The following is a 60948-nucleotide window of genomic DNA, read 5'->3' as shown; positions in this document are numbered from 1 at the left end:
ACTCTTGCGTAAACAGGTCAATAAACAATACTTTTTTAGATAAATACGTCTGTAAATGATTCTAAGGTCGTACACCATTGCTGTGGTGCGTATCTGCTACGTTTTCTAAATTATTTCCTACCGTATCGTGCATATTTTTTATCCGTACATACGCAGTCTACGCCGAGACAGCCCTTATCTGGAGCCCTGCCGCCTTGCAGTAATCATTGGTCTTTCCTCCACTGTTCCGCCGTGACCAGCAGCTGCTTCAGTATACGCCTCCCCTCCAATGCATATTCACAAGACAAAGTCTGGTTCACAATCATATGATAACTTTATTGTCTATAGCAAAACACGGCTTCTTACACTTGTACAATCTTTATACAGCATGTACATTTACCAAAGCTACCAGTGGGGTTGTAGAGTTTGGCAAGACTACATGATGCAATGGATGAAATAGACTCTTTACAGCTGGTTCGGCCCTTGACTCTCACAATGTAGATGTGAACTCCCCCAAAACGATTCATACATTTTTACAAGAAAAACAGCAGTTACTGTTAAATAGGGAATAAAAACCTGATAAATATACATGATTTGTATCAGACAAATATACAGAAGCTAAATTACATTACAATACACATTGAACAATATACAAGTATGATTTATCTTTCTGTTCCAATCTACAAAACATACATGCACACAATGATATATGAATAATGGCAAACACATACCTAGTCAAAGGGGAAAATTCAAGGCAAATAGAATATCTAGATAAACACATAGCACTATCTTACCAAATACCCCTGCTTTGTTGGAAGAATCATTCATGGTAAGGGGTTGAGACAAATGGCATTACCCCAGGGAGTTGAAAAAAATAAATGTTATAGAAAACATTTCGGCATGCTACATCAAGTCTATCCAACACCTCTACAGCATATCAATTTGGGCCCTGTGCTGTTGAAAAATAAAACATCAAAGCATGGACATATTAAATATGTAAGAAGGTAAAATGTTAAATCCTTGATTAAATGTGTCAGAAATTAACTGTCAAGTGCCTTTAGGACAATATCAGACCACTTCAAATCAAATTGAGGTTAAAAAATATATATATATATATATTTCACACAAGCGTCAAGCCATAGGTAATAGAATTTCTCTTGACTTAAACAAGTCAGGACAAGTTAGGAAATACAATTCTAATTAATTTTATTGAGAAAAGAATAAGCCAGGTATTTCTTCCATTTAGTTCCACAGTGACTAGATAAATATTTCCCAGATGAAAAATGTGAAACCATACCACTGAGACTCCAGTGCAAAAAGCCCTTTTCTCAAGAGCTTATAAAAAAAATAAAGAGTAGAAAAAGAAATGCAATCTTTGAAGATATGTTACAACCAAAAATGCTACCTCGCAAGACATTCTGTCTATGATAAGAAAACAACATACACAAAATACTGAGAAATGTATTCAATGTAACCAATGGTTTGAACAGCTGAAAATAACAGGTCCCAATTTTAGTGCAAACTTAGCACAACTAGAATAAAATTTGAAAATACTCAAATTCATTGGTGAAAGTTAGTGACTTTTGTACAAATGATGGGAAATGTTTCCTGGGTTTTAATAACGAAAGTGATCTCTGTACATATTAATATATAAAACTGTCAGATAGCAAATCCGATTTACAAAATGTACATTTGTACACATGTCAATCTACACGAGAGAGTAATAATGTACACCTGCTGCTGTTTATTTCATTTGGCCGACTATTGACAAATTTCACAAAAATATTACAATACTAACTACAGATGAGTGCAAAAAATGGGAAAAATATATGAAATATTACAATAGGATATATGATTAAACACAGACAACGTTATTAAATGCAACATAATAATATACACCTATGCCTCCTGTCCCACAATCCTGGGGCACTGGGTAGTAGCAACAGTCAGTCATACACCTTTCAAGGGCAAAACCTGATTACCAACATTGACCAGTTCACCGACTTTACCCAATACCACTGCAAGGGATTCTAACCATGCTGTGAGCTTGCCAAGTAGACAGAATCTTTCAAGTATAGGCACAGGATATTAAATAGCATACATTGGAATGTTGTTAATCAAGACCCTGAACTATTCCAGTGTGTAACAATTTGTGCAGCTTTTGACATATGCAACACAAAAAGAAGAGTAGAGAGCAGTTATCTCCCCTGCAGTGAGATTTGAATGAAAGTCGGCAGGTCTAGTCTAGCGGTTTATCAGGATGGACTATCAGAGTTTCATTGAGAAATGTGCCATATTCACAAAGGATGGTGGAGCTTCAAATTTACATAGTGATACTTTCCTCGTTCAGACGAGTCCCTCTGTACAAGATTATTTGATGTTTCAAATCTAATAGGTTTTAATCTTATCCTCTATATATAGCACCAGTATAGTTTGTATCTTTACACTGCGGTTACACCGGCTTCTTTACATTTGTACAAGCTGATAGAAAATTAAGGCCATTGAATTCCTATGCACATAATGTTACAAAAGTGATTTTATGAACATAACCATTACAAAATACTTGAATCTCTCTTTACAAAAAGGTGGGTAGCTTACAAGGAGAGTGTGTGTGGCATACACGCAGGTTAGATGGGAGAAATTTACATACAATGAATTGGCCACCATGATTTTATACAAATCCTTCTATACATTGTTCTGTCTCTATTTACACTTTACACCTTAAAGGTTGGTTGGTACAACCTTATTTAGTTTCTGGTGACAGCTGTACAAGCAGTTGCATAGGCAGTGATGAACAAGTTGGTTTAATATATGCAAGTCCAAAAAGAATTCATCTCCGTTGAAATTTGTTTCTTTGTCCACAATGACACTTGATTGCCAAAATGCACAAAAACAGTGCTACTGCCTTCAGGACTTGGTTATGAGAGATGGGTTCTAGGCAGGATGACTGTCCAGTTGAATCAACAGGAAGTTATCTATTTGTGTCAATCCACTGAATCAGTAGTTTTTAGAGGTGTGACGATACAGAAAATTCACGATACATATTGCGATATCTTGAAACGATACGATTCTATTCGTTGCCATATCACATGATATGCTTTCTTTAGTTATTTTCTTTAAATAATCATATCTTAATAGCAAGAAATTTTGACATAACCATCGATATCTAGTGAAAATTAACAATTTTAAGGTCAACAATACGTATCACGATTCGAAAAAACGTATCGATATATTTATCATCAGTTAAAGTATCACGATTATCGATACTACGATATATATCGTCACAGCTCTAGTAGTTTTGTACAAGAACTGTACTGTACCTTAACAACTTGAACTGACAGGACTTACTAAAATAAATGTATATGATTGGTGCTCAGGCAGTGGGTACAAGCTTACATATCCTAAATACAATATCTAAATTGCTGGTTGCAGGACAATTCATTTTTCACATGGGTGGGTAACTGGAACCCAGTACTAAAATAACCACTGCCTGAGAACCAATTTTTGTACAATTTCTTGGCCCTGTAAAAACTTGCCGCACTAATTTCATCACTTTTCCACTTCAATCCTAAATACTTTGATATTTAAAAATATCACTAGTTGATTGACAAACAAAATATTGATGTGAAAACAAGTTGATGCAGAAAATGAAGTACATTGTCAAAATTCCTATTTCTTTACATTTTATGTTAAGTTTTTTATATGTAAACATTTACACAGCGAGACAGATCGCATGTTTGAAATGGAAATTGTGAGATTTGTACAAGTTTATGTTGGAGATGTTAATGATCTCACCTTAACATACATCATCAGAATGTAAACACTATTGTACAATGTTATGGTTTGAACACTATAGTTTTACACATCTAAATATATATTACAGTCTTCTGTTAAACTCATGAAAATCAGATTTTCGGAGACAACATTCAAAGATTTTTTTTACAAACCAGATCTTTTGGAGAAAATGCTAAATTGTACAAATGATTTTCAAGTCGTTTGACAATGTTATATACAATGAATCCGTTTTTCAATAGATACACAATACAGAACAGTTGCCTGTAGTCATTATTTGATTCTAACACAACATGCTTTTTGATTCCAGTTGTCGGTAATGGATGGATGTGGCATACTTTGGCATGAAAATTTCCCAGACAGACAGACAGAAATAGAGAATTATTTGTCAGTTATAAGAAGAATATTCAGTGATCTGTAATATCTCTTTTCACTGGCTCTGAGAAACTAATGATATGAATGAAGACATGTCCAATTCTGACACATCCACACAATATTACTAACAGCATTTGTCAAGTCTAAATCAAGATCATTCGTGCAACTATGTAGGTAGAGAATCCATACTCCATGCTTCAGTCAACCACACAATGACATTTCGTTCCATTCATGAAATCTTTATAAATTTGAGTGTCAATTATTATTCCTGAATTCCAAGTACATGCTTACGTTTGATCTACACAAGGGAGGTAACTGAACATAGGAATTTCAGTGCATGCTGATTTATGAAAAGGGAAATGGCATTGCACCACCTGAAACATGAATGTCTTTGAACTAGATTAGTACTTGGGAAGATTCCCTTGCTTGGAGTATGGATAACATACCAACAGACACTATGGCAGCTGCACACAAGTTTTAGTTTGACTGATCACCGAGTTGATTCAGTTTATTACCTGCCTTGTTCCAGCTACCCTGTTATTGTATCTTTTCTATATACATATTAGCAGAGGAACTAAAGGTCTTAAGTAGTCCGTCAATTTCTCAATAAATCAAGATCTTTGGTTGAAGAGGGTATGAATGTACAAATTTACTATGGAGATTTTCACCTATCTATTCTGCAGAATCAAGTGCAGATGAGCTTTTGACCTTACCCTTTAAACAAGCGAGTATACGGATTGGAAGCCAACAAAATGTCGCTTTGTAAGTAATTACGAACAACTTGTGCATAAGGAGAGAACATAGCTAGAAACACTTACTCTAGAATTCTCAAATAGGAACTGCTAACTTCATGTATATACTTCTACAAGGACAGTTTAAGAAATAACTTTAGCAATATCCTGTGTAACTGCAAGGTCAGCAAATGTGAACTGGCTCAATTCTCCCTCTTCCTACTCAGTTTGGCCCATTGACTATCTTCTTTGGGAGTGGGGGAGGGGGGGTGGGGGAATAATCACTGAAAAATGTACAACATTCACAACAACATTAATAAAGAATTGCAGGTGCAGTAACCTCCTGGGCGGGTCCAAGGTTCCGAACGGGCCCTCGCATCAATGGACTTAATACCATACAGAGGTAAGGAACCAAAAGTTACCATAGTGATACATGATTATCGGTCAAAGCACCACTCTCAAAATAGGGACTGACTACCTCCACCTTGAATATCGATTAATTTAATTCAAACAATTTAAACTGTAAATTCTGCCCTTAATAGTCGATTTCAACTCTTACTCGATCAAAGTGATTCCTAACAATGCTGGAACCTGCAACTCTGCTTACTACAGTTTGAGCCAGACATGCAAGTACTATCCTCTGCCCAATCAACAAACCCACAAAGGCACTAGTCACACAAGCGACAACAAGAATATAATGGATTATATAGATACTGTCACAAAATCTACCTATGGATGGTTAAGAAAAAAGCAATGAGAAAACCCCTAACTAGACCTCCCAAACTGTGTAAACAAGTAAAATACCACATTAGTACAAACTACTATTGTAAAACCTGGCTTGTGAGCGAGCATCTCCTTCTTCAGGCTAACTGGTCATTTGATTCTCGCTCCACAAATTTAGTTAGCAAAATTAATGCAAAAACAAAGTAGAGAAAGGTGAAAGCAAAAATAGAATATTCTACCGAATCTCATTTCCGAGAAACGGATTTCCAAAAAAGACAAGTCAGAAGAGTAACATTAGTATACACTGGGAAACAGACAAAACGGGGGGCTTTGTTATTCAACAGCAATCTTATTTCTATCTTTGCAGAAATACCCAATACAGAACTATTCCATGGGTGAAAACACAGGATTCGTCTCTGGATCCCAGTAGTATGATCTATTTTACCCTTCAGACACAAAAATTAATGCTCTTCACGGAAGTGCTCCATTTGGGGGCATTCCAATGGGTCCCAAGTCAGAGTTGTTTTTCAGGAAGAACTTTTCTAGTTTGGCAAGGATATGCTTGCCATACGTGTATTTCCGCAAGGTACCAATGTGGGGACGGATCTTGTGCATGAGTATCTTGCGCTGCGGTGGTTCTGCCACATCGATCATCTTCTGCACAACATAGTTCGCAAACTGATCCTTCATCATCGTATATAGTGCGCTGAAAAAGAAGACACATCTTAGACATGCTTTGAATATATGGAAAATAATCTGGAGCAGACAATTATGTGAGTGACAGTTCAGGAAGGAACCTCGCCATCTGAATGTGACTGAGACTGCCCATTTGGATACTAATTTGTTGACTTAGACGAGTACAGTCAAGTAACAGGAAAACAGTATGGAAGACACAAAATCTTCTGAGCAAGCAACTGATAAACAATCACCAAACATTCTGGTCAGTCCAAGTAAAGAGATGGAAGAATCTCCAATGAAAAAAATGCTTGCATTACTCTCGCATAATTTCATCATACACCTTTTGGTTTCATTAGAGATGTGGAAGGATAACAGAGATGCCAACCCTAGTTTCGCCCAAATTGTATTTTGGCCAAAAAATGATGCAAAAATTAGCATTTTTGGCCAAAATTTGTGTTAACATTGTACTCACCTAAATCAGTAGTAAGTATCCACTGACTGACTGACTATGGTTTTACGCTGTTTTTAGCAATATTCCAGCAATATCATGGCCGGGGACACCAGAAATGGGCTTCACAAATTGTAACCATGTGGGGAATCGAACCCAGGCCTTTGGCGTGAGCGGCGAACCACTAGGCTACCCCACCGCCCCAGTAAGTATCCACACATAGCTTGATACTGAATAATACGTGGTTGAAATTTATAGTGTATGGTACGTATGCTATTCAATAATTTAATTTAATGTATTATTTTTAAAAATTTGTATATTTTTACTGCTATCGTAGTATTCTGTGTTGCTTTCTTGTAACGAACACAATAAAATCATATGGGTTGGCATATCTGGGATAAACATTTCTTTTCAGGTCTGATGAGAAAAATCAAAATCCCCCACTAAAAATATTCACAAATTACAAGTTCTGTTCTCTGCATGGCTTGTCTCCCCTGTCACAGCCACAAGGGCTCAGAGAAGTCTATGGAATATGCAGAGGTCAGCCCACACCCAAACAAGTTTAGGGGACTGGTTTTCTCTCCAACATTGTGGAAAGGGAATATACCTCACACCCAAAATGGGCACTCAGCTCCCATTTGCCACAAAGACAGAGCCACAGTCACTGAGGACTATGGATGTCAATGTTGGTGTTGCTCTTGTTCATAAAAACAGTCGCCACCGAGGCGAAAAGCTAATCTGAACAAAGTCATAGACTTTTATCATACCTATTTGTTCTCCCCTCTTACAATAAATCATATCAAGCCGACCCAGCATGGGTTTAACATGGGTAACTTAAGATAAAAAAATATCTAGTATAGTTGCTATTACAATGGGTCACACACCAAGCAGTGTCATACCAGCAACTGTTTGCATTACTCGCACATAATTTTATTCTCGTACACCTTTTGGTTTCATTAGAGATGTGGAAGAATAACAGAGATGCCAACCCTAGTTTCGCCCAAATTGTATTTTGGCCAAAAAATGATGCAAAAATTAGCATTTTTTGGCCAAAATTTGTATTAACATTGTACTCACCTAAATCAGTAGCAAGTATCCACTGACTGACTGACTATGGTTTTACGCCGTTTTTAGCAATATTCCAGCAATATCATGGCCGGGGACACCAGAAATGGGCTTCACAAATTGTAACCATGTGGGGAATCGAACCCAGGCCTTCGGTGTGAGCGGCAAACGCTTTAACCACTAGGCTACCCCACTGCCCAAGTAAGTATCCACACATAGCTTGATACTGAATAATACGTGGTTGAAATTTATAGTGTATGGTACGTATGCTATTCAATAATTTAATTTAATGTATTATTTTTAAAAATTTGTATATTTTTACTGCTATCGTAGTATTCTGTGTTGCTTTCTTGTAACAAATACAATAGAATCATATGGGTTGGCATATCTGGGATAAACATTTCTTTTCAGGTCTGATGAGAAAAAATCAAATCCCCCACTAAAAATATTCACAAATTATAAGTTCTGTTCTCTGCATGGCTTGTCTCCCCTGTCACAGCCACAAGGGCTCAGAGAAGTCTATGGAATATGCAGAGGTCAGCCCACACCCAAACAAGTTTAGGGGACTGGCTTTCTCTCCAACATTGTGGAAAGGGAATATACCTCACACCCAAAATGGGCACTCAGCTCCCATTTGCCACAAAGACAGAGCCACAGTCACTGAGGACTATGGATGTCAATGTTGGTGTTGCTCTCGTTCTCGATCCATAAAAACAGTTAAGCCACCGAAAAGCTAATCTGAACAAAGCTAATCTGAACAAAGTCACAGACTTTTATCATACCTATGTGTTCTCCCTCTTACATATGGAAATCATATCAAGAAGCCCCTTCAATTTAAAATCCCAATTAGTATAGGTTTAACATGGGTAACTCAACATTTGAATTTAAAAAAAAAATTTTACTCCAAAATTACATATTTTTCCTTATCCTGACTCATGCTCTTGCTTGTAGCATCCTACATGGAACGGAGGTGGGAATATCTAATACTTTGGATTTTTAATAATTAGTGATTTGAACTGTGATGATTGTAATAACCCTATGGGAACTTCATAAAGGGCACTGAATTGATGAATTCCTGCTGCTAACTTATCAGCTGCCATATAAGGTTATTACCATGTACTTATTATGATAAAGTATATATAACATTAATACAATGCTTAAGACTAATAGACTTAAGCTTGTTAATATGCTAGTATAAACTCCTTAGAGTTTGTTAGCTAAAAATACTTTAAGATATAACATAGTACTAAGCTTAAGATGATTAAACTTAAGCTAATTATATAATAGCAAACTCTTTAGAGTTTGTTAGTTAATATGCTTATATGATATAGATATAATGCTGAGCTTAAGATATGAATAAGCTTTAGCTACATATATAATAGCAAAACTCTGTAGAGTTTGTTAGCTAATATATTTTTATAATATGAGTATAGTACTGTGCTTAAGCTATAATTAACTTAAGCTACATATATAATAGCCAAACTCTGTAGAGTTTGTTAGCTAATATATTTTTATAATATGAGTATAGTACTGTGCTTAAGCTATAATTAACTTAAGCTACATATATAATAGCCAAACTCTGTAGAGTTTGTTAGCTAATATATATTTATAATATTAGTATAGTACTGAGCTTAAGATATAATTAACTTAAGCTACATATATATATAGCAAAACTCTGTAGGGTTTTGTTAGCTAATATATTTTTACAATATGAGTATAGTAGTGTGCTTAAGATATAATTAACTTAAGCTACATATATAATAGCAAAACTCCTTGTTAGAGTTTGTTAGCTAATATATTTTACAATATGAGTATAGTAGTGTGCTTAAGATATAATGAACTTAAGCAACATATATAATAGCAGAACTCCGTGGAGTTTGTTAGCTAATATATTTTACAATATGAGTATAGTATTGTGCTTAAGATATTATTAACTTAAGCTACATATATAATAGCCAAAACTCTGTAGAGTTTATTAGCTAATATGTTTATAGTGTAACCATAGTACTAAGCTTATAGTACTGAGCTTAAGTTATGATGAAACTTAAGCTATATATATATAATAACAAAACTCCGTTCGAGGTTTTGTTAGCTAACCCCACCTATAATGTAACCATACTGCTTAAGATATGATGAAAACTTAAGCTAATTGTATAATAGCGAAAACAACCCTTTAGAGTTTGTTAGCTATGATATAAACCTAGTATTGAGCTTATGAAGGAAAACTTAAAGCTACATATATAATAGCAAGAACTCCAGTAGAGTTTGTTAGCTAATACATGTTATAATGTAACTATAAAGCTTAAAATATGATGAAACTTAAGCGAAATATATAATAGCAAAACCCTCTTTTAGAGTTTGATAGCTAATATACCTATATGATATAAACATAGTACTGCGCTTAAGATATGAATAAGCTTAAGTTACATATATAATAGCTAAAACTCTGTAGAGTTTGTTAGCTAATACATGTTATAATATAACCATATTGCTTAGAAATATGATACTTAAGCCAAATAGCAAAAAACTCTTTAGAGTTTGTTAGCTAATCTACTTATATGATATAAACATAGTACTAAGCTTAAGATATGAATAAGCTTAAGCTACCTATATAATAGCAAAACTCCTTAGAGTTTGTTAGCCATATATTTTAATAATATGAGTATAGTACTATGCTTAAGGTATAATTAGCTTAAGTTACCTATATAATAGTAAAACTCATTAGAGTTTGTTAGCTTAATTAACTTAAGCTATGTATAAAATAGCCAAAACTCTGTAGAGTTTGTTAGCTGATGCATTTATCATGTAACCATAATGTTACTCTTAAGATATGAATAACTTAAGGTAAATATATATAATAACAAACTCTGTAGAGTTGTTAACTTATATATTGTATGATGTAATAATCATGAGTACTGTGATGATAAAAGGAACTTAAGTAAATTATATATAGCATGGAAGCTGTTTAGTATTGTTATAAGATGATGTAAAAAAAATCTGTTAGATTGACTTATCTTCTCCGAGAACTGTCAGCTGTTGTCGCGGCGAGACCATGGGATCAATTGGTGTATACCTGAGGCGTCCTCGGTGGTGATATCTCTCAGATAATGTTTTGCAACCACCACATCGGATCTCCAGAAATAAACCCTCCCATATTTCAATCACATTTGTGTGGAACAATTGTAGAAGTTAGCTATAATATCATGAGTATTAAGCTCATGGAGGGTCGGAATAGGTCCATCCGCATATGCACGTAGAGTATGACAGTTCTGATCCAAATGGAGATATAGTACATGAGACTTCTCTCTCTGTTGAAGTTGATGATAGGAAATAATCTGTTGCATTTTTTTCTCCTGTTTGGTTTGGTGGAGATAAATTTACAGTGCTCTTTGCTGGCCATCTTGATAGAATCATCGTTATCATGGGGTCCAAGTATGTCATCCAGGCGTGTTCATAAACCTCACTTGTGAGGTGTTGGAGCACTATATTCATATCCCCAGGTTGGAGTGAAATTTCCGTTTATTCTCCAAACAGAAGTTTAGTAGGTTTACTAACCATCTAGTTGTGTTAGTTAAACTTGATGAAATTCAGCTGTAGTCTGAAACGCTGTGGATTTAGATCCACTTGTATCTTCGATCTAGGTAATTCGCCGCTAAGTCCTTGGCGATGTAGGTGCACAACCAGGTGTGTCTGTCCTCGTTGAACTTTATGTAAAATCGCTTGACTGCCCGATCCCTCGTCTTAACTTGACAGGGGAGGTCTCTATCTTGAAGAAAGGCAGTCTAATCATGAATGTTCAGGTTAACTGGACTGTAATGAGGCTTGCTCGCTTCACTGATATATAGTTGTCACTTGTGGACGTAAGTCTTGAACTGTGAATAGAGATGCGACCTCTGTGTAGTCGTTGTCCCTCAGCGATCCAATCAGAACAAGGCATTTTGATTCTGTATAATACCAGCTGTGATGTCACCGTAGCGGGAAAAACCACCTTGAATAAATTCTTGTAAATTCGTTGATATTAGCATAAGCGCCGGTCTTCACCGTAACTTCGAAGTTATCCGAGTGACCACGCGTTTTCGAGGTTAATGGTAACTCGCCTTGGCGAAACCTCCGCCGAAATATCTGCATCCTGTAATTTTATGCTGGGTAGGTTATTTTCCTGGTTGTCGGTGAAAGTAATTTCAGTTTTGAATATAATTCCGACTTCCTTATATATAAGGGTATAAACAACTTGCAAGTTGTGAGCTTGTGTAGACTGTATACATGAATGTATCGCCATAATTGTAGAATTAACGTTGAACTTGTTGTACATATTTCTTCTCAGAAACTTTGACGATTAAGAGTTATACTTCGCTGTAACAAGGCTGCTGTTCAATTTCGATATTGAATTGTCTGCAGATATGCGTAATGGTCACGCATGTAGATAATCGTGATCGTCGTCCGGGATTGTATATTAGCAATTTATACGAATAGATGATTTCTGTGAAGATCTATGAAATGTCGTTGACTAATAATACAGCGACGTTCTGTGTTGTAAATAGCCTGAGCAATTATCTTCGCCAGAAGCTTATAGGCGACATCTGGCATACAGTTGATAATCAACTTATGCGGCGTCTTGAACGGACTGGACGAGTAGCTATATATGGCGAAAGTGGCTAGTATATGGAAACCTTGGAGGAGACTTCCTCGGTGAACATGAGGAGACTTCGCGAAGTTCTCAAGTATCCTTCTAGATCTTCTGGGTGAAGTAGACTTGGAGCCACTTAGCCTTCAGCGACCATCAGCGAAGGTGTCGAAATCAAAGCCCGATTAGTATATATATATATATATATATAAATATATATATGGCGCTTGTTTCGAAACAGCCTCTGTGTTTAACAGGATGTGGGATCGTGGCTTGCCTAAGTATGGCATGGATCATCTTATCATATTCAGAAGTTCGTGTTACTACGAAGTCTGGTGATAAGTGTCTAATTGATCGCTTCTAGATCTATTTAGGCCAGCGAACATAAATCTGCGTCATGGATTCAACAGAACCAATATCACGATTGTAGTTCTTATACTTGATATCGATGATCAACTTGTCTATGGGTTGATCTTCTCGGAGACTTGTGAGGGGCGTTGATAGTTTGTGAAGCTCTTGTATAGTCCCTCGATGTCCTTCTAGATGATGATGATCTGGATTCAGGTGTCCTGTCGGCATGCCTTCGCTGAAGCTTCCTCTGCGTCCGGTCGGGGAACGACGATATGACCTTCGCCATGAAGGCTTCCGTGATGTCTGATGGTCGAGTCCACATCTAGGGATGAAACCCGCGATAAGGTGATGATCTATCCTGCCTTCGCCAAGTCCTTGGCGAAGGCTGTACATCTAGGTTCTTTCCGCTTCGCGAAGGCTGTACATCTAGGTCCTTTCCGCCTTAGCGAAGGCTGTACATCTAGGTCCTTCGTCCAAGGTGGTCCGTGACTTCCTTCAAGGTGACATCGTCCTGGCTGCTTTCGTTGACGGGGGTGCCTCTGGGGTGCTGTCACGTTGGAGCCTTCGCAGGCTCGGACCCTGCTACGCGCAGATATTGGTCCTCCATGATGTTCATAATTTGTCGCATCATGTCTTCTGGGATGGTCTGCGGCGAGGTCGTCGGTGCTTTATCTGCGGTGTTAATGGAGGGTCCACCGGAAAATCGTCCGACATCAGTGTAGAGGCATCAGGCTGCATGGTGATCTCTGCTGATGTCGTTAGCTGTCCCCGGTCGTTTCTTGTAAATGCGTCGTCGGGATGATGATCAGCTGATCATCGTAGGAGTCCAGGTCATCGGCTGGAACAATCTCGGTTGAGAAAGTCCTAGTAGACTTCGTTGATTTTCCCTCAGAGGTCGGCGCTGCCCTGGGTGTCGCGGCGTCTGCGTTGAGTGTTGGTAATGATGGGACCCTCAGGGCGATCATCGCATATCTGCGTTGGTACATCAGGCTGCATGCTGATCTGTGCCGACATCGGTCAATCTTTGATGTACATCCGGTATGATGACCGGCTGATCATCATACAGGCCCAAACCCGATGGGAGCGGTCTTCGGGTTGTTGAGATGTAGTAGAAAAACCCTCTAGTCTTCTGCTGCGGCGATGGGATGTCTGGGAAGCAGAATGCTTCTTGAGATGGCGGACTACGTCCCACACCTCTCCACCACTCTAATGCGAACACCACACGGAGGAGTCGGCCAACAGCAGTAGACTGGCGAGGGTTCGTGTATCAGTCATACTAGACTCTGCATAGCGCACCTATCTGCTAAGTGCGTACAAAGCGCCAAAGTAAATATTAATAAAGAGGTAGAATTGGATAAATTAGTACGCGAAATCTAGTATAGAATTTTCATCAACGTATTACAATGGGTCACACACCAAGTGGTGTCATACCAGCAACTGTTTGCATTACTACTAGCAAACCTCTATAATTTTATTCTCCTACACCTTTTTGATTTCATTAGAGATGTGGAAGGATAAACATTTTACCATTTCTTTTAAGGTCTGAAAAGAAAGAATCAAATCCTTACCAACAAAAACATTCATAATTACTCTTATCTTACCTTCATGTAAAATACTTTAATTTCATTGGTCAATGACGGTTTAACAAGTTTCTGTGACAAATGGAAAAATCCTATTACCCGCTATTCATAATTACTAACCTTCCAAGCTCCTTTCATTGAAGCAGAAGCTTTCTGTGACAAATGGAAAAATGATTACGCCATAATATGACGCATGCCGCGTCTAACAAGTTCAAAACCGTTCGATCAGCTGTTTTTGTGTTCACTTTGTACAGATTTATTCTACAGGACTTTCACTACTTTAATTAAGCTATTTATACATTGAGTGGTTTGCACACTCAGCTTAAACATAATTAACAATTTTTATAGCAGTTTTATGCTTGTCAGAATATGTTTCACTGATGTTAAATCCAGTCGAGAGGCAGACGTTGCATGTCATATAGGCGGTAGCTATCTTTAACATAAAATAAAATGATATTTTGTACATCTAACATGGCGGTAAGATAAATACGTTGTATGCTTCTCCCTCGGGTAATACGGTCTGATGTACGCCTCTTTGTAGCAGTGTCATCCCTACCGGCTCGGGCGACACTGCTACAAAGAGGCGTACATCAGACCATATTACCCGAGGGAGAAGCATACAACTTATATTGTAAATCATCTACACAAGAAACATTCACCTACACTGATTTACAAGTTCTGTTCTCTGCATGGTTTGTCTCCCCTGTCACAGCCACAAGGGCTCAGAGAAGTCTATGGAATATGCAGAGGTCAGCCCACACCCAAACAAGTTTAGGGGACTGGCTTTCTCTCCAACATTGTGGAAAGGGAATATACCTCACACCCAAAATGGGCACTCAGCTCCCATTTGCCACAAAGACAGAGCCACAGTCACTGAGGACTATGGATGTCAATGTTGGTGTTGCTGGCTTTGTCACTTTTATCATTCCTACATCGATCAAAGGTCTGTTGGGGTTTTACTTGCACAGTATAAAACAGTATTACAGACTTAAGAGACCCAAAACCATAGTTGGATTGTGTTTATTCTGAGTGTGCGAGTGTGACTATTCTATGTGACTAAATTAGAAAATATTCTGAATTACCATTGTCCAAATGACCGACCAGCAGTGGTGAGAGTTAAACTTTAACTTACTCACAGGAAGGTCGGTAATTTAAAGGTAAACTTACCCATCATTAATGGAGCAGACCTCTTCAATGAGAAACGCCTTCTCTTGCCGGGATGAATGGGACACACATTTCTCTACAACATTACTGAAACAAAGAGCAGACCATCCACAACATACACTCACCTGGATAAACATTAAGATTTACACTTGTAACACTTTAATAATCTCTCAGACGGATGAACATTAAGACTTACACTTATTTAATTTTAGCTACAGTTCCAAAGGCTGAGTCTAAACTCCATCTGGTAGAAAAAGGTGAGCTTATACCAAGACTAAAATCTAAGAAAACCAATACAAAAATACAAGTTTGGACTCAACTTGTAAGTTTTAGGCTCAGAATGGAGAAAATGGCTGTTAACTTAGAGTAATAACTATTAAGGGCTTCTGAGCAAATGGACACAACTAGAAGCAACACTACTTCAGCAGACAGTTTGTTGGAAATTATCACATCCACTGAAGGATAAAAAAACCCTTTACTGTAGGCAATGACAATTTCCACAGAACACCAACTAGTAGTGGCACAACAGAACACCAACTAGTAGTGGCACAAACAATTCTGACTTATAGTCTTCGAGTAAGGGGATAAAGCGGGGCTCAAGTCAGAAATGATTCCAGTAACACACAAAATAACCCTAAAAACTCTGTGTTGGCGCGGCCATAGTGCTTTATTTCTATTTTCAATGATTCCTTGAATGCTTTACTTCTTGTACCTAAGAATTCATACCTGGCAAACTTGTGCTGACTGAGAAGCAATACTTTGCCTCTGATCATGGTTACAATCTTGCTTTTATCCTCAGGACGCCCATGTTCCAGCACATGTTGAATGACGTAGTTGCCATACTGGTCTTGCACAAGGCGCTCTGTGTGTTCATGCAGCTCTTCAAGGATTGGCATTGTTTGTTCAGGCATGCAATGTTCAAGGATTCGCTGGATAACTCGGCAGCCATAGGGGTGAGTTGACAGTGTGAAAACCTAAAAGGAGACAAAAGAAACAAGGCGTCAAACACAACCACAATACTCTTGTAAATAATTTACACAAGAAACATTCACCTACACTGATTTACATGTTCTGTTCTCTGCATGGTTTGTCTCCCCTGTCACAGCCACAAGGGCTCAGAGAAGTCTATGGAATATGCAGAGGTCAGCCCACACCCAAACAAGTTTAGGGGACTGGTTTTCTCTCCAACATTGTGGAAAGGGAATATACCTCACACCCAAAATGGGCACTCAGCTCCCATTTGCCACAAAGACAGAGCCACAGTCACTGAGGACTATGGATGTCAATGTTGGTGTTGCTTGTCAAAAAGCTAATCTGAACAAAATCACAGTAGTTTGTCCCAACTATCCCTACACTCCCCTCATACAATAAATAATAAGGAAGAAGTCAAGGTCATCAATATCTCTGCCACAGTGTTCTGTTCGTATTTGGTTCCTGTTTTTTAACTCCACAACGACATTCATGTCCTAAACACACAAACACACATACTACATTTGGTTTTCCCCATCTATAACAGTTCCTGAGAAAATCTGTTCACATTGGGGGTAATGTGCACCAAGTCAATAATCAAATGTGGATCAAACATACTAAAGACTAGTGGTGTTCCAATTAATTGAAACAATCAAAGAAATGTCTTTTTGGCACTGAAGAATTGTAAGCGTTTTTCTAAAAAGGTCTTTGATTACCCTTTGAAGTCATACTGTGTAATACTAAGACTCATACTGTACATATTACAAAACACATTCGTGTGGTGTAGTGGTGGTCAGAGTAATTAAAATAATCGAAGATTGGTCAGAGTGACCAAATGACCAAGCAATCCATCACATTCTCAAAATAATCGAACATAAACGATTTTGGAACTACTGTTTTAGTCTTTGAAATACTTGACAATGGAACATGTCGTTGAAGTTGTCAGGGCCTGAAAATGTGTTTAATTCTTAGAAAACTCACTTCACTAACTGAAAAGCCATGACTGAATACTTCTTGAAGACTCTGGGAAGTTTATGTTCATGATATATTAGTCATCACTTTAAAGTAGCAAGTTGCATCATGTTATACATATCTGCAATAACAACAGGGATAGGAAAATCTGAAAAATGATGCTAACCAATTTTTTTTTATGATTGTTCGCTGGTAATGCAGCAATCATCATCAATTGTGAGATTTCAACCAATCCCCAACACTACTAGAGACTGACATATGCACTGTCACACAGCATCTAGTTACGACATGATATCAACCGAGTCACAGAAGCTGATCCCACCCATCAGTGTCCTCCCCTCTTACAATAACTTATATCAAGCCAACTCAACATGGGATTAACAAGGGGTAAATTTAAGTCAGATAATTCTATCATAGTTGCCATTACAATGGGTCACATCTTACATGGGTCATACATGCAACTGCTTGCATTACTCACGCAAAATTTCATTCTCATGCAGCTGTTGGTTTCATTAGAGATGTTCAGTTCAAACATTAATGATAGATTGATTATCTTGCTTCACGACATGAAGAGCCACAACATTAGCAAGCTAAACAGAGGGAAATAGACCAACTTTCTAAAGTTCTTACAAGTTCTGTTCTCTGCATGGTTTGTCTCCCCTGTCACAGCCACAAGGGCTCAGAGAAGTCTATGGAATATGCAGAGGTCAGCCCGCACCCAAACAAGTTTAGGGGACTGGTTTTCTCTCCAACATTGTGGAAAGGGAATATACCTCACACCCAAAAAGGGCACTCAGCTCCCATTTGCCACAAAGACAGAGCCACAGTCACTGAGGACTATGGATGTCAATGTTGGTGTTGCTTGTCAAAAAGCTAATCTGAACAAAGTCACAGTAGTTTATCCAAATATCCCTACACACCCCTCATACAACAAGAGTCATCAGAAGATGACATATCCCCCCGGCCCCCACATCTTTGAAAGAACAAATCATCTGACAGTTACTTAAAGTCCAGCTTGATTTTAGACTAAGTGCAAATCGTTTCCATGGAAATCATGAAAAAAATAAATGACAAAAATCTGCAAATAGCAAAAGGCACCACTTTGGGATCTGCCTCACATATCTGCCAAGTGTTGCTGAAAGATATTAAGAAGTTTTCGCGTTGTGCTCCAGAAACAAAACCCATCCCTTCCTTTTTGAGACTAAGTTCAATCATTTCCATGGAAACCGAAAATAATAAATCACAAATATCTGCAAATAGCAAAAGGCATCACTTCAATATCTGCCTCACATATCTGCCAAGTTTTGCTGAAAGATATAGAGAGGTTTTTGAGTTGTGCTCCGGAAACGAAGCCCACCCCTCACTTTTGGGATTAAGTCCGAAATCGTTTCCATGGAAACCGGGAAAAATAAAAATGCCAAAAATCTGCAAATAGCAAAAGGCACAACTTTAGGATCTGTTTGATATATCTATCAAGTTTTGTTGAAAAATATTATATGGTTTTTGAGTTGTGCTCCGGAAACGAAAGCAATCCTTACTTTTTGAGACTAAGTCCAAAATGTTTCCATGGAAACCGGGAAAAATAAAAATGCCAAAAATCGGCAAATAGCAAAAGGCACCACTTAAGGTTCTGTTTCATACATCTACCAAGTTTTGTTGAAAAATATTGAACGGTTCTTGAGTTATGCTCCGGAAACGAAGCCCACCCCTCACTTTTGGGATTAAGTCCGAATCGTTTACATGGAAACCGGGAAAAATAAAAATGCCAAAAATCTGCAAATAGCAAAAGGCACAACTTTAGGATCTGTTTGATATATCTATCAAGTTTTGTTGAAAAATATTATATGGTTTTGAGTTGTGTCTCGAAACTAAAGCAATCCTTACTTTTGAGACTAAGTCCAAAATGTTTCCATGGAAACCGGGAAAATAAAATGCCAAAAAATCGGCAAATAGCAAAAGGCACCACTTAAGGTTCTGTTTCATACATCTACCAAGTTTTGTTGAAAAATATTGAACGGTTCTTGAGTTATGCTCCGGAAACGAAGCCCACCCCTCACTTTTGGGATTATGTCCGAATCGTTTCCATGGAAACCGGGAAAAATAAAAATGCCAAAAATCGGCAAATAGCAAAAGGCACAACTTTAGGATCTGTTTGATATATATATCAAGTTTTGTTGAAAAATATTATATGGTTTTTGAGTTGTGCTCCGGAAACGAAAGCAATCCTTACTTTTTGAGACTAAGTCCAAAATGTTTCCATGGAAACCAAGAAAAATAAAAATGCCAAAAATCGGCAAATAGCAAAAGGCACCACTTAAGGTTCTGTTTCATACATCTACCAAGTTTTGTTGAAAAATATTGAACGGTTCTTGAGTTATGCTCCGGAAACGGCCCACCCCTCACTTTTGGGACTAAGTCCAAATCGTTTCCATGGAAATCGGAAAAATAAAAATGCCAAAAATCTGCAAATAGCAAAAGGCACAACTTTAGGATCTGTTTGATATATCTACCAAGTTTTGTTGAAAAATATTGAATGGTTCTTGAGTTATGTCTCGAAACGAAAGCAATCCTTACTTTTGAGACTAAGTTCAAAATGTTTCCATGGAAACCAAGAAAATAAAATGCCAAAAAATCGGCAAATAGCAAAAGGCACAACTTTAGGATCTGTTTCATACATCTACCAAGTTTTGTTGAAAAATATTGAATGGTTCTTGAGTTATGCTCCGGAAACGAAAGCAATCCTTACTTTTTGAGACTAAGTTCAAAATGTTTCCATGGAAACCAAGAAAAATAAAAATGCCAAAAATCTGCAAATAGCAAAAGGCACAACTTTAGGATCTGTTTGATATATCTACCAAGTTTTGTTGAAAAATATCGAACGGTTCTTGAGTTATGCTCCGGAAACGAAGCCCACCCTTCTTTAAGACTAAGTCCAAAACGTTTCCATGGAAACCGAGAAAAATAAAAATGCCAATTATCTGTAAATAGCAAAAGGCACCACCTTAGGTTATTTTTGACATATCTACCAATTTTGGTTAAAAAATATCGAACGGTCTTTGAGTTATGGTCCGGAAACAAAATGATTACGGACGGACGGACGGACGGACGGACGGACGGACAGACGGACGAGGCGACGACTATATCCCACCGCATTATATGCCGGTGGGATAATAAATAATAAGGAAGAAGACAAGGTCATCAATATCCCCGCCACAGTGTTCTGTTCGTATTTGGTTCTTGTTTTTTAACTCCACCACGACATTCATGTCCTAAACACACATACTACATTTGGTTTTCCCCATCTATAACAGTTCCTGAGAAAATCTGTTCACATTGGGGGTAATGTGCACCAAGTCAATAATCAAATGTGGATCAAACATACAAGAGACTAGTGGTGTTCCTATTAATTGAAACAATCAAAGAAGTGTCTTTTTGGCACTGAAGAATTGTAAGCGTTTTTCTAAAAAAGGTCTTTGATTACCCTTTGCAGTCATTCTGTGTAATACTAAGACTCATACTGTACATATTACAGAACAAATTCGTGTGGTGTAGTGGTGGTCCGAGTAATTGAAAAAATCGAAGATTGGTCACATTGACCAAATGACCAAGCAATCCATCACATTCTCATTAATCGAACATAAGCGATTTTGGAACTACTATTTTAGTCTTTGAAATACTTGACAATGGAACATGTCGTTGAAGTTGTCAGGGCCTGAAAAAGTGTTTAATTCTTAGAAAACTCACTTCACTAACTGAAAAGCCATGACTGAATACTTCTTGAAGACTCCGGGAAGTTTATGTTCATGATATATTAGACATCACTTTAAAGTAGCAAGTTGCATCATGTTATACATATCTGCAATAACAACCTGGATAGGAAAATCTGAAAAAATGACGCTAACCAATTTTTTTTATGATTGTTCGTTGGTAATGCAGCAATCATCAATTGTGAGATTTCAACCAATCCCCCAACACTACCAGAGACTGACATATGCACTGTCACACAGCATCTAGTTACGACATGATATCAACCGAGTCACAGAAGCTGATCCCACCCATCAGTGTCCTCCCCTCTTACAATAACTTATATCAAGCCAACTCAACATGGGATTAACAAGGGGTAAATTTAAGTCAGATAATTCTATCATAGTTGCCATTACAATGGGTCACATCTTACATGGGTCATACATGCAACTGCTTGCATTACTCACGCAAAATTTCATTCTCATGCAGCTGTTGGTTTCATTAGAGATGTTCAGTTCAAACATTAATGATAGATTGATTATCTTGCTTCACGACATGAAGAGCCACAACATTAGCAAGCTAAACAGAGGGAAATAGACCAACTTTCTAAAGTTCTTACAAGTTCTGTTCTCTGCATGGTTTGTCTCCCCTGTCACAGCCACAAGGGCTCAGAGAAGTCTATGGAATATGCCGAGGTCAGCCCACACCCGAACAAGTTTAGGGGACTGGTTTTCTCTCCAACATTGTGGAAAGGGAATATACCTCACACCCAAAATGGGCACTCAGCTCCCATTTGCCACAAAGACAGAGCCACAGTCGCTGAGGACTATGGATGTCAAAGTTGGTGTTGCTTGTCAAACAAGAGTCATCAGAAGATGACATATCCCCCCGGCCCCCACATCTTTGAAAGAACAAATCATCTGACAGTTACTTAAAGTCCAGCTTGATTTTAGACTAAGTGCAAATCATTTCCATGGAAACCGAGAAAATAATAAATCACAAATATCTGCAAATAGCAATAGGCATCACTTCAATATCTGCCTCACATATCTGCCAAGTTTTGCTGAAAGATATAGAGAGGTTTTTGAGTTGTGCTCAGGAAACGAAGCCCACCCCTCACTTTTGGGATTAAGTCCGAATCGTTTCCATGGAAACCGGGAAAAATAAAAATGCCAAAAATCTGCAAATAGCAAAAGGCACCACTTTAGGATCTGTTTGATATATCTATCAAGTTTTGTTGAAAAATATTATACGGTTTTTGAGTTGTGCTCCGGAAACGAAAGCAATCCTTACTTTTTGAGACTAAGTCCAAAATGTTTCAATGGAAACCAAGAAAAATAACAAGAGTCATCAGAAGATGACATATCCCCCCGGCCCCCACATCTTTGAAAGAACAAATCATCTGACAGTTACTTAAAGTCCAGCTTGATTTTAGACTAAGTGCAAATCGTTTCCATGGAAATCATGAAAAAAATAAATGACAAAAATCTGCAAATAGCAAAAGGCACCACTTTGGGATCTGCCTCACATATCTGCCAAGTTTTGCTGAAAGATATTAAGAAGTTTTCGCGTTGTGCTCCGGAAACAAAACCCATCCCTTCCTTTTTTGAGACTAAGTTTGAATCATTTCCATGGAAACCGAGAAAATAATAAATCACAAATATCTGCAAATAGCAAAGGCATCACTTCAATATCTGCCTCACATATCTGCCAAGTTTTGCTGAAAGATATAGAGAGGTTTTTGAGTTGTGCTCTCGAAACGAAGCCCACCCTCACTTTTGGGATTAAGTCCGAATCGTTTCCATGGAAACCGGGAAAAATAAAATGCCAAAAATCTGCAAATAGCAAAAGGCACCACTTTAGGATCTGTTTGATATATCTATCAAGTTTTGTTGAAAAATATTATATGGTTTTTGAGTTGTGCTCCGGAAACGAAGCAATCCTTACTTTTTGAGACTAAGTCCAAAATGTTTCCATGGAAACCAAGAAAAATAAAAATGCCAAAAATCGGCAAATAGCAAAAGGCACAACTTTAGGATCTGTTTCATACATCTACCAAGTTTTGTTGAAAAATATTGAACGGTTCTTGAGTTATGCTCCGGAAACGAAGCCCACCCTTCTTTAAGACTAAGTCCAAAACGTTTCCATGGAAACCGGGAAAATTAAAAATGCCAAAAATCTGTGAAATGCAAAAGGCACCACTTTAGGATCTGTTTGATATATCTACCAAGTTTTGTTGAAAAATATCGAACGGTTCTTGAGTTATGCTCCGGAAACGAAGCCCACCCTTCTTTAAGACTAAGTCCAAAACGTTTCCATGGAAACCGAGAAAAATAAAAATGACAATTATCTGTAAATAGCAAAAGGCACCACCTTAGGTTTTTTTTGACATATCTACCAATTTTGGTTAGAAAATATCGAACGGTCTTTGAGTTATGGTCCGGAAACAAAATGATTACGGACGGACGGACGGACAGACGGACGAGGCGACGACTATATCCCACCGCATTATATGCCGGTGGGATAAAAACTAATCTGAACAAAGTCACAGTAGTTTTTCCCAACTATCCCTACACTCCCCTCATACAATAAATAATAAGGAAGAAGACAAGGTCATCAATATCCCCCCCTGTATTTGGTTCCTGTTTTTTTAACTCCACCACGACATTCATGCCCTAAACACACATACTACATTTGGTTTTCTCCATCTATAACAGTTCCTGAGAAAATCTGTTCACATTGGGGGTAATGTGCACCAAGTCAATAATCAAATGTGGATCAAACATACTAGAGACTAGTGGTGTTCCAATTAATTGAAACAATCGAATATTGGTTGCAGTGACCAAACGACCAAGCAATCCATCACATTTTCTCAAACAATCGAACAAAAACAATATTGGAACTAGTTTTAGTCTTTGAAATACTTGACAATGGAACATATCGTTGAAGTTGTCAGGGCCTGAAAAAGTGTTTAATTCTTAGAAAACTCACTTCACTAACTGAAAAGCCATGACTGAATACTTCTTGAAGACTCCGGGAAGGTTATGTTCATATATTAGACATCACTTTAAAGTAGCAAGTTGCATCATGTTATACATATCTGCAATAACAACCTGGATAGGAAAATCTGAAAAATGACGCTAACCAATTTTTTGTTTATGATTGTTCGTTGGTAATGCAGCAATCATCAATTGTGAGATTTCAACCAATCCCCCAACACTACCAGAGACTGACATATGCACTGTCACACAGCATCTAGTTACGACATGATATCAACCGAGTCACAGAAGCTGATCCCACCCATCAGTGTCCTCCCCTCTTACAATAACTTATATCAAGCCAACTCAACATGGGATTAACAAAGGGTAAATTTAAGTCAGATAATTCTATCATAGTTGCCATTACAATGGGTCACATCTTACATGGGTCATACTTGCAACTGCTTGCATTACTCATTAACTCTTTCAACACCAGTCAACCAGAGGCATTTACTGCCATGACACCGAGTTCCCAGAGACTCTGAGGTCATAGATGAAGCCTATGTTTATGAAGGAAATTATAAGCTTGTAAAACGTTATTGCTACTACATCCCATACACCATTTAAAAGATCTAATCCTTCTGTTGATAAATATGAAGTTTATTTTTATAATATTATTCAAATAATACAACTACAACTTAAATAAATTTATATTTGAATGAAAATGCAAGCTTACATTTATAACGTCCAGGTAAACCACGAAAAGGAGCAAAACTATGGCGATTTTTTCCATTTGTGACATGTCATAACATGCCCGTGCCCTTTTCTTTTATATTTTCATTTTTATGTAATCAGAAAATTATTATAAAAAGATTTCTTAAACAATATGTATGGTCGCCTATTTCCCGATATCTGTGGCTTTCCTTCGGTAAAATGACATAACAACTGAAAATACCTCCGCTTTCGAAGCTTCTTATGAATAACATGCTAGGCTTAATCGTTGGATGTCGGGCATCGCTCAAAGCTCTGAACATCAACAATATCACTGTACCCTTGCCAAGAGTATTTTCACAGTTGTAAGAAGTGATTTTATTGGATAAAGATTGGTTTCTAATGACGCTTTTCAGCCACAGTCTGCTATAAGGGTCGTGATTGGTCAAGATCAGACACGTGACATGAGGCAGCCAATCATATTACGGCAATGGATACCGTCCTCGTAAACGAAAACTTTTAGATTTGGACAAAAGTTTTGGGTAAAATAATGCTATTCTGAACATATTAAGCAAGAAATCGCTACCTATACGTCAATTATGGAACTTATTGGACGTATCGTGCTAGGTTATGACCTGTGACAAAAATGCTTCATGTATGTATTTTCGCATTAAACATCGTGTCCGAGCATGAAGATTGAGGCGGCGAGAGCCGAGATGTCACTTGTCAGTGACTCGACTTGCATTACATGATCGCACAAAAAGATGGAAATAGTAATTTTATATGTACGTTTGACAACTTTTATGAATGCTGTTGTTGATTTTATTCATTAGTTTATTCAATTTATTTAATAATTTCCTCGAAACATCGTTACTTTGCTCTTTGACAATGTTATTGTGGACCCGCTGCCGAAGCATGTGTCCGAGAATCGTTTTCAATAACATTGCGAAAAATAGTTTATAATTTTAATTCTGCTGATAATATATGATAAATTGAAATTTAATAAGTGTTTTCAGACATTGTGAAATGTGATAGATTTGATATATGAATCAAAAGTCAGGTAGGTTCCTAAAATTATGTCTCATTTTGACGTGACTACTGCCTGGCCGATTAATCGGCCTCCGGTGTCTGGGGACTCATAACTTTGTGGCCGATTATTCGGCCTGCGGTGTTGAATGGGTTAATTTCATTCTCATGCAGCTGTTGGTTTCATTAGAGATGTTCAGTTCAAACATTAATGATAGATCGGTTATCTTGCATCACAACATGAAGAGCCACAACATTAGCAAGCTAAACAGAGGGAAATAGACCAACTTTCTAAAGTTCTTACAAGTTCTGTTCTCTGCATGGTTTGTCTCCCCTGTCACAGCCACAAGGGCTCAGAGAAGTCTATGGAATATGCAGAGGTCAGCCCACACCCAAACAAGTTTAGGGGACTGGTTTTCTCTCCAACATTGTGGAAAGGGAATATACCTCACACCCAAAATGGGCACTCAGCTCCCATTTGCCACAAAGACAGAGCCACAGTCACTGAGGACTATGGATGTCAATGTTGGTGTTGCTCGCGTTCTCGTCCATAAAGATAATCATTACCGGGGCAAAAACGATAATCTGAACAATATCTGTGGATGGGGCTGTCCGATCTTCACGCAGTGACTATCAAAGATTTTATTTAAATTAGCTTCATGAATACAAAACTAAACTAATTCAATTCAACAGAAAGGGGAACTCACTTAGTGCTCAGAGACAAATAATATCAGAAAAGGATTGATACAAAGCTTCTGATACAAAGGAGGCAAAAATGCAGGTGCTCTCCACAGAAAGAAGCCTACACAGTACAAGAGAGGCAGACTGGACTCACCTGGCCTTTGAAGGCATCAATGATGAACTGGAGATGTTTGGGGTCTACACACTCTATACACTTTTGCACTACATGATTGCCATTTTGATCTTTCACACACTTCAACACATGTCCATCCAGTTCTTTCACGATCTCAACCTGAAACAGAGCAGGTCACAGAATGACAAACAACTACATGGTTAGGAATACAGTAAACCACAAAACTGCACCCTCTCTCATATTAAAATGATTAAAGACTGGTTAGGTTTCACACACAAATAGACAAAATGTTAAATGAATTAGCTTCCTCATCTTACATGGTATTCTTATAGCCTATTCAAACAGCCATCTTTAACATCATCACAAACAAAACTATGCAATGGAATAATATATATTTTCTAAAATTTGATTGAATGGAATGCCTTGTGCACAACTTTTGAAGTAGTTAAAGAATACCTACAATTAGAAGGCTGTATTGCATTACCCACCAGTCATAAGACATCATAAGAGTCATGAAAAACCTTCTTTGAGCAGTATATTGTTTTGGAATGCTTTTTGTAGTGTTGTGAGTACCTGCATGTCTGCTGGTATGGATTCCAATGCTTTCTGGATAACTCGACAGCCGTACATCTGTAAAGCTAGTGGCAATACATGGCCTCGTACTCGCTGAGCTAGGGTCTGCTTCTGATCTGAGGATCCAAACTCGAAGAATTTTTGGATGACGTAATTTCCAAAGACATCCGTCATGAGACTGTATGCTGCTGTGAGAATCTCCCCGAACACCATGGCCTTCTCTTGATGAGTTGCACGCTCAAGCTTCTGTTGAATGAATCTGAAATGTCATCAGTTTCATGAATGAGTGAACACGGCCCCCAATATGACTTGAAGAATATTTTCGTTTAACACCACAGTGACTGTTACATTTTATCATTATGTCTACAGTGTAAACATTCTGTTTGAGAGCTGGTTCATGATGTCTTATGGTGTGAGCATTATATATGCATAGATGCCATCACTCTCTTGTGGGGATTCTTGTCCTCGGCAATTTGTGACAGAGGCGTTTCATTAGGCAGTCAGACATCAACTGTGTAGGATGATGAACGCAAAACCATTCACAAGATTGTCTGGTTCATATACATTTACTGATTAGAGGGTGTAGCGTCAGAATGCAAGAAAACAACCTTTGCGGTCCCCAAATACCCATAAGATCCAAAAACTGTACAGAGGAAAAGAAATGAACACAAACCTTGAACCATGTTGGTCCTGGGAGAACTCAACCACGTGATTGACAAGGTCCTTCAGCTGGAGATTTGGAATACGGTTGTTACGGAAGTCCTCAAGCAGACGGCTACGTCCCTGTCACCTCCTTCGACAAACTAGCACTGAAATTGAATGAAAAGGAAAAAATAAGCAAAGCTCAATAATATCCACAAATATGACTCCTAACTTCAGCTGAAGAATTAATAATGATTATTCTGGACAAATATACAATCTCTGTATCAAACTTTGCCCTGCACCTTTCCTGTGAATCCCACAGCAAGTGTAACTCCCATTATGATTATTTCACATAAACCAATAGTCACAAATGAGTGAGTGAGTTTAGTTTTACGCCGCACTCAGCAATATTCCAGCTATATGGCTCTGTAAATAAATAATCGAAGCCTGGATCAGACAATCCTGTGATCAACAACATGAGCAACGATCTACGCAATTGGGAACAGATGACATGTTTCAACCAAGTCAGCGAGCCTGACCACCTGATTTCATTAGTCGCCTCTTACAACAAGCATGGGTTACTGAAGATCAATTTTAGCCCAGATCTTCACGGGTGAAAGGAAGTAATGAAAATGACAAAATTTACCTTCGAGATGCAAAATTACGATTCTGGAACAAAGTGGAGTTTCCAAACAGACCATTGGCTGGGGAGATAAGTCCAGCTCGGTACTTTGCTTCGGCTCCTGGGGCAGCTGAGTAGGGACGTCCACTACCACCTAGACCTGACAAGCAACGATCAACATTATGAGGGAAAGTCACTAATTACACTGGGACATTGCACGCAGAAAGGTTTCAAATTCACTTCGCACTTCACAATTACTCAGCTCATCATGCAGTCCTAAGCACATGAACAAATGTTATAGGGATAGTACACATATGCACCATATTTGCTGTAATCAGCACCCTCAGATCTCAACTAACTGGGGCAATTATTAACTTCATACATCAGAAAAACTTATTCAAAATCAAGAAGCTAAGAGTAGTATTATTTAAACTTTGATGTATCTAAAACATTTTGGATGATATCTGTATGGAATAACTGTTTCTACATAACTGTTAAGTGAAAATGATTTGTAATATGCACAAGAAATTACAGATTCCCTTGAAAATTGTTAGTCACCAAGCACTGAGATTAATCGGTCTGGACATTGGTCTGGAAGCATTTACAAGAGCAAAGCACTTGCATGGCAAGTGCAGTAACAAGAAAACTGTCTCACCACAATTATCCCACGATCCTAGTGTGAGATTCGAGGTTGATCCAGAGAGTGATGGGGGCGGCGTCATGGACTGCCCCGGCTGCATGAGACCCCCAGGGCCAGCCGGAGAGGCCATCCCACTTAGTTGGCTGTAATAGCCACCAACAGGAAGCTGTTGCCGCTTCACATCGAACGATTCATCATAAAACATTCATTATTTTTCAGGCTGCTGACAACCATTTGAAAATACTTTGGTTATGTAAGCATTATTTTGTATCGAGCAACAGTTTAGTTTTACGCACTCCATATATTAACACGTCAACAGTAATAGTAAACTATTCATAGTAGACAATTTGAATGTGGCAGTCGCACTACTGACGTCTATCCCTAAAAAGGTTGCATTATCAAAGCTGTATAAATGTACTACCTCACACACAGCTTAAAGAAACATTTCACAATTATGTGTCACAGCTAGCCGATTTTGGTGTACACAGATATATCATGCACAGCAACATCTACACACAACCAAACTTGCAGTTGGTCAAATACCTTAATTCACAAAGTTCCGTAATAAAATAAACTTGAAAAATTGGGGGATACAGTCTGGGTGCTACAATGATCACCAACATCCAATTGTGGAAACATAACTAAAATATCTGTCTTACTGGCATTTCATTGCAAAACCTATTATATTTTATTTATTCACAATATGAATAGGCATTAGCTGAATAGAAACAGTATGCTATTAATTGGAATATATGACTGTCCATCTTTTACTATATAAATAGTAAAATCAATTATGTCTCCATATTGTGCAGGTTCAAGATAGTGAATGTTACCAAACTATTAATGTCCACCCAAACCACCAAAAACTGAAATTGCTCTTTTCCCATTCAAATCTGTCTGTCGAAATGTCTTTTTGGCACTGAAGAATAGTAAGCGTTTTTCTAAAAAGGTCTTTGATTACCCTTTGCAGTCATACTGTGTAATACTAAGACTCATACTGTACATATTACAAAACACATTCGTGTGGTGTAGAGTGGTGTAGTGGTGGTCCGATTAATTGAAATAATCGAGGATTGGTCGCAGTGAACACTTTCTGCTAAACGACCAAGCATTCGATCATGTTTTCTCATAATCGAACATAAACACTTTCTGCATTAACAATATTTTTCACAAGGTTGGTTTTGTCTGTTACATTTCATGAGCACTAAAAGCTCGTTCCAAGTCATGATTGCATTTATCTTAAAGACCCCCACAAATTTAGGTTTTCTTACATACTAGTCATCCTTTAAAGATGTGTAATTTGAAAAAAAACACACAAAAAAACAAAAACAAACCCAATGTCTTATCTTTATGTTTTTGTGCAAACCAAAATAACCAGGAAAATATCACAAAGGACGCTAACTAATTATTTTCGATGATTGATCGGTTGTAATGGTTCAATCATCAATTACGAGATTTTAACCAATTCCCAACACTGGTGTGGTGTGGTGTGGTGTGGTGTGGTGTGGTGTGTAATGGGCCATAGGCCTCATTACAAAGTACAAAACTTACAGGTTCCTGAAAAAGCAACTGACAAAATTCATGACTTACTAAACAATCTACCGTTCATGCACTACTCTCTACTGTTGTCTACAGTACTGCCAACCAAACCCTCAATTCCTAACATGATGAATGGTGATGATGTGTTAGTATGTGAACAAAGTGCTAGGTGACCTGTAACAGTGCCGTTGCCTGGTAGAACACTCATATTGGATCCAACACTCCACCGACCTCTTACCTCAGTCAACTCAAGACTATGGCAGTTTTGAAGGAGTTATAATCACTGAAGACAAGCCAAGCCCTGTTACAGTCATGCAAACATTCACATATTAGAACCGACGCAGAGTAAATGATTCATTTGAACATTATCCAAAGAAAAGGCCTGGACCCTGCTACACAAAGTGATCTTATCCCACTAGGTTTAGGCATGAGTGAGTGAGTGAGTTACGTTTTACGCTGCTTTTAGCAATATTCCAGCAAGATCATGAGCTAACCCTTTAACCACTAGGCTGCCCCACCGCCCCCAGGTTTAGGTGAGGTGAAATTGGGTTTAACGTCGTGCTTGAGAATATTTCGCTCATATGACGACGTGCATGCGTGTGTATGTGTATGTGCGGCTGCTTGTACTAGCCCAGACTGAAGCTGGTTTTATAGTGCTAGCCCACTAAGATACCATTCCGCAGTGAAGCATGAATATCCCACTCAGACACATTTTACTGACTCCGAGCCGACCAGTCCTTGTTGTACCCATTAATGCTGAGCGCCAGGCAGGGACCAACAAGTACCATATTTTAGCGTCTTTTTGGTATGATGCGGCCGGGGATCGAACCCGTGACCTTCCGCTCTCTGGGCGGACACTCTAACCACTACACCACGGAGGCGGTCCCCCCAGGTTTAGCTATGATATACACAACTGACAAAGGATGCAATATGACACACAACACTTGTCACACATGGACACATATTCTTTCATTAAAGCACAAATACACACATTTTAGCAGGAGATTGAAGTTGGTGAAAAAAGAAAAGAAATCCCTTTGCCCTGAAAATACTGTAAAAATGTAAAATCCTAGTGAAGCCTATTTTAACACCTGTAACAGGAACAGTGGTACCAAAGGTTGCTTTGGCAGATTTAGCCACATCTGTTTCACAAAGTGATGTCAGTTCTACAGTATACAAACTGGAACTGATCATGTTGGGTTTCACACGTCAGCTAGCTCCATGAGGGAGAAATGCATCAGGTGTGAACTCATGTGGTTTCAGACTTTACCACTTTTATGACACCCAGATGCAGAGGTGCTGTTGTGACACACCTTGAATCATAACTGGAGTGGCTGACATACCACAGGACATTAATGGGGTGAACGGGGATGGGGCAAACCCACATTATCAGTTTTATTACGTACGAAATGCGACTCTNCAAACAAATGCGACCCTAAGTAATTCCTACCTACAATCTTAGCACTAAGATTACTCAGTGGAAAACGAGGTCCAGGCATCTTTTGAATATTGTTCTCTAACAGGTAATTTAAGAATACAGGAATCAAAGGAGGGGAGACCTACACAACTTCCATCTGATCTTCCCTCTCAGCTTTGACAATGTTAATTTACAGGATTAGAATAGCCATACAAAGACAGTAATTGGCCCACACAAATACAACGGGCAAAACCAAATAATAAAGTTAAGTCTGCACAACAATTGACACTGAGCTGCTCTACGAACACAGCTATCAGGGCTGGACTGGTCTCAGGTTCTATCAAAGCTTCATTCAGGAGCATCAGCAGCACCATCATCTACGAACCTGATCCTATCGCTCCCGGCGTGGACGAGCCTAGACTTGGGAGTCCGTTGCTACTGTAGCTGGTCTGTTGCTGGGGGTTGAGACTAAGATTGGCGGCTATTGGGGTGAACAGACTGGTGGTTACTTGAGTGTAGCCCAGGCTGCTGGAGGGGGTATAGCCTGCTAGGAGGGAGGAGGACACATGTAACCTGGCCTCGGTGGCACGCAGTGCAACAAGGATGCATCCAGGACGAGCTAGCGGAAGCATTCTACCTAATTTGATTACTTTTTCTACAGGACTAAAGCGTTTAAGGTAACCATGAAGGTATGGGATTGAACCTGAATCAAGCAGACTTGTAAACTGAAAAACTTTTGCACAATCTTTGAATGGGCTGAATCAATACATGTTAAACATGAATGCCAAAAGTGATTGCACGAGTAGTTACAGATAGACCAGTTAGGAGACCTGGGTAGTAACATGAACTATTTATTTAAATATAACTGTGCACTAAATAAATTGCTAAATTTCATGCTTAGGACTTTCAGCCCAAAAATATCTGTATGACTATCTCACTCCCATCTACGACCTGGATGCACCACTGTTCCAGAATCTAACCCTCATTACAACAGTGATATATTATCATCAGATATGAAGAGTTTATATGATCATTTTAGTGTTCATCAAAGTGCAGAGAGTGATACGTTGCCTCAAAACAAGTGCAGAAAAAAACAGTTATGTCAAAACTGGTTTAGTAAAACTTTTCAATAGTGCAGTAATTGGAAACTCAAATACAACCGTACTAAATGTACACAACATTGTAAGCAATGATTTGAACTGCATTAAAGATATATCAGGAAGCAACTCTATGTTTTTTTTATCTGAAAGAAGGGCAGGTATGTAATTACCATCCAAAATCATTCATTCAATTTCTCATTAATGATTGTCTCTAGTATAAGAGTACTGTTAACTGGTTCCAGTGGCATAAAGATTAATCATGTCATTTGATTGTCACATCACAAAGGTCTTCAAAAGAGTGATGCAATATCATACATATGCAGCTTTACTGCAGCAGTATCTCCTGTGGAAACCAGTTCTGCATGATAAGCATCAGACCACCTTCCAAATTAGAGCAACTCTATCATTTGAGACTGTCCCTACGTCTAAGAAGGCGGCTCTACAAGCTGCTACTTCTACAGATGTTCCATTCCCTCCGGGTCATTACATACTTACATGCATTCAGTCATCAAGCAGGTAAGTCATATACCATGTCAGTAATGCTACAACCTAGCACATTGTTCCTAATAGTTTAGTAGATGACACAGATGTTAATACTTATAAGGGACCATGGAACAATGAATGTAAAGAAATTAAGATAAAATTCTATTTTGGCTGTAGAAAGTTGAAGCAAAATGAATCATAAAAAGATGTTAATCAAATTTCAATGATGAAACCAAGTACAAAATGATCTTTTGTGAATGTTAGAGTGCTATATTAAAGCTGAATCGTCAAAATCTTGAGTCAATGTAAAGGTCCCCTGCAAGTATCAATAGCTCAATGTTTCCAATGCAGACAGGTGTGCGGACACGTACCTAAAGAGCTACTCTGTTGCTGGGAGTTGCTGTTGCTACTAGACAAGACGACTGGCGGGGTCTGAACTTGCTGAGGCTGTGTTGTTAAAAGACGCAGCGTGTTGTTGCCCATGGAACTGTTCCCGCCTGGCAGAACAAGACAAATGTTCATGACATGCATCCATGGATCCATCCTTCCTATTCAAGCCTGTGAATTCTCCATGTGGGGCCAGACAAACTAGGGCTTCATACACTACACAAGGGTAGGGATCAGGGATATTTATATAAGATTGTGTGCTTAAGTGTCACTACAACAAACATCATCCTCCATTTTTCAATCGACCCATAACCAATGAGTCCAAAAAATTATGATAGTACCCAGTGTATGAAATAAGCCAAACATCAGGGCTGGTAACTTCAAAATGTTACCAGCCCAAAATGGATTTAGCCAGACCAAATATGGTGAATTTACTCAGATGTATGGAACATCTAAAATTTTTACCAGACCATCGGGCTGGCAAGCTGAAAATTTAGACCGTCCGTCAGAAATCTAGACCGTTTCAGGCAGTCGGACAGGCTTTATTTCATACACTGTAGTACCTAATATTTTGATACTCTTAAATTTTAAAAGCTCTTAACTATCCAATAACATAAATCCAGTATATTACAGGGAGTGACCGTTGTAAATCAGTTCTCAGGCTAGTATGACAGTTATGCCTCATGCATCAAAATATAATCAATGGGTGACTTGTAATCTTTCTGCTCTGTTCATATCACCGAGATATTAACTAAGCACAACAGAAACCTGGACTTACCTTGTTGATTGGCATTAGCACTGACAAGAACCGGAGCTGGAGAAACGAGGCGAACTGGCGTGCCAATGCCACGAGGGTTACCCATCACTAACTGTCCATTTTGATCATAATAAGCAGGTGCAAGTATCTGGTAGCCAGCATCTGCAACAGCCATATCTGCTACTTCACTGAATATTGATGCAGTACAGGAACATTATCAGTTTCAATCTCAAATATAGCACCTGTTCTAGTGTCTGGGAGGTGGGTGGTACAAACACTGTTGGACACACTATGAACCCCTTTGAGGAATGGGGTCTCCATTTCATATACCAGGTAAATGGCATTTAATACATATATCAAGTCTGCTAAACTTGTGTCTGGTAAGAAAAATGAAATCAGAAAGATGTTGTACATTAGTGTGTATTCCATTAATGTCATCATCAAAGACTTTAGTTCCCATGGCAATATGGGAAAATATATCTTACCCTAAATGGTGCTTTCTAAATGTGAAAATAAGTTTCAAACCAATTTTCTCTTTATTTGTCCAATTTTCAGAGGGTTTTCACCGGGCAATAAAAAAACATACTGAAACTTTATATTTGAATTGAGGATTTTTACCACCAATTGCTGCTGACCCTGAGATGGTTATTAACATCTGAACTCCCAGACTAATACCCAAATCCCTTCCATGACAAAATTATATAGTTACTTGGAGCCTGGAGTGGTTGTGCTTGTAGTGTCTGAGGTGTTCCCATGCCATCATTCTGCTGGGACGGCGTGAGCGGCCTCCCATTACTCTGTCGTGGCATCATCTGTGTCTGTTGTTGCTGCATGCCCTGAGGGGTCTGCTGCCCTTGGGGCTGCTGTATGAGGTTGGCAGGGTATATACCCCATGGCGTTTGTACCCCATAATACTGAGGGTGAATTACTGTGGGGCCTACAACAGCAATGTAGGAGTGAGGCACAGACCTACGCACAGGCCATACACTGCATGCAAACCTTTACAAGCAGGACCAAAATAGAGAAATAACAAATTCAGAAAGACAAATTCAGCAGAGATTTTTATATATCAAGCAAAATGCTAAATAATGTCACAAAAATTCAGACCAAATAAAACTTAATGAGAAAATTGGAAAGTTAACAAAATACACAGATAATGAAAAACAAAATAAGATAACACCAGTGTCTGCTTGCTCTTACTACCCAGTAAGGCTCCGAAGGATGTGCTCAGAATTGTGAAGGTTGTAAGAAAGGGACCGGAGTTCATCCAAAAGTGAATTAAACATAATTGAAGCAGAGTAACTCCTGTGCCACCCTAGGAAGCCTCAAAAAGAGAAGTACGTAGATGCTAACCTGCAATTGGGATCCCCACAGTATACGGATCCTGCGCGCTCAGAACGTAGGGGGGTGGAGCAATTGCAGTAGGGGCCAAGCCTACACGAAGAGCGAAGCACACACTATAAGCCATGCACAACCAATGTGTTTGTCCTACCATGCCCTGGCTGTATGTACAGCACACAATTCGTGTACTCCATGCATTTGATTGGCCACAACTTCCAAACACTCAAAGAATCGGTTACCATGCTTTTTCACCCATCAATTCTTACATCACCTTAGACAAAACGTTGATGCCAAAATGTGCAATTTTAATTATTTCACACCAAATATTTATGAAATATGACTATACAAGGCCTAAAAAGATAAAAATGTTGTGGTTTTGATTACCCGACCGACCCTTGAATTCTGGTGCCGACCCTAATATTTTAAGCGGTACAAATGAAAGAGCTTTTAGATACCATTGTTTTTTTCCCAGCACCGACGGACATCGGTCATTCTGATAGAGGAAGTCGACATGATGGCCGAAATCGTGATTGAATAAACAATTATACATTGATAAATGTGTGATTAGTTTGTACTTTACTTCTAAAAAAAAACGTTCAATTTTTTATTTCCAAAAATCCTACCTACATACCCTAAATTTTAAAGAAGAGGTGAACTTGGGTTTAACGTTGTGCTTGAGAATATTTCGCTCATATGACGACGTGCATGCGTGTGTATGTGTATGTGCGGCTGCTTGTACTAGCCCAGACTGAAGCTGGTTTTATAGTGCTAGCCCACTGAGATACCATGCCGCAGTGAAGCATCAATACCCCACTCAGACACATTATACTGACTCCGTGCCGACCAGTCCTTGTTGTACCCATTAATACCGAGAGCCAGGCAGGGACCAACAAGTACCATATTTTAACGTCGTTTGGTGTGACGCGGTCGGAGATCGAACCTGCGACCTTCACTTAATTTTAAAGATGTAATCGGAACCACCACATTTTTTTTATTAGGGCCAATTATAAACAGTTAGAAATTGCTTGTATTTTTACCAAAATTAAGTACTCATGAGTGAACAAGCACAATGTGTACCTTTTCCAGCTTGGTATTCGAGGAAATTCATACAATTCTTCAGTTCATAATTTCAATTTAAATGATGGAATTTCATCTACTTCAATTTTAAAAGACATAATTGCCCAAGTACCTGATTATACTAATAAACAACTATCAGGGTTTCGCCCGTAAGAGACTGAAGTTCAATGTGGCTCAATGAGAAATCTGGATCACGTGACGGTACATACCAAGCTAGAGAGGTGGCATTTCAACATATCTCGGATTGAAGTTAGTGCCAATGCAACATAGTTACATACAAAGGATGATGGAACAGATACAAAATATCATTCAAACTTAAAACTTCAAGATGTTAATAGTCACAACATGAACATCAAGAAATTACAGGAAAACGGCAACAAGAAACTAAAATATGAGTACTTCCAGTCAATTCAACATTCATGAATTACTCTATCTGCAACACATGAATATCCTCATAACAGATACAAATGGCCATAGACACACAACATGAAAAAACTCTGGTCAATCTTTAAACCAGCAAAACATTTTATAATATATAAATCTTTAAATACTCTTTGAATGAAATATACCAATGCATGTATTTATCACTGGACAGCAGTTAATGTTCTCAGCATTGGCTTTGTTATTGGTACCAAACCAAGATTAAGTTTGACATTTCATGGGTACACCTGATGAAGTCTTTATGCGTTATTTGCCTGCAATATGCCACCTAACAGGTATACAGTCAAGAGAGAAAATCCATGTGGGATGCCAAACAATGCAGGCTGCCAATAACTTCTTGCAATTTGACCTCATAGTATGTTTTGTCTTACAAGCATGAGTGACCCATATGCATGCAGCTGGTTTCGGACCTTTCAAGTATCATCATATGAGAGAAGAGGACATTACATATTTCCATCTGCAGAAAAAGTTATGTTGACTGTGATAGGCCAGAGGAAATTTCAAAATTAAGTTGACAGTTAAGGCTTTATATGTAAGGTGAACTCAATGTTAGATGCTGTGGAATTTGAAGGAAGGGATCAAAGTAGGGACCCCTTGAGTGTCATGCTTAATTTAGAACACTGACACTGTCATATGTCAAAAATTAGCTTCTGAGCATTTCGTAAAGACCTACATTAGGTATGCCAAGGCCTCTCTCCTTTTGCTGTGCCCCAGGTGACAGTAACCTGAACCAATCAAATTGACTCCCAGTCTGCTTTCATGCACACACACAAAGTTTGGACAACAAAAGATTCACGACAATCAAGTACCTACCCAGTTGCTGTTGTTGTGTTGCTAATGCGTACTGCTGTTGAGTCAGTACAGCTATGGGCTGCTGCTGCTGTTGCTGACGCTGCAGAAGCTGAATATAACCAAAGACATCCACTGATATCCTTTCCAAAATTTAACTCATTTGTCAAACAAAAACATGCTTATCTGTGTACGATTTTATATTTTCCTCCATAAGGAAAGAATCTTTCATTTCCTTATTGAAAGTGTCACATGTATGAGATGGTGTTATTCTTACAAGTGATGGTGATGGTGTTATTCTTACAAGTTCAAAAAATTATTCTTACAAGTTCAAAAAATTATTCTTTCAAGTTCAAAAAAAATTATTCTTACAAGTTCAAAAAATAAAATAAGCAATGATAAAACATTTCTGGGCAATCCACAGATAGGATTATTTTGCGCAATTCAAGCCCATGATAATATGCATAACACAGGAAACTGTCAGAGTGAGTGAGTATGGTTTTACGCAGCTTTTAGTAATATTCCAGCAATATCACGGTGGGGGACACCAGAGGAAACGGTCAGATGAAAGAACACGCACAAGACGTTTACCCACCTGGTTGTAATCCATGTTGAAATTTGGACTATCCATGGAGGGCATGAGTTGACTGCTGTAGTCAAACTGCCCAGGATCAATGCCAACAGGTTCAAACTGGGGAGTGTCCAGCTGAAATCCTTGCTGATGCACAACAAGTGAGGGCTGCTGGTCCAGGAAGTCCCCATCTGGCTTCAGCTGCATCTTACTGGGGTCCAGCTGAAGCTGTGTGGGAGGGACCTTGCCTTCATCACCAGTTGGGGAGGTTTGTCTGCTCCCTCCTCTGTGGAGGAAAGGAAACATGTTCCGAATGTTTTTCCCCCAATGATACTCAACATGAAATTTGCATTCAATAGAATCAATTATAGTAGCTTTTCTAGTTTTTCTTAAATTAATCTTACAAGTTCATGGCAAAAAGGATATTTAAATACTGATTCAATAGTTCTATTTCGCAAATGCTTTGCTCTTTCTGAGAGCACAGAGTTATTGATACAGAATATGTCAGTAAAATTTCCACGACATAAATTACAAACACTCCAGCATTCTTGTGTACACATTATTTTCAAATGGTTGTAAAACTGTTTGATTGGCATTTTTGAAGTTGATGAAAAATAAGATTGCTTGAGAGCGGTATAAAAATCTATACAGAAACGACGCATCATAATATAATAAAGACGTTGAAGTATCATACCTGTCTTGACAGAGTACTGACCACTCTTCAATACTATTCTAATGTTATAGCTTACATACTGTCTTCTAACCATTATGGCAGGTACATTTCATAAACATGACTGACTGACTGAGTCAGTGAGTTTGGTTTTACGCCGCTTTTAGCAATATTCCAGCAACATCACAGCGGGGGACACCAGAAATGTGATAAACATGAAGAGCCATACTTGTGTTCTTTAAATGCTGCTTTTAGCAAAAGAAACTGGCTTCCAACAGTGTATCACCGTGGTGAACTGAACCTGGGACTTCAGGGTGACGAGCAAATGCTTTACCACTAGGGTACTCCAACTGAACACACGAAGGAGATGTTTATAATAATGCCACCCTGGATTAATCCTTGTTTTTCATCAGGAGTTCGAAAAATGTTTGCTTGTTTCACCTGAACCCTTGACCATCATCCAGTCCATTCTGCAGGATTCCGTTTTGCTGCAAGTCTTTATTCTCTTCTCCGCGGTCACCGCCGTCGTCCTCAAATGGTGATGGCGTCTTGCTCTTCTTTTCAGTAGATGCTTCCACTATACTTGGATCCTGGGCTGCTACAGGCTGAAGAGGTGAAACATCACTAAGTTAATATTTTTATTTATTGTATCTATTAAAGCTACATTAGGTTAGAACCATTTCTACTAAATCATAACATTAAGTCTGACTGACTGACTGACTGAGTTTGGTTTTACGCCGCTTTTAGCAATATTCAAGCAACATCAATTACACCAGAAATGGCTTAAACACATTGTGCCCATGTGGGATTCAACCCGGTCTTCGGCGTGATGAGCCAACGCTTTAACCATTAGGCTACCCCACCGCCCCCATAACCGTAGTAATTCTATTATACTAATATAGTTTTGAAATAAGGGAGCCATGGGATTCCTTTATATCTCCGATGTTTTAATCTTGGTACCCACAGAAAGTAAGGTAATGGTAACGGCCCTTTGACTTTGAAAAGTTTTAATTGGATTTCCTTATGAACCTACTGGAGTTCAAACTATTTCTTATGTCCAAGAATGTTTAAAATAATAATGAAAACAGAACTATGGTTAAATATGCACGATGAAGCTAAATGTGCAAAGCAGCAAATTGGAAATTATGTGGATGCAAATGTTGAAAAAGAAATAATTCAGATCCTGGCACAAAATGTCTGTTACAGAAATGAATAATTGTTTTATGCCCCATCAGCAATTATTCAGATATTCTATTTATGTTACATAATTGCATAAATTCAACAAAATATACATAAAACCAGGGGTGGAAATAACCCATTGCCCGACACCTGAGTCCAGTGTTTTTTTCTGCTGGGCAAGCAAATTTGTATATCACACTGTACCGGTGTCAAGTTTACCTTCCAACGTTAATTATGTTGTTTATTTAAAAAATCAACAAGAAAACAGCCGGTGTAGTGGAAAAATTATCAGGGCAAGTGATTTTACATGTGCCACTGTACCGGAGAACACTTGCAATTTTAAAGTTTTTCCACCCCTGAAAAACAGTGTAACAAGCTGTTACACTACAAATAAGCTTGCTTGATGTCACAATATCAACATTGTCCAGACGAAACAAAAACAAGCGTTTGCCACTGATATGGCAATGTCCCCCCGCCGCTAAAGAATGGAATATCCATATTTACTACTTTTTATTTTTTGGTCACATAAATGATGCCTGAAATGACTGGTGTCTGCATAATCACCCAATGTAGGCTGTCAACATAATTGAAAACATTGGGTACAACAGTCCATGAGATATCGCGTTTAAATAAGTTTGAAAAGTGGTCAGTGTCGTGGTGACCTTGAAAATAAGGTCAAGGTCACCGAAATCGACTGGTGTCTGGGTAATCCCCCAATGTAGGCTGTCACCAAATGTAAAGATATTGGGTACAACAGTCCATGAGATATCACGTTTAACAAGAGTTTGAAAGTGTTCAAAGTGTCGTGGTGACCTTGAAGATAAGGTCAAGGTCACCCAAATCGACTGGTGTCTGGGTAATCCCCCAATGTAGGCTGTCACCAAATTTGAAGACATTGAGTACAACAGTTCATGAGATATCGCGTTCACAAGAATCGGGACATACGCACGGACGCCGCTGAATACATATAATAATGGTGAGCCTTTGATTTGCTGACTGGACACTCAGTATGAAAATCTTTCAATGAATCTTTGAAACAGTCAAGCTAAAGGAAAAGTATACATTCTCAGAAGCCTGCACTTGAACTGAAAATCAAGAAAACGAAACCAGCAGAAAGCAGCTCATAGCTTTGCAGTACATAATGTAGTTTTAGTTTCAACACTTACTGTATTCTGATAACGACTTACAAAAGTCCCTTTCATCCTCATTCTTCCTTCCATATCCTTCCCAGTAGGAGAGCCACCGAGCACATACTCAACCATATTCACACCAAGAGCACTGGTTTCTGAAATCAGAACACATGTTTGAGAACAACTGGCAAGGGCTTAATCGCGGTGTTCATTTCAAGGACAAACCATGCAAGACATGAAAGGTGCTTGTGGGTTTCCCGTCTACACATACAGGACTTTATGGGACCGGAATTCCTGCGTCCTATACACATAAAAATTGATAATGGACGCAACAAAATTTATTAGCGCATCCACAGGGATGCAGAACAAAGTCCAAATACTTTTTGTTAATATTTCAATCAAGTAACAATTATATTCATAGATTCGTACCGTTACAGTTTGCGCAATGAAGTTACTATTCCAAGAAATTGTTGTTTCTTTTTTATCTGAATTTTTTTTGGTTTTGAGTACCATTAACACTAGGCAGTGTTATTTAGCATAAAGCATTACAGTGTAATTGTTCATGTGGTAAATCTGTCTATCATTAAACATCTGTGTTTAATTTTATTCATTTAAAGTTATCACTGTGTTTGCTATGAGCTGGGTTATGGTATCATTTACAATTACAGTACCAGTAACTGAATTACAACAATATTACAACATCATATTAATAATAATATTTAAGTGTCTAGGACCCCTGAAAATTAAGAGTAGGGGTCTCCTGGACCCTCAAATACAGGACTCGAGGTAAATCCCTGCATATACTTAACGTGGAACAATGTGTGAAATGTACAGACCTGGCCCACTCCATGTGTCGTCGCGCGTTGTCCAGGGGTGGTGTCCTGTGAAGATGCCACTCTTGCCTCCGTCCCCTCCCTTGTGCCCTTCCTCGCCAACCTCCCATATCTTCTTTGAAGGATTGATCTGGAAAAACAGTTCACATCAGACATTCAGGCCAAATATTATGAACACTTTTTAAATAATCAACACCCAATGGAAGGGAACTTTTATACAACTTCATTATTTCTTTAAGCAACACTTCAGGACAACAAACGCCTTCATCAGTCATTCATCATCTCAAGGATACCTTTGACCCCTTTGAGCAGAATATTTCCCTTCCTGTTACAAACAATTTAAATAATTGTTATTCACACAATTAAAATGCTTTTATTTTCTTGCTGCAACGAATACAATGGTAAAAACCATATGTATCAATGCCTATCACCAAGCTGAGTTTTTGCAGTGGCTTATTTAATAACAGCATCCCATTGGACAAGATAGGTGGAATATATCTGAGTTTTCACAACTTATTTTTTTTAAAGCTCAAGCCATCTTTAAAAAGACGTTTCATTTATGCATACATATCGAACAGATTTATGCAAATGAACATATACTTTGACAGTGAAAGTAAGTTCATATCATCCTAACATTAATTGATTAAATTTAAATAATGTAGTGCAGTCTTTCGTAGAAAAAATATTCCAACTATTTCCATGACTCAAGACATTCATACCATCAAACTTCTCACATTACATTCAGAGTGTAATAGTGGTCAGATCAGACGTAAATGATCAAGTTTTCATTAACACAACCATAACTCTTGTCAACTTCTCACTGTCATTACTTAGTATGTCATACCTGTACTGTGTGTTAAAATCAAGCTGTACTGCAGTAACATGAATTGTATCGCTAAAAGCTCAAGAAATCAGTAGAAACAGTCCCCCCAATCTACCCAGATTTACATCATTTTTTTAATATAAAAATGTGCAGATCATTCTGAATTTTTTCTACAGATCAAATCCTGTAACCTAAATCTATTTCTTCCTAAATGCATTTGTAAACACATACCTGAAAGTGTTAATTGGTAAACTACACCCTTGTGAAGTTTTACCACTTACTATATTCAGTGCGAAAAATCATTTCAACTTCAATGATGTTCTTGGGTGTGCCATTGGCTTTTATTTCTTTGTCTTAAACCAATCAGCAACCACAAATTATGGAACTGAAACATGTGTTCGACTTTTCCAGACGTTGGAACACAAAACTACAGGTTATGGTTGTAGTAAACATTAAGAAATAAGAAATATAACCCATTTCGAGGATGCATGTAGGTTGCATGCATCTCTTTTTTTTCTTCATATGGGACATGTAGCTACTTAATCAGAACTTTAACAATCTGCCAATTGAATTCATGAGGGAGGTTCTTCTTTTCTTGAAATCGGACATCCTTTCAATCTACAACGCACACGTTTTTTGTCTTGTTGTTGTATGCAAGTCACCTCTTTACCTGAATTTGGATATTATTATTATAACATACATAACATTTGTTTAACATAGCAAAATGCATGAATGGAAAAATAATAAGCACTTTAGTCAAGAGTATTGTTCCAAAAATTGAAATTCAATGTTTCCTAAAATAGTAAATATAGTAGATAGTTTTCACATGAACAGGTATTGACTACAATAATGATCTTTCATAAAGAAAATGAGTATGTTTAATCAACCAATTTCAACTAATTAGTCAAAGGAAAAACTGACCCACTCATATTCTGATCATAAATAACATACATAAGATTTGTTTAACATAGCAAAATGCATGAATGGAAAATAATAAGCACTTTAGTCAAGAGTATTGTTCCATTTGAAATTCAATGTTTCCTAAAATAGTAAATATAGTAGATAGTAACTTTTCACATGAACAGGTATTGCTAATAAATATTTCAAGTGCTAATAAATATTTCAAGTAAATGTCGAATGTTGAAATTGGCTACCATTATATATTCATTCAAAAGCAAAGGACACAGGCTTTGTGCTGTTTGTTTCTATATCTGATTGTCCACATTTGAATCAACAGTAAATTTTACAAAAAAGATAAAACTGATTAAAACAAGCAAACACACACATGAAAGACGGGGTCACTTCAGGTTAAAACAAACAAATTCCCTTTTCCATGTCAGGGATTGACAACATTGCTAATATGCCAACAATGAATCATGCCTAATAAATATTCAACATGTTCTTCTGGTCATTTACAAAAATATATACAAAACAATGATTGGATGATATGCTCTTAAATGGTTTTGAAGGAAATGAACTGCTGTGCTTGTGGGAAACTTCCGAACAGACAATGGTTTTCCAATTATAATCTATTATTTCTGCATTTATCTTTAGAGTTAATTCTTTCTTGAAATGAACATTTATTTTTATACAATACAAACTACTGCACACAACATGAATACTGAGTACCCACCAAATCAAAGAGAAACATTGCCTCTCTCTCTCTCCTTCCACTATCATGACATAATCCTAGCTAGTAATTTATCCCTCCAGTGCTGAGTCAGGTTGCCATGGTAACCAGTGTCATGTCTTAGTCATACAATGGACCATTTTAACTTAAGGCTGCTGCACCGAGCATGCATTTGTCAAAAATCAATTTATCGCTGGGGATACTTGTGATGGGAGGGATACAAAGGCTAGGACCACACCAGACATACTAATTTTGGAAAATCATTGAACTTTTGAAACTCACTATTAGACCAGACATGAATATATCTTGCACGTTCACTTTTCATTACAATACCCAAGTATTTTAAGATCATCCTGAAACATGTCTTCGACAAGCATTTACAAGTTGGTGTTACATAGAAACATGAGGATTTCAACTACTCACCTATCTATTTGGGGTTCAAACTAAGTGCCCTTGGCTGAGAAGGGGGGAAATATAATTATTTTGCTCAATAGTGTGATTTCTTATGTTCATTTTTCTTCAAATTCAGAGATATATTACCAATGTGCAATATCAGCATTACATTCTGTGCAATACTGCATGACTAAGCATCAAAGCCTTTTCCTCTCTATAAGGTTTATTAGCCACATTTATAAAGTCTGTCTGGAATGAACAATTGAATACACACAAGCATTAGCTTTTTTAACAATAACTATGAATAACAATCTAAATCAAAATGATTAATAACCATTCATGTATCCATCTTACTACAGACCGCATATTCAAAGTTCCTGCATAGGGTCATATGTATTTTTAAATATGTATTTTTGATGCATTATATTTGAACATGCTTGTCTGTACTATAGTCTGGTTGCAGTGAAAACGTACCGATGAATTTCACTTTAAACCAAAAAGTAAATCAAATAAAGTGAAATTAAACTTGCGAATCCTCATAATTTTACATTGCCAACTGAACATTTAAATCTCAAAATTTTATTCAAATTAGGATAAAAGTTGTTCAAATCGCTATTACTGGTTTGTATCACAATGGGGTAAGCGCAGTGGTTGGAAGAGTGAAACAAATGCACATGCGGTACGTGAAGAGTGTTAACTTATAACAAACCTTGTCGTTTTCGGTGTTTTATTTGATGTGCATACCCCTTGTAATACAAACCAATAATAGCCATGTGAAACTATGATCGTTTGTTAGACCACTTTTATCCTGAGTCGAATAAAATTCTGAGATTTAAGTGTTCATTTGGCAAGGTAAAATCATGAGGATTCGCAGTCTTAATTTCGCTTTATTTGTTTACTTTTTGGTTTAAAGTGACATTCATCGGTACGTTTTCACTGCAAACACTGCATTTGCAGAGTAATGCTTCAGAATGTCAACTGTTAATGTTCACTGTTTCAATTAATACGATTATAAAGATGCTGATGGCATGCCTTTTAAACCACATTAGTGATAATCCCATCTTAACCAGAAATCTACATGAAGGCAGACTGTACAGGTATGGACAAGACAATCCAGTGACTGACATAAATCCACACACATGATCACACACTATCAACCATGCCTTGAAGACTGAGCATAAGTCACCTTTTCCAACAAGCAAAGGTTCAGTGAGCCTCTATTTAAAAATAATAATTTTTAATCAAGAATCACATTGGGTTGAACAGACAATACAGGTGTTTTCTCATTCACTAATAACTAACAGCTACAGATAAAAAAAGACATATATTTCTCCATATATTTTAGAACCTGAACTGATGTAAATTTGACCTTAAAAGCCAGTGCCCGACGAAGAGCAACTATTGGATGCATACATCTACTTCAATAGCAATGACGTCTAAGGCCGGCTCAACACTACGACTGAATGTTTTGACGCATGCATTGATCCGTGCGATTTTATGTACACACTATACACGTTTTTCCACAGCTTATGAACTGCGTTTTCATTCATGATTTAAAATGGAACCAAGCAAGTTAGCCGTGGTCATGGCACTGATGGTGGAGGTGGAGGAAGAAGAAGAAACAAAGGAAGAACTTCTGACAAGTGTGATCTTTTTGCACCACAATAGTGATGTTTCAGAGAGAAGGGTGAGTTTAGTTTTACGCCGCACTCAGCAATATTCCAGCTACATGGCGGCGGTCTGTAAATAATCGAGTCTGGACCAAACAATTCAGTGATCAACAGCATGAGCATCGATCAACGTTTCAGAGGGGAGATGGTGGGTACATCCAATCAATGAACAAAGACACAAGGAGGGTTCTTATTGTAGACTGATAAAGAAACTGGAACTCTATCCTGAGAAATTCTTTGGGTATTTCCGCCTTTCTAAAGAACAGTTTCCATGACGTCAAGATTTGCATTCGTTGGTAATAAAATTGCATTAAAACAGCTGTGTTAACAGTCCATGTATATCTTTTATCTTACCCTCTTGTACAGTAACACCCAAAGTTTGAGATATTGATGTCCAGTTATTATTTATGATGTCAATATCTCGATTGCCCTTACTACCCGTGAAGGTCCGGGTTAGAATGTGCCTTCAGTAACCCATGCTTGTCGTAAGAGGCGACTAAGTGGATCGAGTGGTCAGGCTTGCTGACTTGGTTGACATGTCATCGGTTCCCAATTGTGTAGATCGATGTTCATGCTGTTGATCACTGGATTGTCTGGTCCAGACTAAATTATTTACAGACTGCCACCATATAGCTTGAATATTGCTGAGTGCGGCGTAAAACTAAACTCACGATAATCCTTACTCTTGTCATAAAGAGCAGGGGTTTTTTCCAACCATGGTTATGAGATTTCTTCACACTCATGATGTCTGAAAACATAGCACTATCAACTATATATTTATTCACTAAGTGTATCAAATGAAATGCACTGATGTCAATGGAAACGCCAAAATAGAGAAGAGAGTACGTAGCTGATTGCAGCCACAAAGTGTGGAAACACTCTTGAGCACGTGTAAATATATACGTCAAAGGAATTCCCATGCGTTTTCCAATGTGATGCGTCATCACATTGCATCGCAACACATTCCCAATTCGGACATAATGTGAATGACATATGATAAAATAACTTAATGCGTTTTTGGGACACAACGCAAGAAAAATCGGGTGAAGTGTGAAGCCCCCCTAAACAGCAAGATCAAGATTAGGCTTGTTCTTAGGTGGGTGCCCTCATGTCTGGCACAGGTGATGTGAGTCATCCTTGCCCTACATTTACACATATGATAAAGGGACGGTAAATAGGGAAAACATATCAGATTATTCATATTCCTGTTTTACCGGTCACAAACTTCTAACATAACAATCCAATTATTCAACATCCAAGTGGGATATATTTTTACTCTGATATTCTCAGTGGACAGTTAAAAATATATATACATAAATACTCATAATAATCCTGAGTGATAGTAAAGACAAATATATAACATGTAACAACCTGAGGAGGAACACTTTTTACGGATAGACAACTTCTTTATTGCAGTGGATGCGACGTTTGGGCGTAGATCCTAACACTGATCATCATGTGCTTGATAATGTTGTTCCTCTTCATCATACCAGCTTCTAAATGCCACTTAAGGAAATGTAACGCCCTACTTAAAGCTTCTAATTGTGCAAGAATCACTATTAATGTACAGGGAGTAAGTATGGTTTTATGTTCCTTTTAGCAATATTCCAGCAATAGCGCTTACACATTGTACCCATGCAGGATTTGAACCCAGGGCTTCAGCATGATGAGCAAATGCTTTAACCACAAGGCTACCCCCATCACCAGAAGGTTTCTATTGTTGAGTACAAGTCTATCTTCACCAGGAAGACTGGTTTGTTCCTAACACAGCTAGCAAACTAACATTAACTCTTTCAACACCAGTCAACCAGAGGCATTTACTGCCATGACACCGAGTTCCCAGAGACTCTAAGGTCATAGATGAAGCCTATGTTTATGAAGGAATATATAATGCCTATAAAACTTTATTGCAATTTAGAAGAAAGTTTTGGGTAAAATAATGCTATTCTGAACATATTATAGCAAGAAATCGCTACCTATACGTAAATTATGGAACTTATTGGACGTATCGTGCTAGGTTATGACCTGTGACCAAAATGCTTCATGCATATATTTTAGCATTAAACATCGTGTCCAAGCATGATGATTGAGGCGGCGAAAGCCGAGATGTCACCTGTCAGTGACTTGACTTACATTACATGATCGCACAAAAAGATGGAAATAGTAATTTTATATGTACGTTTGACAACTTTTATGGATGCTATTGTTGATTTTATTCATTAGTTTATTCAATTTATTTAATGATTTCCTCGAAACATTGTGACTTTGCTCTTTGACAATGTTGGTTGTGGACCAGCTGCCGAAGCATGTGTTCGAGAATTGTTGTTTTCAATAACATTGCGAAAAATAGTTTATAATTTTAATATTATATGATCAATTGAAATTTAAGAAATGTTTTCAGACATTGTGAAATGTGATAGATTTAATATATGAATCATAATTCAGGTAGGTTCCTAAAATTTTGTCTCATTTTGATCCGACTACTGCCTGGCTGATTAATCTGCCTCCAGTGTCTGGGACTCATAACGTTGTGGCCGATTATTCAGCCTGCGGTGTCAAATGGGTTAACAATGGTTTCAGTTTCTTCCATTGGTAGATGAATGTTTACTAAAAGCTGTGAAACTACAATTTGAATTCTTTCAGTAACTGAAACTGTTAACAGCAGAATAAACCATTCTTGAAGTTTTGGTCCATCCAACCCACCTCAGAAATGAGCGAGTGAGTGACTTTAGTTTCATGCCGCTTTTAGCAATATTCCAGCAATATCACTGCGGGGGACACCAGAAATAGGCTTCACACATTGTACCCATGTGGGGAATCGAACCCGGGTCTTTGCTGGGCTTCACACATTGTACCCATGTGGGGAATCGAACCTGGGTCTTTGGTGTGAAGAGCAACCGCTTTAACCAATTGGCTACCACACCTCAGATATGAAAATGTTGGAGATGAATAAAGATGTACTTTTCAAACTGATCTGTATATTTCCCAGAAGGTTTACTTGTTATGTACAATGTCGGTGAACTTATCCATCCTCCTACCACAACAAGAATCAAGAGTATAATTTAAACTTCTGAATGCCAAAACTAAAATAAATATCAAAAATTATGACCAGTCCTTGTGCAAGCTGATAAAGGTCTAAAAGAAAAACTATCGGGATCAGGTGGTCAGGATCGATGACATGTCATCGTATTGCGTAGATGGATGTCCATGCTGTTGACCACTCAATTGTCTGGTCCAGACTCGATTATTTACAGACTAACGCCATATAGCTGGAATATTGCTGAGTGTGGTGTAAAATTAAACTCACTCGCTCTAAAAGACAACAGTCCAACTTTTTAATGTTCAGGACAGAAATCATCAATAAGCTAACTGTTTTCAGTTTGAGATTGAAGTTATGTACCAGGAGAGGCAATTATATTTGCATGAGCTGCAAATCAACATCTTAATCAATGGGCTTTTTTGTTGTTGTTGATAGCTATATTTTTAACAGTAGAACAATGTGGGCACAGTGACTAGTCTTGCAAAGCATAGCTGATGATGTCAAAACCATTTGTGAATTTCAATTAAGTTTTTCTATTGTGTGACCCACATGACTGCCAATATCTATTTTGAACAGAGTGAATGTATGCAGCCAGAAATATTACAGCTGTATCAAGTTGTCCATAAACAATGAAAGATGGTGATGAGAGTCGGGTGGGATTTTATAATCAGTAGTGTTAAACCCGATTGGCCAAACCAATCCATCATCAGTTATGTAGGATAGGTAACCTGACTGTCAATACTAACTATATATTTGGCTTGATTTCAAGTTATTCTGTATTTCTTTTTCGTCATTGCCTTACTGAATATTAGGGCTGCAAAACTATGAGGTGAATAGGATTTGCTTTCCATATATATAGTAACAAATACTAATATTTATTCATGAACAGTTTAATATTGTTTGATTCACCGCATATGCGGATGAATCTACAGGACCACTGTATACACTGTAAATAAAGAGGAACCTAAATGATGTCCCGGGTAATACCATGTTTCTGAAACGATAGCTTTCCTTGTTAGATACCAGAGAGAGAGATATATGGTCAAATACCATAATTCACAATGTTCCCTAATAAAATAGACTTGGCAACTACCAGTTTATTCAGTCAACTTTGCATTTTAACATGTAGTGACAATATTAAGACTGGGTTATATGAATGCTTAAGGCTATATTTAGATGGAAAATTAAAATAAGGAAAAGAACATATTGTCTGGCCTCCCCAAACTCACATATTCAGTGTTCACGAATAGCGTTGGACCCTTGGACAAATCCGGCAGGTTTGCTGCCAGTTCGATGGAAGTCTACAACCCGCCTGCCCCAGTGTCCAACCGTATACTTCAAAATGACTTTGATTGAAGGTGTTATATGTGACATGTCACGCTTGTTTGCTGCTTATAAATTTTGCGCTTGTTAATAATTTCAATGCCAATTACAAGGACTGTTAAGTCTGAAACAGGGATTTACATGGACTGCTATATTTGAGGGACCGTGGGGTCCTGGACAACAAAATGGGGGTCCCAGACACTTAAATATTATTATTAATACTGTTATTGTATTGTGTATCATGACCATCACATTGTTACAGGAATTAAATTGCAAATAATACCATAACCCAGCTAGTAGCGACCTCAGTGATAACCAGGGGTTAAAAAATCCCATCGCCGGACACCGGGCACAAGTCAGTTTTCATTTCGGGCAATCAAATAATGGTATCTTACTTGTCCGTGGGCTACTAGATATTTCCACTTATGGTTTCAAACTGCAAATAAACTTGGATTTAATTTCATATCTGCTCAAAATGTGGCTATTAAATTTCGAAATTATAATAAAGTAGAGTAATCTTTCTTTGCTATTTATCATTTTTCAATAAATAGTCCAGTAAACATTAACATCAGATACCATGTTGATTTATCCTTTCATAATTACCTCTTCATGATTATTTCATGAAATCAGGGCAAGTGGAAAATTAGTCAGGACAAATGACTTTATAAAAAAAAAATTGAACCCCTGGATAACTTATTGTCACTTGATTGGAATTTTTACAAAAGTAATTGGACCTTTTCCGAGTCTCTGTGGACACACTAATAAATTTTGTTGCATCCATTGTCCATTTTTATGAGTACATGTATAGGACACAGGAATTCACGTCCTGTAAATCCCTGAGTCTGAAATGTGTGTCTATTTTTCTTCTTCTGCGGGGTCCCGTGATTTTTCAGTTGGTCAGACAGACATTTGAAACTTACATGACCCAATGTCCAGTTATCTTGAAACATCATTTGTGAACACTGCATATTCGTTATTTCTGCATATGAAATTGGAACCCAAAATGGACTTTTTGATTGTGGCTGCAGAGCCATGGTTAACATAAGGATAAGAATTTGGTGACACCATAGCTGGTAAGCATCATTTCAAGGAGATGAGGGAAAATATCTAACATATTAACATAATGTAACATACAGTGTTCGCGACAACGCAAAAACATGCATGTTTCACACAAATAAATCTACATTCCATGCACTATGTCTTCTACCTGCGTGTTCTGCACGCAAAGCATTTTGCTAGGTTTTACATAATGTGATTCCTGCATATTTGACGCAACAATTTAGTAAAAGACTCAAAATATTATAATATGAGTCAAGCTTGACGCAAGTCTTAATATGGGTGACCCTCCTCAGAATTCAGTTCAATAAAATTGATTGATAAACAATGATAGTTTGACTTTTTTCAGAGCTGTCAGATTGTTCCAGAGAACTCAGAGGAGACAGTAATCCTAGTCGTTTGAATTGAACTATGCTGTAGTTGCATTTGGTGGTGTGAGATACAGTTACATACTGAGAATGATTAACACAAATATCATGCCAATGAAGTGATCTGTTGGGACTACCTTTGCAAGTGATAACTTGTCACAAAGTTCACTAACGTTGTCAGTAAATAATCTTACGTTTTTGTCATGCTATGTCTTCATTAGGTTGTTTTTTTCAGTTCATGTTAATAATTGTATGTTACAATGAATAAATCACAAGATTTGTTCAGGATACTAGAGTTTGTTGTGATTAAAATTAACAGTGGAAATATTACTATTTATTAACTAATCATATAAATGCCATAACAACACAAAACAATCAAATCTTTGCAAAACTTTTACTTTTGGATTTACACAAGGAAAGATTAAATTTTCATGACTCCCAAATATTGAAAATGATTGCCCCCCAAAAATATTGTGAGTCACTGTCTGTGTAAACACCCCCCACCCCCTTTTTTAAACCACCCTTATGTCCACAATGCAATATATGTAGAATACACTGAGAATATACATATACTCAATACACTTTCGCAAATCACCATCATACAATGAATAGTTATCTTTGAATATGTGTCTGTGTAAAACCCTGATTTTGTGTTCTGGGTAGTAACATTCTAACTTACTTCCTTAATTCTCATGATCCTGAAATGTAACATCATCCTTTTTGACATGGTGATGTTACCGAAATTTGGAATTCCCCAGGTATATAAATAGCGACCTCGCCCGATGACATGCAAAATTCTGAATTGTGTATAACCATATATGTCACAAATTCATATCTTATATAGTTATTCGCAGTTCGGAGATTTGAGTCAAGTGTTGTATGCCACACCTCCCCAAATTCTTTATGAAACTGTAAAACTCGAATGGGTGAAAGTTAAGTTGATCCTCAGGGGTGGAAATAACCCATTGCCCGACGCCCGAGTCCAGTGTTTTTTGCTGTCGAGCAAGCAAATTTGTATATCACACTGTACCCGTGTCCAGTTGATATTCCAATGTTAATTATGTTGTTTATTTACAAAAATCAACAAGAAAACGGTTAGTATAGTGGAAAAAGTATCAGGGCAAGTGATTTTACATGTGCCACTGTACCGGAGTACACTAGCAATTTTAAAGTTATTTCCACCCCTGATCCTTCTTAAGAATAATGACGATGACTTGTGGGCATGTGAACCGATGGTTCGTGAAACACAACAGGCAACTGAAAAACATTTTCCCCCAAGGAAACAACAAAATAAAATAATGTTTCTCTCAGCTAGAGACATTCGGCTAGATAAATGCGTTATCACATCGTGTCTCGGGAAATACGGGGTTTTATCAGTCCCGAGTAAGGTTGTATTCCCCGAGCCGGAGGCGATATGATAACTTATAATAGACCTGATCATGAAAGTAAAATAGAGACTTATCAATGGGTCATTTCCAGACGGATGCCTGTTGGAAGTGATAACAATAACATATCAATCTACAATAGCTGTGCAAATACTTCCAGAGTTTCAGAGAGGTTCACTTTCTAGGACACTGATAGACAAACATATATTTTATTCATGTTTTATTACATTACACTTTTCCCTCCTCAAACAAATTCCTGATGCTGTCAATTTGAACTTGTTAAGACTGGCTTAATCATGGCTGGTTTGGGTTTCACAAGAAATGTTCAGAAGACAAGAACTCTTATCATCCTGTCTGCAATTTGTCTTTCAAATATGGTACCGTATATGAACATAGATAAGCGGAGGTGCTAATTTGACCCATAAAACTAGTATCAAAATGGTATGTCCCGTACATAAGCCGAACCACCAACCTTTGTTCATCTCGTTGTGATCAGTCATTGGAAATAGTGCATCACCTCATCCGTACTTGATGACAATTTAATTCTGTTGTTACAGTCTTGTCTTATAATAAAACATGTTCTTTGCATATCAGGACTTACGTTTGCAATCTAATTTATCAATTTTGCTGAAAATGCCATTCAATAATGTTTGTACAAATTGCACGAAAATCGTGTGCCTCTACGATTCTCACAACTTCAGTCTACATTATTCACAGCAATCACATCAATTTTGCGTCTACTCACTCGAAATGAAGTATAGTTGCCAAAAACGGATATGCATACATATATTTATTTTGCTAAAAGTCATATTTGTTATATGGACAATTACACGTCAACAAACTGTTTTCGCAGTGGAAACAGCGAAATCATGCGAAACTACATCGGTGACAGGTCAAACTGTTCCACACCTAAAAAAATATCTGGCAATAGACCAAAGTCCTGCCATATCACATTAGTTCTGATTATAAACATTTTACATTTAGAGAGCAAACCAGCAATTAAAATGACAATGCTAGAATACATTTCTCTTGTCAAAATAATAGTTTCATTCAGATATTATTTTCAGATCAGTGAATCAGAAACCATTTCTGATGTCATTTTCTAGCCACCAGAAAAAAGGTTGATGAAAGTGTAACCTTTTCAGATCCTCAAAATTCGACTGAATCACATACTGTAGTTATATTAAGAGTTCTTCCTCAAAGTTGTCAAAATCATGAACATGTTCAATTCTAATTTCTCTTTCAAAACCATTCAAACATTTGATAAATCCTCAAAGTCAGTGAATATCAGAACTCATTAGAGCGCGCAAGTTGTATATTAGGAAGTTTGCTTTCATCTTTTTGCATTGAAATCTTTTTTTAGGTTAATATCTAATTCACCAAACGTCATATGCGGATCATACTGTATGTTAAGCCATGTGTACCACTATTTTACACATTTGTCATGTTCATTTGTGGAAAGACCATTTATCACTAGCTTTGTATTATCAACATTGTCAAAACCTATTGTTACAAAAATTATGTGCCCCCATCCCTGGTATGCACATTCAACATACTATTGCCACTGAAATAAAAGGAATTTGGCCGATAGGTTAATGTAAGAAAAGGCAACATTAAAATGCATTACTCATCAGGGGTGGAAATAACCCATTGCCCGACATCCGAGTCCAGTGTTTTTTTCTGTCGGGCAAGCAAATTTGTGTATCATACTGTACTGGCGTTCAGTTGACTTTCCAATGTTAATTATGTTGTTCAGAGGCCCAGATAAGCTGCGTATCCAGTTAAAATACGCACATAAAAATTCCAACTACGCACTGAAAAATAATTGTTGCGAAACAATTACGCATTTAAAATGTTAGATACGCAAAAAGTTTATAAAAATCGCTTGCGTAATGAAAAAGACATTGATTGCTATCAAGTTGTACTGCTAGTATAGAACAAGTGTTGTACTGTCAGTATAGGATGAGTGATTGTTTATGAAAGCATTTCCATTACATTTAAGTAGGTTTTGATTAGGTATGACATAAGGCAGAACATACCTGCTTAGTTAACTTACTCAGTCACATAATACTTAAGTGAGTAAAATGACTGAAATACGCACATATTTGAAAGCAGTGGGTAACGGAAAAGGAGATACCCACTCAACATTCATAACACCCACTCCAAAAAAATACAGTGGGTACAGTACCCACATGAGCTAAATCTTATCTGGAGCTCTGGTTGTTTATTTAAAAAATTCAACAAGAAAACGGCCGGTATAGTGGAAAAAGTATCGGGGCAAGTGATTTTACATGTGCCACTGTACCGGAGTACACTAGCAATTTTAAAGTTATTTCCACCCCTGCTCATATGATGCTGTGTGTATTCTAGCTGTATTCAGTGACTTTTCAAAAGTGCTTTCACTTCATCCACATAACCACAAGTAATGACTGCAGAACCGTTTGCAACTGACTGAAGGCAACCATTAATTAATTGGACACTCACATCAACACTGGAATTTGTTGAAAACTGATTGCAATTCAGAGTCATTGTCCACTGTACTGGACTTATCATTGATTGGGCTGTAAATCAACGTAACTTATAACAAAGTAAAAACATAGTATCTCTCACAACGTATATCCAAAATTAACACGCACAGAGTAGCAGAAATTACTATTTTCGTTCTGATCAGTTATTGCAGTAAAAGAAATATTCTTTTTTTACATCAGTTATGTCATATGCATTACATCTTTTATATATTTCAAATATCAATTTCTTAAGAGCAAACCACACATGAACATTGATCCATAATAAGTATTAATCTATAAACTAAAACATTTGCAAATGCTATTTAAATTTTTCGGTCATCAAAAGTGCTTCCTGCAAGTTGTAAATGATGCGACAGCTAGAACAATTATCAGCACGATTTATCTTTTGATGAGAAATGTCAGACTTCAAAAGGCATTTGGCAATATGGCTTTGGAAACTTGGAAACAATCTGTCCAAACAAAACTTTACATCCATGAACTTTAGAACAATGAGTTTCTTGGAAGGGTGTACTGGATATTTACAAGTAACAAACACAGGATTCCCAGCGCCAATATTTGTGTACAGTCAGCCAAGCTGGCTTCTCCAGACCCAGACTAGTGCAACATCAACCAGGTGTCACAACACTTTTTAAGAACTTTTCTTCAAGATTATTTTCTCCCCCTCCTTTGACAGTTGGCATTATGTACTCTGTACTGATTTGTGTATAACCTCTTGGCAAAATAACTTCAGTTCTCGTGAAAAAAGTTAATATTAGAGCTTAAAATGTCCGTTCACTGCACTATGCCATGGCACGAACTTTACTTGACCTAGAAAGTTTGTAAACACTTAGGGGAGCAATCAAGCCATGCAACATCACTTTCACGCTCCAGACACGTAAAACAGTCTTGACAATACGTACGAACTCGTATTTAATGATACAAGGTTGCATATTTTTTCCTCCTTTTGTTCATAGTTGTTGGAGCTTGCAAAGCCTTTGTTTGCTTTGTGTGAAAACCCAGGATCCAAAATGGCTGCCACTTACCTCGCGAGAGAGTGTCAATCCATGGAAGTCTCTTTCTAAATCTTGAACCTGCATGCCTCTCGACTGCAATAGTCAAAAAACGTTATAAATTGACGCGCGTATATGCATTGCGCAATAATATATAAACAGTTAGCACTGACAATATCAATAACTGGGAGAATAACACAAAAACAAATCCAAGGCATGCAGGAAGCCGCGCAAGGAATGAAAACAAATGTTTCTAGAGTTTAATATTACCTGTTCTATGACACTGTCGTCCCCAACTGCCCATCGCTTATTATTGTATCCACCCATAAGTTCCGTATCCGATTGAGGTCTCTGGAAAAAGTAGCCAACCATGGCATCGTCCTGCGATCGACTACCTGGTCCTTGGTTTTGTCTTATCCCCGCCATTTCTCGTGAATTTGTCAACATCCCTTGGCTGTCGTTCCAAGAAACTTCGTTCATACTTGAAACAGGCATTGACTGTTCATTCTAGCACTTTGCGTCAACCTGTGCAAAATGCAAATATAACGGAAGTTGAATACACGAGAATGACTCGGTTTGCCGCTCCTTTCAATTATGAATTATCAACAAATAATAACATGGCGGGAGACAGTCAGGAAGGTGATTACGACAGCCATTACAGTGTAGATTTTGCCGTTTAGAGAAAAATAGCATCGGGTCACATACCCTCGGTTTCTACGTAAATGACAAATAAACATGCAGATAAAATATAAAATGATGCTAACCTTGATTGCATCGGATAAAGGTTGACCCAATAGGAATGTCTTACAATATGGCGAACGACATTTTGTCTGCGAAATGCATGTTGGGTACCATGTGGGATATGCATGACGTCATTCCGCGGGAGTTTCTGAATTACTAATTTGTAATACAAATTAGACACATTGTTCCACCAATTGTGCGCACCAGATTTTTCTCTGCGAAGGTGTTAGAATAAAACCACATACTGTGTAATTATTTCATCGACAAATAGTGCCGAAATAACTGGAGTAAAAGCCCGTTCTTGTTTCTCAAAAATCTATATTCGCATAAATTATTCGAATCCACTTCCGCAAACGCACTCGTGGTTCAGCTGGCCTTGCGAAACAGGAAGGAGGAAACTAATGACTAATGCCGAATACTTTAGGTCATTCTCTTGTCATATGAGGTTCCATATATATTTACATATGTTGCAATTAAAACAAATTAGCCATTGATTGTTAAAGCGTGTACGAACTGAAATGCTTAATATGGAGTCGACGTTTTGTTTTAAATATTGATGATAGTACGAGAAATAGCAAATTTCTCCCACTATCATCACTATAGGAACGGGATGATGCACTGTATATTCTTTGAATGTTAATTGTCATTACTCATGTCTTAAAATAATCACATGATTATAGTTTATGAAAATAAACATATAGGGGTGGTGAACTATAATAAGTGTGCCTGTGTGCGCTTTCAATGTTCTAATGACTTACTGAGAATACGTTTATATAGATACAAATATTATATAAGATAAGACATCATAAATTTTGGTATACTTACTAAAGTTTGTGTTGTAGGTTCTACATTTTCATAGAACGTTTTTATATGCATCTCCATGCCCGCTGTCTTGTCTCAAACACGCACCTGCTATATAATCCATAACCACAAAAGTCACTGTGACATATTGTTTATGACGTCATCATTTGGATGACGTCATAACTGAATGACGCAACAGGTGGACTAGCGGGGTATATACATGTAAACAATTTGCTCTTTACTTCACTATATACGAGGAATGTATTATTGTACAAGATCGTAAGCATGAAGATTGCTGCAGATTGATCACTGCACATGTTAAGTACTAATGTGACAATATTAGCTTTCTATCAAAATACACAGAGGCGCTCATTGTACTTCAACTGTTGTGAAATGTGTCTTTAATAGTATTTGTATTTTTGGTTTCTATTGTTATAGAAAACTACAATAATAGTATAATGAGGTCTTGGCTATCAGTTAAAATAAAATATATAGTGTATTTTAATGATTTGCATGTATTTTACTATTTTCACATACTAGTGCTTGCGAAAAGTCTTTTGACTGAGAATAATTGTTATTGACAGTGATATTTGTAATGTACTCTTGTATTCCGGGTACGATGGGAAGTAAGTGGTTGAAGTGCCGTGACATAGTGCCAGTTCTCCATTTCCATAAACGTTTTGTATCCGTTTGTGTCTGAGCATTGTTACGCATGGACGTCATAGATTAAAATTTTACGCAGGTGCATCATCTCCTAACTGCTGACAGATTTTTAAAATAATGTAAACATATTCAGTTGTCGTGTCTATTCAATATGATTAGGGATAGTTGTGCAGTAAACCAACGCTTTGTGAAACGGGGTAAGTTGTGTGACGGGCCGCTCCTTAGATCTGACCCAAGCCCACCTCATCCACAGTTATAGTTAATCTGCAGAAGTGTGGAACGGTGACAGTTGGTTTTGTCATAACTTCTGTATATAAATAGAACATAGTTGGCCTGCGATAAAATTAAATAGCAACTCAATATGCAGTGGTGCGTCGGTTGTTAATTCATTTAATTAGTGTGTTGATCGCCGACGTCGTGGAATGACTGTATATGTATGAAATGCACGGATTTATGATTTAGTTGATAACATCGTTTAGTACCCATTTTATGGACCTTCCAGGCAAAAATGAGACGGTCTGCTGAGTCCGTACGCTGAGCGAATGAAGATGTAGTACATAACCCACAGTATCGGTAACATGCTTTCAGTCACGTAACTGAACCATATTTCCCTCTCCACCAAG

At 37.7% G+C, this 60948-nt stretch overlaps 1 protein-coding gene and 7 non-coding genes across 8 annotated transcripts; all 8 read right to left on the bottom strand.

Moving 5' to 3' along the window:
• Nucleotides 1-294: 294 nt before the first annotated feature.
• Nucleotides 295-58975, bottom strand: LOC124286297 (pumilio homolog 1-like). The gene is given in 21 exon segments (XM_046722653.1): nt 295-6306; nt 15514-15597; nt 16237-16484; nt 26746-26883; nt 27298-27556; nt 27971-28080; nt 28082-28106; nt 28586-28721; nt 29217-29394; nt 34101-34237; nt 34906-35046; nt 35594-35821; nt 36238-36318; nt 38557-38644; nt 39128-39389; nt 40215-40378; nt 42119-42237; nt 42919-43045; nt 58154-58216; nt 58391-58645; nt 58885-58975. Coding segments are annotated over 20 exon segments (3048 nt in total). The 5' UTR covers nt 58616-58645; nt 58885-58975; the 3' UTR covers nt 295-6071.
• LOC124286336 lies at nt 7194-7416 on the bottom strand. The gene has a single exon (XR_006901011.1). It is a non-coding gene; the product is annotated as a small nucleolar RNA SNORA73 family (small nucleolar RNA).
• Nucleotides 8255-8477, bottom strand: LOC124286341. The gene has a single exon (XR_006901016.1). It is a non-coding gene; the product is annotated as a small nucleolar RNA SNORA73 family (small nucleolar RNA).
• LOC124286335 lies at nt 15023-15245 on the bottom strand. The gene has a single exon (XR_006901010.1). It is a non-coding gene; the product is annotated as a small nucleolar RNA SNORA73 family (small nucleolar RNA).
• LOC124286340 lies at nt 16580-16802 on the bottom strand. Its single transcript, XR_006901015.1, has one exon. It is a non-coding gene; the product is annotated as a small nucleolar RNA SNORA73 family (small nucleolar RNA).
• Nucleotides 18085-18307, bottom strand: LOC124286338. The gene has a single exon (XR_006901013.1). It is a non-coding gene; the product is annotated as a small nucleolar RNA SNORA73 family (small nucleolar RNA).
• On the bottom strand, nt 21818-22040 carry LOC124286337. Its single transcript, XR_006901012.1, has one exon. It is a non-coding gene; the product is annotated as a small nucleolar RNA SNORA73 family (small nucleolar RNA).
• LOC124286339 lies at nt 26218-26440 on the bottom strand. The gene has a single exon (XR_006901014.1). It is a non-coding gene; the product is annotated as a small nucleolar RNA SNORA73 family (small nucleolar RNA).
• Nucleotides 58976-60948: the final 1973 nt, after the last annotated feature.

Source organism: Haliotis rubra, unplaced genomic scaffold (genome assembly GCF_003918875.1).
Source record: "Haliotis rubra isolate DU_JTF1 unplaced genomic scaffold, ASM391887v1 Scf38, whole genome shotgun sequence".
Lineage (NCBI taxonomy): Eukaryota > Metazoa > Mollusca > Gastropoda > Lepetellida > Haliotidae > Haliotis > Haliotis rubra.
The sequence above is the reverse complement of the archived record's forward strand: the minus strand, read 5'-3'. Positions and strand labels throughout refer to the sequence as shown.